Below are 72,089 nucleotides of genomic sequence, written 5' to 3'. Positions count from 1 at the left end.
GCCCAAGCCGAGCTATAATTTTAGTTAAATCTTGCAAATCACTCAAAGCTTACTCACAATCTGATGGTCCCCAGCAGAAGTCGGTGTGCAGTGCCAAGTTGTCATATTTACTCATCACATGGTTCAATTAACAATATAGAAGGAGCCCACCACTCCTGTGAACTAACACAGACCCTCATTTTATTTCCAACAGTACAAAATTGTTAGTAAATAAAGCTGACACATCGTACAAAGCAGAAAATACAGTAATGACCCCTTTTCTGTAAAATGTCTGCCTATTTTTATGTTTATATGCTGAGCATAGACAAGGACACCATATGTGGTTACAGAAAGGGAAAAGGGTAGGTTACAAGAGCATTTTTGCGAGGCAAAAAGATAGGCCTTTGTCATGAGGTGAACACTTTTAGGAAATAAATTGAGAAATCAAGATTGAATTCAAAAACTTCATGGATAGAAGGTGGAAATTAAAATAAAATAATTTCAAGTATATCCTGAGGTATAAGCAGTATAGCTAAGTGCAGAATGGAGGTTGATTTTTTTTTTCTTTTTAAAAAGTAGACCCAAAAGCATATGTGAAAATCAAAAGGCAAGTCAGTGGACAGAAAGAATGACTGAGTGAGGTCAGCCCAAAATCTAGAAGACATTTTTTTTTCATTTAACTAGTACAGCTGTTAACACATTAAGAGTTTGAGTAATAGGTAAAATGTTGATTTCTGGTTCAGTGTCTTCCTTTTAGCTGTAGGGCAAGAGGATTTCCAACAAGAGGTAGGAAAATGTCTGGCATTATTTTGGACATATTCTGTAATAAAATCTTGAGGACTCTCCCTGTGGTCTATTGGATTATATTTTTTTCTGGGAATACCCTACAGAATATTTTTTTGACACAAATCACTTGGCTGATATAGTTCTCTTTGGGATTTTACATAGTTGGTAGACTCTGACTTTTGTAAGAAAAGGAAGTTTCATTAACATTTTGCAGACAGTTTGCAGATCAGGTTGGAATACCTAGATCTGTTACAGAAATGACCATTAAGTAATATGGAAAATTTGTCAATTTGTTATATGCTGTGTCAGGAGGTAAATAATCCAATTAAAATACTGTTGTCTTCATTGTTTCGTGGAAGTTCACAATTTGAAGTTTCAGCTCAGTAAGGGTTTACACTCAGACTAACATTAGCACTCACAAACATTAGCTTTCCTAATGTAACTGAACTTAGAGAGTTGGTTTGAATATCATTCTATGGAAGCCAATGTAATGATAATAATATCTTGTAATTATTAGGCTGATTTTTTTTTTTGTACCAGAGATTTAACCCAGGGGAACTTAACCACTGAACCATATCCCTCAACCCCTTATTTATTTATTTATTTATTTATTTCTAAACAGGGTCTCGTGAAATTTCTTAGGGCCTCCATAAATTGTTGAGGCTGGTCTAGAACTTAAGATCCTCCTGCCACAGCCCCCTGAGTTGCTGGAATTACAGGCATGTGCCACAGTGACCAGATACGCTGATTTTAATATAAGGAATTTAGAACACTTTGCAAACATTAATACCATTGACTATGTTTTCATGTGGAGAATCACAGTAAAATGAGATGCCATCATGGTAGCTATTTTAGCTACTTGAGAAAGAATGGGCCCTAGGCAGAGACCATGTAAGTGTGATTTTCCAGGCACTGAACATCTTGCAACTTTCCACACCTCCTCCTTCAACTCTCAAAAATATTTCCCTCAAAAGATCTTTACTCTATCTAAAAATTCAAACAGTAGTCAATCTATTTTGAATTGCAATTTAGATGGTTTTAAAGTATATTTAAATGCTTCTCTAGGAACAGAAATGTATTAAAACATTAATAACCACAAAATCTTTAGGGTAAATTAGTTTATTAGATTATTTAACCAATTATCTTGTAAATTCTACACAGAGAGCTCCACTTCAATGCTTATGAGGAAGTTCAGGCATGACTTGAGAAAAGAAGAATTGCTTAATAGGTCAAGTCTGTATGAAAGACAATGTATTATTCCTCTAGTAGTAGGGGAGAACTTATTCTGAAAGAAGAAAAAAAAGAGAGAGTTAAGAAAAAAAGCACAGGACAAAGAAAGCATCTCCTCAAACTTCATTTTGATTATCTATTGTATAGTGGCTTAAAACAACCACACTCATTATATTATGTCTTAGCGTTTATATGAATCAGGAATTAGCGAAGAACTTGGAAATGTGGTTTTGGCTCAGGTTTGCTGTGAGGTTAGTCAGTCCTCAGAGAGAATCAGAACAGAACAATGGAGAGCTGAGTCAGCTGGGGGCCAGATGGGCATGTTTCTCTTTACATAGTCTCAGCAGCTCCCAGTGATCTCCTCATGTGGACTAGCACACAACAACAGCACAGCCGGACTGCTGATGTGGGCTTGAAGGACTAATGAATAAATAGTACAGCAAGCAAAGTGGAAGAGGAAAAACTCGCATGATTTAGCTTTTGAAATCATAGTGCATTATTTCTGCCATAATGGATCAGCTGAAATAAGTCACAAAAGTTTCCTCATTGGGAGGAGAGTCAAAGTCACATTGCAGGAAAAGCATATGAGATGAAAGGCACAGTCAGAATCATCTTTGGAACACACAAGCTGCCAGACCCTGGCTACTTACCTGCCACAGCTCTGGCCATCACCTTTAGCTTTACTGTCCCTTATATAAACATCCATAGAGTCAACATGACTACTTCTATGTTACTCACCAATGCAAGCAAATTTTAGCTCTATAAATCCTTCTGAAAGAATTATCGTTAAAATCATATATGACTTTCGGTTAAGCACTGTGTTAAATATTTTATATGCATTATGTTTAAATCCTCATAACTTCTAATAAAGACATACAAAAATTAGAAATTACCGGTGCAGAACCATTATGTTCACGATTCCATAGGTCACATCTAAATTTCCCTCATTCTTTCACAGTTGAAAAGAAATAGAAAGAGAGAGCAAGACCTGGCAATACAAATTGATAGTTCAAATGGGTCTTCCGAGGTCATCTATTCTGCATCTGATGAATAGCGACAAACAATGGATGGGCCAATTCCCACTAAATAAAGTTTCAGCTTATAATGAGTGTTGCTCAATTACTAATGGGTAACCAAAAAATGGAGAAAAGTTTCTGGGTGAAAATTTGAATTTTAAGTCTGTAATTCCTTACAAGATATGTACTGCCTAGAATAAAAAATTATAAGACATGAGAAGATGGATAAATAAAGAATAGCCAAAGTGAGGCAAAGAATAATAAGAGGGATATAATAGGACCAAAGTTGTATTTGAAGAGACGATGGCTAAAAAATTTTCCAAATGATTAGAAATATATTTACCCACAGATTTAGGAAGCTCAGAAAATACCTACAGTGATAAATGGAAAATATGAAAACACTTGAAAAATTAACATACTGAAAACCACATACAAAGAATCTTAAAAGCAGTTCGTATATTTACTTCAGGTTTGAACATACAACATAACATTTGAAGATAAGTCATGGAACTTAGAAAACAACGAAATAACATCCATGAAATACATAAGGTTTGGGAGGAGACTGCCAACTTATAATTTTAATTTCCTAGTATGTGTAGTTTAAAAATGAGGCAATATAGCCAGTCACGGTGGCTCATGCCTTCAATCCCAGCAGCTCGTGAGGCTGAGGCAGGAGGATCAAGAGATCAAAGTCAGCCTTGGCAATGGCGAAGCACTAAGAAACCCAGCAAGACCCTATCTCTGAATACAAAATAGGGCTGGAGATGTGGCTCAGTGGCTGAGTGCCCCTGAGTTCAATCCTCGGTACAAAAAAAAAAAAAAAAAAAAAGAGGCAAAATGAACTTACTTTTATATGTCCCTCCAATTTAAAAAAGGAAAAAGAAACCTAAACCTTGTGTGCCAGTTGATCTGCCATATAAGTGTTACTAATGAAGTTTTTCAGGTTGAAATGAGGTAAAACAAGGAAGCATAAAGTCACATGAATGAAGAAGAAACAAGAAGAAAGGCAAACTTGTAGAGAAAAATAAAAGACTATTTTAGTCATGTTTTTGTCATTGTGAAAAAAAAAATACCTGACAAGAACACCTTAGAGGAGGCAAAGTTTATTTGGAGCTCCCAGGTGCAGAGGTATCGGTCCATAGATGGCTGACTCCATTGCTCAGTGCCTGAGGTGAGGCAGAATGAGAGCCCAGAGGAGAAAAACTGTTCAGCTCCAGGTGAGGGGGTGGCTGGGGAGAGGTCAGGTAGCAGAGAATAAGTGAGAGAAGGGGGAAGAGGCCACAGGGAAGATGGGCCCTTCCATCTTATGCCCCCAATGACCCACCTCCTGCAGTCACGGCTCCCTGCTTATAGCTATTACCCAGTCAGGACATTCAAGCTGGGACAGACTGATTAGGGTATAGCTCTCATGATCTGATGATTTTACCTCTGAATATTTCTGCATTAATAAGTGCTTTGGAGGGACACCTAATATCCAAACCATAACAAAGACTGATTTTTAAAGAAAAAGTAATAATTCTTCTTCTAATTTATAACATAAGGAGAAATAAAATATTGTCAATAATACCAAAAACTGTGGATAAGGGGTGATGGCAAATGGAATTAGACAATTTTAGCTTCTTATGTCATTCAAGAAGTGGGTAATGTTCTAATCAAGGGGAGATAAGTCAAGAACAGGTATTCTAAATCTTATTGTAAGCATGAAAATAATAATAAAATATATTAAAAAATCAAAGGAAAGAGATAAAACAAAATATCATTAAGGGCACAGAATATTTTATAAACATTATTAACCGTCTGAACTTGATGCTTACAAACGACAAGAGTTGAAGAATGATATTATTTATAGTATGCAATGAGACATTTAAAATAATAGATCAAATTAGTGATGAAGCACAACTGTGAACAAATTTGAAGAGACTGGAATCATAAAATATGTTCTGACAAAAATTATTAAAATCAATAGAATTAAATTAAACAGAATTCAAATTAAATTAAACAGAATTCAAAATCTCCATATGATTAGAAATTAAGCAATGCATTTCTATATAATAATAAGTAAAGAGGATATTAAAATGAAAATTAGAAAATATTTACCTGGTTGATAAGGAAAAAAATGCAGATCAAAATGAGTAAAATATAGTTTAAGTAGTTTTTAGAGGGAGGTTTATAGATATATTGCATACATAGAAAAAAGAAGAAAAATTGAAATTCAGTTACTGAGCAGCCATTTGAATAAGTTAGAACATAAACAGAGAAGAAAGTAGAAGAAAGTAAATGACAAAATACAATCAAAATAATAAGGAAAATAGAATATAAATAAGTCTACCCAAAACCATTGCTGAAAGAAATGTAAGAACACCTAAACAGTCAGATACACTAAGCTCATGGATCAGAAAACTTAACACTGTGAAATGTCAATTGATCTATAGAGAAAGAAAGTAATCTCAATTAAAATCCCATGATTGTTATATGGTTGCTATAAATAATCACTACAGACTAAAATAGAAATGTATGTTTTCTCAATTCTACAGACCATAAGTCTTCAATCAAGCTTTCAGATGGCTACCATCCTTCTGGAGGTCTGGGGACAGTCTGTTTCTTATCTCTTCTAGCTTTCCATAGCTGTCAGCGCTCCTTGGTATTGGTTGGCCTGTGGCCACATCTGTCCAATCACTGCCTTTCTCTTCCCATAATCCTCTGTCTGTGTGTATCTCTTCTAAGACTATTTGTGATTGAATTCAGGGCTTTTCATGATAATTCTGGCCCCTCTCCTTTCAAGACCCTTAAATTAATCACATCTGAAATGTCTGCTTTTCCAAATAAGATAATTTTTGCAGATTTCAAGGATTTGGGTGTGAAGATGTTTTTGAGGCTGCCACCCAACCCACTACCAACATCAACAGAATTTTGTCTTGGAAATGAATTGATTTTAAAATTATATGGACCTTACTGGAATAGCTAAGTCCTTCGTAAAGAAGATGAACAAACTTGGAGGATTTATACTATCTGATATGAAGACTCCCTGAAAAGCTATAATAAATAAGACAACATATGATGCAAGCATAAATAAAGGAACCTATAAAACAGAATAGAGAGCCCCAAAACACAACCACACATGTTTGGTGACAAAATTTTTATGGCATTTCAGTAGGAAAAAAATCTTTAAATTAAATGATGCTGGAGTAATTGCATATTCATATAGAAATAAACAAACAAAACCCACCTTGACTCCTACCTTGTACCATACACAAAAATTAACTTGGCATGTGTCTGAGGTGAGACTTCTGGGGGGAAAAAAGACCATGATTCATTACATGAGATGTACTAACAGTGTTCTTCAGGAAAACAAGAGGGATTGAAGTGCAATAAGAGAGGGTCAAAAACAAGTAGGTCTCAGATAAGGTCTGGCCTTGACTTGATCTGTAGTTTATGTCCATGAGGCATAGACTGCATCACCTGTTACCTTTTCTGGAGTCAAGGAGCTTTGCACTTGACACATCTGACACACCTGTCAGTCAATTACTGGCCATTGCCATGGCTGAGAGAGAGGTATAACTTCCTAAGTCTTGGAGCCATATTAAATGACATAGCAGTTTGAGATGGATGGATGGCATGGGTCTGAGAAACTCGGTCTTGGTAAGGATACTACAATATTTACTGCAAGATGGATCATACAACTAAAGTAACAGAATGTTTAGAAAGAAAGCATAGGAAAATATCTGTAGAAACTTGGAATTAGGTAAATGTTTCTTAAATAGGGCACAAAAGGAATTAACTGCAAAAGAATAAATTGATAAGTTACACTTTCTTAAAATCAAGAATTTCTGGTAGAAAAACAATTAAATGTGAACAGGGAAGTCATAGAAATTCACATATCTAACAACATGTACCAAGAATATATCAAAAACCAAAAATTAAAAAGAAAACCTAATTTAAAATGGATAAAACATTTGAACTGACATTTGCTTATTGTTATAAGAAGTGTTCAATGTAATTACTCCAACCCAAGCAAAATTCAACATAGGGTGTACATGTTTCATCCAATCATGTATCAAATAACAATATTAGCAAGGGTATAAGGTATATGAACAAAAAAGCAATTAAGCACTATATTACAAAACATAAAATGTATAAAAATCCAACAATCCTGCTTCTAAAAATTTAACTTATTGTGATAAATATTAAAGCATGAGAAAAAAATTGCAAGAATTCATATTTAAATGCTACTTATAATGGTAGAAAATAATACAAAAACAATCTAAATATTCATAAATAAAAATCTGATTAATACACTGTAATGCAACTCAAAAATGATCATGCACTGACACAGAAGATGCTCACTACATTGTTTGGGAACCTATATGAACCATTGAAGAAAATATTGGGCTTAATGTTTAATGTGAAAGTATGTGTGTATAATATTTCACATAGAGACATCTCAAAAACTTTCATAAAAATATGAATGACTGGTGTCTCTGGACAGTAAAATTTCAAGTAATTTCACTATCATATGTATATAAGATATAAGTTTTTGCAAAGAAAATGAGTAATGCTACAATTTTTCCTACTTAAAAAACAATTTTTAAATATCAGCCCAACTTCCAAGACTTCACTGCACATGCAACAAAATGATATCTAGAATATTAGGGACAGGGTATGTCTTGTGTTGGGCAACTACAAACAAACTAAAAACATTCTCAGAAGAGATATCCATCCAATATACTACTTGAATATGCTGACAGGTAGATGAACAAATTTGGAGCACTGAAACCAGTAAAATATCGAAGAAGATGGGCTGGGATTGTAGTTCAGTGGTAGTGCACTTGCCTAGCATGTGTGAGGCACTGGGTTCGATCCTCAGCACTACATAAAAATAAATGAAAAAAAAAATAAGGTATTGTGTTCATCTACAACTAAAGAATTTTAAAAAATATATCAAAGAAGAATGAGCAATTTAAAATTCTGGTTAGAAAGGAGAATTTGAGTATGAAAGAAGAAATATAAACATAAAAAGGAATAGCTGAATATAAGGATAAAGCCCCCAAATCCCACCACTGAAGACTAAACAAGACTACTGTAAGGACATTTGCCCACCTCCACCCGCAGCTCATTGTCCACCTTTCCCCGTGCAGCCCAGTAGCTCAGGAGGAGACTTCCACCAGGTGCCTTGTGAGCTCCCAGGTGGATCCTACAAGCTTCCAGGAAGCCTGGGTCTGTGGATGGCTCCAGAAGCAGGAAAGAGGGGAGAGGGCAGCAGATGACAGCATTTCTCCCCACTCTCCCTGTTCTGGCTCTGGCTCTGGCTCTGGCTCTGGCTCTGGCTCTGAAGTCACTGTGCCCTTCCTGAGCATGAACACAGCTCCTGTCCTGTAGATGGTCCTCTGACCCTCTGTGACTCCAGATCTCACCCGACTGCAGAAACACTGCTCTCCCCGCATCCCTTTCTCAGTGACCATAAAACATCGTTACTGTTGCTAGTCTCTGGGTGTTTCCCAGTGTCTGCCTGGATTCCCACAGCCAGCCCACACTCTGGAAACAGACTCATGGAAGTCTTCCCATACACATTATCTGGGGTAAAATATGTTTCCTATGGAAACCTAATTAATATAAATATGCAGAACTGGGATTGTTGTGAGGCTTATATGAGATTTACATATAGTGCTAAATACAAGGCTTAGCACACAATAAGTACTTAATACATTTTAAATTAAATTAATACTTCATTTTATAAGTTTAGCAAACAAATCTCAAGTACTTTGAGACAAGAAAGACCACTTCTATTTAAAAAATACTGTCATTATATATCATTTTAATGGTATTGTGTCATTTATTTCCTCTAATTCTCTTTATCTTAATTCAATGCTCTCAAAGCAGCCTTCTGAGCTTCATTGTTTCTCATTTAAATGAGAAATATGAGACAATGTCTGATAACAGATTTTTCATGAGTAGTCCATTCTGTGATGATTATTTCTCACTTCACATTAACAAACTGGTGCTTGGATTCCAGCAGGACTACTTAAGCTAACCTGATTAATGGAAATCAAAACGCCATTCATATTGGTTCAAATATTCTGTTTTCTTTGATAATGTTAATACTTATTTTAAATGAATATATTGTCATCTTACTTTTAAACATAAATCTCATGAGCTTGTATATTTCTATTCAAGAATTTAATAATCATTTATTTACTGCTATGTGCCTGAATAAGCCTATGACCCAGTGATATATCAGCACATTAAAAAAAGACTAGCCCTTATTCACATGGATCCTACACTCTGAGCAGGAAGACAGAAGTAAATAAATACTTGAAAAAAATCAGAGAGCAATAAGAACCATGCTTAAAATTAAAACACAATGTTGTGATAGAGGGTGACTGAAGGCATCTCTAGTGAGATTACATTAAAGCTGATGTCAAGAAAAAGTCAGTTATGACAAAATTAGGAGAAAGAACATTTCAAGCCGAAGGAATGGCTAGGTGCAAGGTGTGGATGAGCTAGAGGTTCCCAAATCATTCTTTGTCAACTGTAATACTTTTACCAAAATATGTTTCTGTACTGATTTTCTCAGGTATGAGAAAGTCATGGTGTGGAATTTGTTTTTTTTTTTTAATCCCACACTTCTACTTTTTCAGTATTTACATTTTTATCATTTTTTAAATTGGAGTAAAATATGTATTATAGTCTATCTTAACCATTTTAAGTACATGTGCTGTGTTATGCAACCATTACCACTCTCTAGTTCTAGAACATTCTCCGCATCCTAAAAAAAATTCTGTACCATTCAATAATAGTTCCTTATCCCCCCTCACTACCATCACAGTTAACCTCTATCTGCTTTCTGTTTCTCTGAACTTGCCTATTTTTTGTATCTCATCCAACTAGAATTACATGACATTTGTCATTATTTTGTCTATCTTATTTCATTTAGATAATTTTTTCAAAGTCCATCTGTGTTGCACTGTGTATCCAAATTTCATTGCTTTTTATATTGAATAATAATTCTTTGATGTATATACTACATGATGTTTATCCATTCATCTACTGATGGGCATTTGGGTTGCTTCCATCTTTCACATGTGTGAATAATGCTGCTATGAATCCTGGTGAATAGAGACGTTTTGAGACCTTGCTTTCAATTGTTTTAGGTATATACCTAGAAGTGAAATTGCTGGTGGATCATGTGTTAGTTTTATTTTTAACTTTTTGAGGAACTGCTAAACTGTTTTCCTCAGCAGCTGCATGATTTTACATTCCCACCAATAATAGAAATGTTTTCCAATTTCTCCACATCCTCTCAGCACTTGTTAGTTTCCATTCTTTTGATAATAGCTCTCTTAATGGGTGGGGAGAAGTATCTCATTCTGGATTTCATTTGTATTTTCCTAATGACTAGTGGTGTTGAGTGTCTTTTCAAACACTTATTAGTCATTTGTATATCTTCTTTGGATAAACATCTACTTAAGACTTTTGCCCATTTTTTAATTGGGTTGTTTGTTTTTTATTGTTGTTGAGTTTTAGTTCTTTGTATATTCTAGATCCTTCGTCATATATGTGACTTGTAGATATTTTCCCTCATTCACTAGATTGTCTTTTTCCTCAAAAGTTTTTTTTCCCATTTTGATGAAGTCCAATTTATGGATACTTGTTTCTTTAATTACTTGCACTTTGGTGTCATGACCAAGAAATCATCAATAAATCCAAGGTCATGGGATTTTCACATTGTCTTCAAAGAGCTTTATAGTTTTATTTTCTGTATTTAGTTTTTGATCCACTGTGAGTTATTTTTTCTATATAGTGTAAGGTAGGATATAGCTTAATTCTTTTGCATATGGATATTTAATTTTACAAAAACTATTTGTTAAATAAATTGTCCTTTCCCCTATTCAAGTGTCTTGGCATCCTTATTAAATATTGATGATCATTTGTGCCATAGTTTATTTCTGGGTTCTGTTATGAGGAACAACACTGTTTTAATTAGTGTAACTTTGTATTACAATTTGGAAATCAGCAAGTCTTGTTTCTTCAACTTTGATCTTTTTCAAAATTGCTTTGGCTATTTGAGGCATCTTGAGATTACATATGAATTTTAGAATATACTTTTTATATTTCAACAAAATATGCTGTCGAGACTTTGAACACAATTGTATTGAATCTGTCCATTGCTTTTGGAAATATTGTCATTGTGTTAGCTCATTTTTTGTTACTATAACGAAGTACCCATGGCTGGGTAATATATAAAGAATATCAGTTTATTTTACTACAGTTTTGGAGGTTGAAAGTCCAAGATTGGGCAGCCCCATAGATTTGACTTGTAGTGAGAGCCTTCTGGCTATATCACACATGGCACAAAGAATCATGGAGGAAGCTCATGCAAGAGGAAGAGAGAAGTCACATGGCAAAACAGGAAGTAGGGAGATTCAGAACAGGCTTTTATTTATTTATTTATTTTTTAACTTGCTTTCATGGAAACTGAGGTCCTATAAGAACTACATTAATCCTTTCAAGGGAGCAACACCAATGACCTAAACACTTTCTACTAGGCTCCACCTCTTACGGGTTCCCCCACCTCGACACTGCCATACCAGGGATCAAGTTTCCAACACAGGATCCTCTGGGGGAGATATTGAAGCCATAGGTAAATAACAGCCTTTCTCTTAACAATATTAAGTCTCTTAGTACATAAACATGGTTGCCTTTCCTTTATTTACATCTAATTTCTTTTGGGAATGATTTTAAATCTTCTGTGTACAAGTCTTTTGCCTCCTTGGTTAAAATTATTCCTTTCTGTTTATGTGTGTTTATGCATGTTCATGGTAACTGCGGATTGTATTAAGGGCTTCATGCATATTAGGCAAGCACTCTACCGTTGTACCATATCCTCTGCTCTCTGTATAGTTTTATGTCTTTATTTTCAACAACATATCAAGTTATAATTTTACTCATGATGTTTTCCCATTATGTTGGCATTGGTCTTTCTAATTCCTATAGAGGTATGGCAAATATCATTGGCCTATCTTTTACATCTAACACATCTCTCAAATCTTTCATATCTCTTTCTTCCTTGTTTTTCGTGATTAAAACAAAATTTCTCCAACTTCTATTTATTTGAGATATAATACTTGGTGTTTTCTTTCTTTCATGTTCCTTTGCATTCAGTATTCATTCTCCAAATTATCATTTTATTTTTTTCCAATTGTTTTTAACACAGTGCCAGCTTCTTTTTAAATCTTCTTTTCCTCTAATCATCAAATATCTGAGTTTTCTAATTCTCACTGATGTTTTTACTTTATAATTCTATTGTTTCATTAATATTTTAGCTCATTTTGATTTTAATTTCATTTTTCAAATATAATACAGTCATACCTTTTTTTTAGTAATAATTATATAGAAGATCTGACCACAGACTTTTATATTATTCCTAAATAAGTGAGATGAGACTTTCTGCATTATTAGGAAGGAAGGGAAGGCAATGTTAGCTCAATTAGCATCATGAATATAGTGCTTCCTCCCCCTAGTCTTTTGTTTCCAGAAAGTGTTAGAGATGATTGCATACTTTCTGAGATCTGCTGGTTCATGGTTCACTTCCCTTCTCTCACTTATATCTCAGCCATCTCTCTTCTTTGTCTCTGTTGTCCCTATCCTGCTAAACATGGTTCCTACTCATTAGTTTCTCTTTAGTTCATAGCCTAGACCTAGAAGGGAACTTGGGGCAGATTTCAGAAGTTCTTACAACCCAGATCCATCCAGCACCATCCAAACTTATCACAATCTTTTTTGTATTCATGTGCTAATATGAGGCGGTAGCCCAACTGCTGCTCCAGCTTTGACTGTTGGTCTCATATTGGTTCCTTTAAAATTACAGTGAGTACTCACTGGCTCATTTGGCACTGTATGCAGTAACTGTATGCAGCTTGTACGGGGAGTACAGATTTGCAATCTGCATACAGTTACTGACACTTGGATCTTGTTATTGTCAATATTTTATCCCTTGCATCTGCATTTAAAGATATACAATGATATTTTAATTTTGTTTCAGATTTATTGTAGACATGTTGTAGATTGTCCAAGAGATTTTGCTTTAGCTACCCTATTCTAGTGGCTCTTTATTTTATAATGGGGGATTTAAGAGGCAAAATCACTATTGCTGCCATCTTGTTCTAATCATCAGATTCTTTCAAAATTATCTTTGAAAAGAAATATTTAAACCATAATTTATGTTAATGAAATATGTGACATTTAAAAATCTTTTAAATAGCTGTGACAGGGTGGAAAGATAGTATTACATTATTGCCTTGTTTTGATTTTTAGTTGTGTTGTAAATTGCACAGATGCTATGCATTCATACCTACGTGTGTGAAGGTATCTATACATGTGTTTATGTATATATTTAACAAAGGAACAACCATTGGATGTTTTCCTTTTTATACTGTCTTTGTACTTGAATGTCTTTTTTTTTATATAATTGAAATATTTGAGGGAAATCACACTGTTTCATGCTTAGACAGTCCACTAGCAAGATGACTACAAAGAGTAAGTACATCCAACAAATGGGGCTAGGCTGTTTATGATGCAAACTAAATTTTAATTGGATCAACACAGCTTTTCAAATTTATGTGCAAAGGAGAACAAAACTATGAAAACAAGATTATTTTGATTTGGAGACAATAGAACGAATTGCAGAATTTACCTGAATTTTCAACCAGATGCAATCATGTTTTTCAATTTGAGAAACTTAGCTTTTTTCCTCACAAGTGAAGTGAAGCAGGAAATCAGTTATCTGCTCTAATGCCTAAAACAGCTGATTAGTCCAAGTTCTCCTTGGGATCCTATTTTATTCACTGACACATAAGCTTATGTTGATGGTGAATATAAGATGACAATTTCCCAGATGTCATTTTTAAAGATTTATATTAGGATTATAATAAAAAATAATCTTCAATGCAGATGCATGAGAAAACTCTCATTTCTTAAGTCAGCACTCAAAACACACAAGGGAAAGAAATGGATAGAATACATGCACCATACCATGTATTTTCATAAGTATTATACTTACCATGTTGCATAATAGAGTAGGTAAACATGGTGACATGATTTTTTAAAAAAGAAAAGGCTGAGAAATAAAGTTGTTAGACTTTCCTCTACTCCTCTGCTATTTCCAAGCTATTCACTGAACTTTCTGTATGATTTATTATTAGTTAATATCTTATAAAACACATTTGTCTCAACCAGCACAAAACTACATTCCCAAATTATTGCCATATGACTTACCAACATTCAAAAACTTCCCATTTTGGAAGGAATCTCCAAATGGTGTTTAGATAGCCTCTTTCTTCCATTCTGAAAGTCAAATGGAAGGTGATGATTCTATTCTCTGTCAATTTAAGGACAGATATGTAGTTTAGGCTCTTGATCAGATCTTTGAATCTTAAAAGTTGCATGGATAAAGGAATTGCCACATATTAGTTACATGACAGTGGTAGAATTGATAGCAATAGGCATCAATAGCTCAATAGTGACAGTGACGGATTTCTCGATTGCTGAGTTTCAATTATTCCTAATACAATTTTCTAGAACATGTTATTTTGTCTTTCTATTGGTTATGTGAGCTACTAACTAGAGCTTTTGCTTTTTTTTCTTAATCACTTACTCTTTTTTTTCTTTACTGTCTCCCACAAGACACATTGGTTCCTGCCATTTGCAACCAAGAAGCCTTAGTTTGGAAGACAAACTATTTACAGCATTCAACTCAGAACTGAAGCTGATAGAACAAATCACTTAAAAGTTGCAAAATACCTGTTGAAGGTTTAATATCTAAAGATATGAGATCACCTTGTCTATTCCCATTCTTATTTAAAAATATATTATTAAGAAATTATTTTTTCAATTATTTTCACATAATGAATGTAAACCTGTGAGCTACTAAAGACTGTAGAGTTAGTATATATAATATACAAAGCTTACTTATTTTAAAGCAAATTTTAAAACAATAAAACTATCATCACTCACATATAAAATTCTAACTTCTCAAATCCATATTCTACCACTTAGCATATCATGACTTATCATTGCAAAAATGACTTATCATTTCCAAACTTAATTTTCCTTATCTTTCAAAGAGAAATAATAACAATGTAATATTGGCCTTGCTAGCACTTGTTATGAATATTAAATATATAATGATTTTGACAATATAACCAAAGTTAAAACAAAGTAAGTCACTACAAACAATAATAGAGATGATTTTCCAATGTTGTATGACTTGCATCTCTGTTTTGTTGTATCAACACTGGACTCAAAGAAACTGAATTTGAAATCAATAGTTGCAGAATAAACACTGTGTAGTTCCTCACTCCCTAACTCTCTGATGCACCTCCTCTGTAAATTAATTTGATTCCCCCCCCAAACTTCTCATCTTATTTCTATTAACAGCCCCCAAAAGGATCAGTTTCTACTCTCCACCTGATGCAGCACCCTTGCCAATCACTTTCACAAAAGACTAATCTGCCAGAGCTGAAATAAACACTCAGTTTCCAACTATGGCCCCTCCACCCTGCTCTTTCCTACTTACTTGCCTTCATATCCGCCTGCTCTGTGAACTTCACCACCTTTTGGCTCCCTCTCCAAAGGAAGTTCCCCAAGGACGTGGTTTGCTTTTTTCCTTATATTAAATGGGTCCTATCCCTAAAACCTTCCCTGACTTACATACCCAGCCAGCTCTCCTTTCCTTTCCTCATTTGCAAAGTAATTCTGCAGAGCTTCCAGGCCCTAATTCCCTGTTCTATTCCTAGGCCACTCCAGATCCCATTAAAAAAAAAAAGAAAAAAAAAGAAAAAGAAAAAGAAAATAAACTTGCAAGACATCATTTATTTAAATCCAAGAAGTCTGTTTTCCATGCTCTTTGATTTCTCTGCTCCCTGAATCCCTGTGGGCCTCAGTTCCTTGGCTGTTATTTGAGGGATATAGATATAGACTAAGGTCAAACCTTCCATGATCAGAGAAGGGAGGAGGAGGGGTCAAGTTCAAGAATGAGCAGGAGAGGAGACAAGGACAAAACTGGAGGGTGGGGTGGAAATGGAATAAAGCCAGAGAGCAAGACACAGGGCTGGGGGAGGGACCTTCTCCCACTTCAGCTCCCAAAAGACTAGTAAGGCAGAGTACCAGATCCCCCTACAACCCAAAGCCCCTGCCCACCTAGCTGGGGTGCATCATCTGTACTTGATGTGCAAGTACTCAAGTTACCCCTCTTCAGTTTTGCCAAATCAGCCTCGTCAGCTCCCACCCTGTGAGTTTAACCCATGACACTTGTCCTCCCAGGCTCTCTTGCCAGCCCATTTTCCCTAGCATGCCTTAGATTCTATAACTTGTTCTGTTTTCTCTTCTTTGGCCTGTGGTTCCCTCGGGTGGCTTCAGGATTGGGTAGCAGACTGGGTAAAAGACACAGGTGAAGGAAGAGGAGGCTGCTGCGGTAAGGACAGGGGCACCCATCCCAAATTCCTTGCCTCACCTTGTGGGGGCTGTGGATGGCAGCAAGTTGAGGGTGTTCAAGGAAGGGGTGGAGGGAACTCAAAAGCAGGGAGGAGGAGAGGCATTGCCAGCCACAATGGTGGAAAAGGTAAGAGAGCAGAGTGGGAGATCAAAGTAAGTCTTCCGTGGTTTCTGGCTGCTTTCCTTGAAAATGGAGAACATGGCTTCCATCAGGCGGAGGCAGAAAAGTGGGAGGAAACACCAGGGGCCATGTGGGGAAGGTTTCAGAGACTGGAAAGTCCCTTGGCTTGCCATTCAAGCAGAGAAGCACCTAGGAGTCCAGTGAACAGATTCTTGGCCAGAGCTTTTCCTATGGAGTCCAAGTCATGCTATCAGTGGAAGAAATCCAGACCTGAGGATGGGAAATCTTACTTTCATCTTTCAATTCTGCATTTTGCCTAATGTAAATACCCATTAATCCCCTCTACCAAGAGTTGACTCTGTACCCAGCTCAGAATGAAGATGTTTCCAACACATACCCTTGTCCCCACTTCTGATCATGGTACCACTATTTCTCCAGAGAATTATGCATAAAAGTCATGTACTTCTCCCCCGCCGCATCCTTCATCTGTGATGTAATCAGATATTAATTTCTGTTGATTCTTCCTTCCCAATATTTTCCAAATCTATTTTCTCTTGTAAATTCTTTTATTCCCCATTACCATCTACAAGTAAAACTTCAGTACTTCTGGTGTGTGTTATGAACCATACATAATTAAATAAATATACAGAAAATACCAAGATAATATAACAAGAAAGTTATATATGCAAGTTCAGTTCCCAGTGCATATAAAAACTATATGCAGAAAACTTGGAATAGGACCACTATTTGACCCCACTCCTTGGCATATACCCAAAGGACTTAAAATCAGCACGCTATAGTGACGTGGCCACATCAGGTTCATAAGAGCTCAACCTAGATGCCCTTCAACAGATGAATGAATAAAGAAAAGGTGGCACATATACACAATGGACTATTACTCATCCATAAAGAAGAATAAAATTATGGAATTTGCTGGTAAAGGGATGGAGACTATTATGCTATGTGAAATAAGCCAATCCCCCAAAGCAAAGGCTGAATGTTCTCTGTGATGTTCAGATGCTAATTTATAATAGGTAAGGGAGAGGAAGGAGTAGAGATTCACCTAATTGAATGGGGGTGGGGGGAATGGGGAGATGGGAATGGGAAAGATAGTAGAATGAATCAGACATAACTTTTCTATGTTCGTATATGAATACATGACCATTGTAACTCCACATCTGTACAATCACAAGAATGGGAAGTTATACTCAAATATGTATGAGATATCAAAATACATTCTACTGCCATGTATATCTAAAAAGAATAATAAAATAAAAAGTCAAAAAAATAAATTTCTATTCATACAAACAAAAAATTCATGTGTATGCTATACTATAATCCATTAACTAACTATACAATAACATTTTCATAAAAATGTATATATTCACTTAAAAATACTTTGCTAAAAAATTCTAATGATCATCTGAGCTGTTAGAAAAATGGTGCTGATAGACTTACTTGTTTAGATTAACTCTCATGACTAATCATTTTGCCTCTGAATGTTCCTGTATTGTTTCACGCATGAGCTTTCAGAGGACACCTCATATCCAATTCCTAACAAATACAATGAGAAGTTCTATGTTTTCTAGCTCTTTAATATTGTGGCATACAGTATCTGTGTGGGAGCTGATGTGAACCAATCACCAACTAAAATTAAATGCCATCACTAATGCTGAAACATATACATATTTATACCAAGTATATATGGGCATCTCTTGGTATGCTTGGAGGAATTGGCTCTAGATCCCCTTTGAAATACCCAAATCCATGAATGCTCATGTGCTTATATAAAATTGGATATTGTTTGCTTATGACCTATATCTATCCTCCTGTATAACCTAACCTCTAGAATATTTATAATAGCTAGTATATTGTAAATGCTATGTAAACAGGTTTTTTTTACTGTGTTGTTTAGAGAATAATGACAAAATAAAGACTGTATACATTCGGCTCAGATACACTTTTCTTTCAAATATATTTGATTAATGGTGTGTTGAATCTGCAGATGTAGAATCTGCAAGTGTGAAAGATAAACTATATCTATGACACAACAGGAAGCAAACAATTGAATGTAATGAAGAAATTAGACATTTTTTACTAATAGATATAAGTGCATATTATAAGTCAATAGAATTCTGGGGGGAACTCCTTTACTTGATTCCATCAAACCTAAAAAATTTCTGAATGTGAAAGTGTTTTCTGAATCTGAATATATGTAATCATTGATAATAATATTGGATTGAAGTAGTATCCGTTCATCCACCTTACAGTGCAGGTGACCAAGTAACAAAGCCAACCATACAGTGTGGAAAATTTTCTTCTGCTTTCTAACTTCAATTCATCAAATGCCTTGCCTGCCTTGGAAAACTTTTTTTAAAGCTCTCCTCCTCATGTCTTATTCAGCATACATTTTGAGGACAGCTGGAGAAGCTCATAATGAGTTACATTAATAACTGAAGATGAAGAATGATGGGCATTCTTAAAGGTAGGGGAAGAGAAAAGTGGAAAACATGCAGATGTTTGTGCACAGCAAGGAGTGAATCAGTAATGAAAGTAGTGTCCCTACCATCAGAGATGGAGACGTCATGGAAAGGACTTTGGGCAAAGGACATGCTGGGATGTCACTGCCTTAAAGCTACATAGTGTGTCAAGCCAGTTACCCTACCTGGAGAAATACAGAAGGGAACATTTACTCACCCTCTTGGGTTATTTATTTATTTACTCACTTACTTAATTTACCTCTAAAGGAATTTGGCCAATTAGAAATCTATTTTTATTTGAAGGTTCAGGCAATCTAGAAGAAGCCAATGCTTCATTATAATAAGAGGCCAGACACAAAAAGGAAAAATATATTGAAAGGAAAATAAGGTATTATATACCCTAATTTTACTATTTATCTTAAAATTTGTCTTACTTTTCAATGAATTATTTTTTAAACCCAAGTATCTCTCAATTCAGCAAGATTTTTACCTATGTCAAGACAAAAATCTCTTCTTACTAATTTAATCTGTTTAATCTATTTACCTCTATTACTAATTTAATCTATTTACCTCTTGATGAGTACCAGTTTACCATTTCAGAAGCCACACAGATATTACCAAAATCTATGTTCAATTAAATCTTAAAGCATTTTGCAGAGGTAAGGGCAGAGAAGATGTTACACAGAGGATATTATGGTTGCATATACAAGAAATGACAATTTTAAGTTTGTAAAGAAGGGTGAGGTGTATGCTTTGTTTATGCCCTTACCTGAATTAATCATCAATTACACCCACAGCATGACAGAGTACATTTGTCATAGAAAAGCTCTAATTGGTATTCCTTTGTTCCTGTTCATTAAGGAAGATAAAATAATGTTCTGACACCAAATGAAAAAATAATTCAAGAGGAAACCCAGAAGTAAAACATTATTAGTAACTAAAGAATGCATAAAAGGATGTGACTTAGCCAGAGAAAGAAATGATACTGGATAATGAAATGGATCTAAAACGTCTCCCATGAACAATGATTTCTGGCTTTCTGAAAAAGCTTCATTTTCACTTTGAGGTGGTCATGTCTTTACCCATTCTGGCACACCACCTACCAACATCCTCAAGTAACTCTACCTATAATACAAATGTACATATAATACAAAGTAATGCCCTATTTTGATAAAGGACAACATGTGATGCACATTTATCACCTGGTACCTGTGACTCCATTTCTTTTTCATAACTCTATCAGACAAACTAGTGTGTTACAACATTGTGGTTGAACTTAATCCTTCAACATAATGCCCAAGAGCCACAAGCCCTAGCAACAAGTTAAAACAATCTTGCTATTTACTACAAATGAAGAGAGGTCATGGTAACAGTTAAAATGGTAAAGCAGTCATTACTAGATGGACATTCCTCTAAAGTGGATGTCTGAAGTGTAGTGGTTTCATCTGCTAAGATGCATCTAAAAGACTACTCACCAACTATTTCTGTTGTTCTACATGGAGAATGAATAGTAGGCAGATCTGAAATATGTACATATACATATTTAGTAGAGAATGAAAATAAATGGCTGCTTAAATATGTGGTGTGGCAGACCTGTATGTAATTTTTAAACATACCATGAAAATACTGAAAGCATAGATTTTGGGTAAGAGGCTCATATGCACATCTCAGAAAGAGTTCAAGAACATATATAACAAATCTTCTCATGTGCTGGCTTGACCAAGAGACGTTTAAAATGAGCTAAAGTGTGGTGCTGTGTAAGAACTAGATAAAGGTACAAATAGGAAAATAGGAATAGCTATAAATATAAGTTCTTTGGTGAATGAGAGATCCAGCAATTTCCCATGACAATTAAAATGATGAAGGGTGAGAAACAAAAGTTAACATAGTTCTACAGAGAAATATACCTTGGCCAGAAAACCAACACAGTAGACAACACGTAGGAAAAAAGATTGATCTCGTTATATGCCATTAGAAAGGTGTAATTTAGATTTGATTGAAAAAGACTCATGGTTGAAATCCATCACTAAGGAAATAAATAATGATTAGAAAAAAAAGTTTTAATAAGAATAATTTTAATATGAATAAATATCTATAAAATTGAATATGGGCATATAGGGAAGATTATTTAATTCACTCTTTGAAGCTCATGAAGAACAAGGAGACAAAAGTAAGAATATTGGGCTGGGGTTGTGGCTCAGTAGTAGAGTGCTTGCCTACCATGTGTGAGGCACTGGGTTCAATTATCAGCACCATATATAAATAAATAAAGTCCACAACAACTAAAAAAAATTTTTTAAATGAGAATATTAACAATAATAGCTAACCATTTTGAAGTCTTATTATGGACCAAATACTAATTTAAGTGTACTATGTGTATGAGTTGACATTTGAAGAAAGTACTGAGGCAAGAACTCTATTTGCATACAGTTTTCAGATAAGAAAAGGTTAAATATCTTGTTCAAGGTAATACAGCTGGTAAGGAGGGAAGCTTGAACTTGAACTCCACCAGTGTGTCTCCATAGTTAGCCTTCTTAACCACAACCACCTCCCAAATAAAAAAGGGTAAGTGAACTCATAATTATGTAGGTCTAGCAGCTGTATATCAACATTTTTGCCTGAAATCCTTCTTTTCAAATGCATATTTATCAAAAATATTGAACACATATCATTAGTCTACAAAATCTCAAAACACCACACAAAGTAGATAAAATTTCAATTGTAATTTTAAAAATAAAAAATATATTACACTATTAAAATACACTTAAAATTTTTTGAAATAACTATATAGCATTTAGATACAGAAGAAATTAATATAAAAATAAAAGTTGAAATAACACTGGTCTTGAAATACACATAACACAATGTGTGTGGCTCATTTAAATCAGAACCAGAAAAAAAGTCTCTGTGTCTCCATCTAAAGCTAATCTTCTCATCTATGCCTTAGATCACATTGCCCCTGCAGTCTCAGAAATGGTCTACTATTGATTCTCTCTTGCTTCCTGTATATTCAAACCCACATCACCCTGCAATATCTGCTTCCCATTAGCTTTTAAATATGGACAAGAGTTCCCCATAAAAGTATATACCTCTCAAAAATCTTCAACTATTCATTTCCATTTCACAGCCGTACTTCTTGAAAAGGCTGACCATATTTACTATTTCAGTCTTGATATTCCTTAACTCATAAAATCTGGCTTCCACCTCTCATTTATACCCTGAAACAGCTCTCATTTGTATTACTTTGAAGCATTCAACAACCATGTCCATGTTTCTAACTGAACATTTCTCAGGCTTCACTGTTTCTTACTCACAGGAACACTGTTGATCAGTCCTTCCTTCTTAAAACACTCTCTTCTTTAGGTGTCTGTGATATTGAACTCTCCTGATTTTCTCCTACCTAAATGGCTATTCCCCCATTTATTTTGAAAACTTTTTATTTAATATCCCATCTCTCAAGGCTTGTATCTCCACTTCTTAGCTTCGAGTTTCTATATAGCTTCTAGCTTATTCTCACTATACATACTCTTTCTAGATGATCGCATATGCACTCATAACCACCTTCATGCCACTTACATTTAAAAAGAAATTCTAGCATAGAAGTCAATGAGTTGCAGATGTACATACAAAACTGGCTAGTTTCAATGACAGCTCAAATTCAAAGCAGTGTAAACCCTCCACCCCTTTATGTGCAGGTGATACATTCCAAGAACCCAAGTGAATGCATGAAACCACAAATATTATCAAATTCTATCTGTCCTATACTTTTTCCTACACATACACAACTATGATACAGCTTAATTTATGAATTAAGTACAGTAAGAGATTAACAAGAGTAACAATAAAACAATCTACTTTAATAAAAATTGTGTGAATGTGACCCTCTCTGTCTCAAAATATATTACTGCATGTAGTATTTTTGGAACATGGTTGAACATGGGAAACTGAAACCCATAAAGTGAAACTGAAGGTAAGAGGGATTACTGTAAGTTTAAAACCAAATTCATAATCTCCCTCCAACCTCTTCCTCTTCTACTGTTTCAGTGTGCTAGCTTCCCATCACTGTGACCATAATACCTGACAAGAACAATTTAGAGGAAGAAATGGTTATTTTCAGAGTTTCAGTCCAGAGTCAGCTGGTTCCACTGTTCTGGGTCTGAGACCAAACATCATGGCAGAAGGGCATGCCAGAAAAGTGCTCTCAGTGTATGGCCGACTGGAGGCAGAGAGAGTTGAAGAACAGGAAGGGGTCACAGAGAAGAAGAGTCCTTCCAATGCATATCCCCAGTGGCCCACCTCCCTCAGTCATTTTCCACCTGCCTACAGCTACCACCAAATTAATCCGTTCAAACTAGGATGGACTGATGAGGTTACAACTCTGACAATCCAGTCACTTCCCCTCTGAGTATTCCTTCATTAAGACAAAGTCTTTGGGGGAATATCTCATATCCAAACTATAACACTCAGTGAAAGACACTTCCACCAGTTTGATCAGTTGCTCAACCCAGAACTCAGAAGCCATTTTCATGAGCTCACTCTCCCTGTACTTTCCCAGGTTCAACCTATTACATACAAAACTTTGTTGATTTCATCCCCCAAGTATATCTTAAATCTATCCAAGTCTCTTCACATTTGCTATTGCTTCTGAAGTTCAAATTAAAAATGGTTATAAAGAACTTAACACATATTACTAAACTCTGGACAATAATAATTTTTAAAATATGCAAAATATCAAATAAAGTTAAAAAGTCACCTGTCATTTTGTTAATCTCAGAAGAAATATCTCTAGCAATGATTAGCTTAAGTGCAACTTATGTACGAAAAAAACTAAAAGCATTTTAGAAGCCACTATATAGTTGAAGCAAATATAATAAATTATAATTTACTAGAGAACCAAAGGTTCATTCCTGTGTTTGATGACCATTGTAATCAATTTCCCAGTAGGGAATTTAGTTTAGAAGGAGAAACAACGATCAAGTGGATCAAGAAGTATCCATGTGATTTAAATATAGCTCTCTAATTCGTGAAGCAATTTATGAATGTGTTCAATTGTCAAGGAGAAAAATGTATCCTGAAAGAAGGAGAAGATGTCAGTTTCTAGGAATACTCCGTGATGATATAATCCCTTCTTCATTAAATGGCATGGTTTAATGCCAAATTGGCAGCATAGACTTGACTTGCTCTGGGTTCAAAGATTTGCTCTTAACCATTGTGCTGTACCATACCACCTGATAATCAAAATAACAGCTTGTGAAGGAGAGACAAGGGCTGACTAAATGATAGAAAATTGTATTATCAACTGGTGAATATGCCTTTCAAAAGTCAGTAAGACTTAGTATTGGGCATATGTGAAAATAATTGATCTCTTTGTAACTCTCAAGATAGTATGCCTCAGTAAATTGCAACCCAAAGTTTTCAGTGATTTAGATAGTGATAGCCTTATTTCTAATTATCACTCTGCAAGTTCACTCTTGTCCTCTTTCAGAAACTCAAGTTTAGGGAGCCTCAACCTCTTCATTTTCACTATTGCTGAGATAGGAAAAAGGGAAATGACAAACAATATCCTTAGTCAAATTTTTTTTGCCCAGAAATGTTTTAAATCATATCTACACACATAGCATCTTCCAAAACAAGTTCCCCCAAGAGGATAATCCTGCCTTATTTCTGAATGGAGGAGAGAGTTTGGCATATTTGATGAATAAAACTAATGGCAACAGCAATGGCTGCTAAAACTTTACAGAATATTGGGGCTCTAGGTCAGATTGTTGCTGCAATGCCCAGTGAAGCCCAGCTAAGTCCAGAATCCACCTTTGGTATATTTCTGTGTACTCCAAAATATACTGTGGCTACTCTATTCATCAGGACCTGATGCTCAGAAGACAGCACTAGCATGATAGTAAGCTGAGCTATAACTTGAAAGTTACTTTGTCTCCATAAAATTAGGGCAATGGAATTAGTTACATGGTTCATATATTTCATGACTTTCAATGGAAATAACTTAAAACATCCATTTCTATATTTTATGTTTCCAAGAATATGACAGTTGAACTTTTGGCATTCTCTTTGTGGATAATGTTTGGTTAGAACTTCCTAGTTCAACTTTTATGATTCTCTTTCTTCTATACATACAATAGCTGGATGAACTACTTTCAAGTCAGTGCATTTGTTAGATATAATAACTTATTCAATCAGGTCATGATCTAGTGTGGCACATCTGGGAGTCATTATGTCTTTCTAAATCTTTACACATAGTTTTCTGATCTAATTCCATATATTTAAATCTAAACTTTGTCTCAGAAATCCTATTTAATCCATTCCCAAGTTATGGAGGAGCTTGCTATGGTATGAATGTATCCCCTAAAGTTCATGTGCTGGAAGCTTGATCCCTAATGAGTGCTGAGGAGTAGGACCTTTAAGGAATGTTTAGATCATGAAGTTTCTTCCCACAAGAATGAATCTATGAGTCATTGTGGAAGTAGGTTCCTGATAAAAGGATGAGTTTGGGCCCCTTTATTCACTCTCTTGCCATGTGATTCCTTCTACAATCTTATGATGTGGCAAGAAGGTCTTCAACAGATATAGGCCCCAAATCCTAGGTTTCCCAGCCTCCAGAATCATGAGCCAAACACACTATTTTTTTTTTATTATGAATTATCCAGTTTGCAGTATTCTGTTATAGATGCATAAAATGGATTGAGACCAAGTTCCACATGATATTTTCCAATTCTTTCTACTCTCACTTATAATTTCTTCCCTCTCCTATGATACATATTGTCATTGAAGCATGCTGGTATTTCTCCCACCTTTAAACATACAAAAAAAGTCTTAATTTCACTTCCTCCTTTATCTGTGGCCATATTTTTCAACACCCCATTATGAAAAAATCCTATATTTATTGTCTCTCTACCCTCATTCTAATTTTCCTTAATCTAAATCTAACCAGATTTACACCTACATCTAATAATGACTTATATTTTATAAATCTAGTGGGAAATCCTCAATCTAACTTGATTGGTGAGTAGCATTTGAGAGTGAATTTCTCTTTACTTCGTAAAATACTTTCTAAGCTTGACTTTCAGGATGCCGCCTGCTTAGCTATTTTCCTAGTTCACGGGTCACTACTTCCTTGTCCTCTCTACTAGTCCTTCCTCATTTCCTTGACTCCTAAGTATCAGAGACACCCAGGTTTACTCCTTTGATCTCTAACAGATAATATGATCAAGTCCAGTGGATTTTAATAGAATTTATATGGTGGTAATGCCCAAATTTATGACTTATCCTTGGGTTTATCCCCTAAACTCCAGACTCATATGTCTGATTGTTGACTTATTCTACTATCTAAAAGGCATCTCAAACCTAATATGTTAAAAATTAAATCTCCAGGGCCAGGGTTGTGGCTCAGTGGTGTCTCTAGACAGTAAAATTTCAAGTGATTTCACTATCATCTTATATGTATATGTATCATATGTGTGTATAATATATATATATATATATATATATATATATATATATATTTATAGGATATAAATTTTTGCAATGAAAATGAGTAGTGTTATACTTTTTCCTACTTAAAAAGCAAATTTTAAATATCAGCCTGACTTCCAAGATTGCACTACACAAGGCAATGAAATAATATCTAGAATATTAGGGGCAGGATGTGTCTTTTGTGTGGGGCAACTACAAACAAACCCAAACCATTCTCAGATAAAAGATATATTCCTAAACATACTACTTAAATATATTATCTTGATGACAGGTAGATGAACAAATTTGGGGCACTGGGCTGTGGTTGTAGTTCAATGGTAGAGCACTTGCCTAGCATGTGTGAGGCACTGGGTTTGATCCTCAGGACCAAATAAAAATAAATATATAAAATGAAGGTATTGTGTTTATCCACAATGAAAAATATTTCTAAGAAAGAAGACAATTAAATCTCTGATTGCCACCAAATTTACTTCTAATTATTCCCCATCCTTCAAAGTGCTCAATATAAAAAGTGTGGAGTCATCATTGATCTTTCACTTCCTCACAATCTACATACAGTTCATCACAAAGTCTTGTTGACTCTACCTTCCAAATTAGTGAAAATTAAAACTCTTCCCACTATTTGGTTCAGTCTATCCTCATCTTACTTTAAGTTTATTGCAGGTGTCTTCTAATTGTTGTCCTTCCTCTACCCTTTGTTTGCTCTGATCTATTCTTGACATTGATGTCAGAAAAAATCCTATTTAAAAATAATTTATAGCATGTAATTCTTCTACTTAAGATCACTCACGTACTCACTATAAAATAAAAAGAAGAAGAAAAAAAAAAACAAGAACCATACAATCAGCTGAAAATATCCTTGCCCTAAAGATCTGACAGAATACCCTTTATCACCTGTCTCTTCATTCTAGTCCTTGAAATCTTGCTCCACACAACTCAGGTTCCTTTTATAATGCCTTTTCCTCAGATAGCTGCACAGCATGCTCTCTCACATTAGCCAAGTGTTGGCTCAAATTTACTTTCCAGTGAAGTCTTCATGAAAGGCTTAAATAACATGGTAACCCTTCTTTGCTTGTCTTTTATTCTTTGACTTCTCATCCTGATAGCTTAGAGATAGTTGGCATACTGTATCTTGAGTTGTTTGTTAATCAACTTTTTACTAGATTAGAAACTCTATAAGAGCAAACTTATGTGTCACCAGCTCCTAAACCAGTATCAGCACATAATAAGCACTCACTCTTTGGTGAGTGAATTGACAAAAAATACTAGTGACAGAAAGTAATCAGAATTGAACATGTCAGTGCTCAACAATTCCTAGTAGCTTCCCCTGATCTCTATCTCTTCTCTAGTTTCCTTGAACTCAGAATCTTTCTTAGAAACTCACTCTCATCTTGAATGTGGCAGTTGTATTATACAAGATGATATGAGGTTCCTATTATTCTATAGACAATGCTCCCCAGAGATTTTGTCTGAGAAAAGTTTCTAAGAATTTCTAAACCTGCCAATCACTTCATTATTTTCTTATATGTGTTCTCAAATTTGCATCCTTTTGGATGTCAACTTCTGCCGATAAGATACTTGGTGAATGGAATTTTCTCTGGTCATTAAATTCACAAAACAACATTTTTTCCTGTGGACTATGGTTGTCACAAACCATCTAAAGGATTTTCTATTTCCTTACCAGTCTTAACCTAGAAGGGTTAAATTGAAGTAGTCCAAATTCAACTGAGTGTTTAGTCTTGTAGTAGGATAATGTAATTTGGACTTCAGAAATAGGGCTTCATATAAAAAAATAATACTGCTATGAAAGTATTAACTTAATTTTTAGGGACTGGGGAGGTATTACACTTTGGAGTTCAGTACCTCCCCAGGAAAGACCAGTTATCATAGAATATTTTCTTCTTATCATTAAAGAAATGGGTCATGGGCTGGGGTTGTGGCTCAGCAATACAGAGTGAGCCTAGCACATGTGAGGCTCTGAGTTCGATCCTCAGCACCACGTAAAAACAAAATAAATAAAATAAAGGTATTGTGTCCAACTACAACAAAAAATCTAAAAAAAGAAATAAAAGAAATGGGTCAAAGCATTTCTCAGGAGGCTGTCAGAACTCATTTCTGCGTGTTGTTGCACAGGCTAAGGCTGCAGTCCTTATTCCCTGCACATGAAGACATGTGATTGTAAGGAGCACACCCTGATTACCTCGGTCTGACTCATGTGTCTTATATTTTAAGCAGTTCCTCCAGTGGAAAGGTTTTACACTTCTATATACTTGTTATGGGTAAAACTGTACCCCCTAAAAGATTAGGAGTCCTAATCCTCAGTCCTGTGATTGTGGCCTATGTGGAAAGAGGATCTTAGTTGATGGCCAAGTAAAGATGAAGTTGATGAGACCTATCAATGTCCTTTTAAAAGGTTAATATTGAAACACAGAGAAAGACATGAACACAAAGAGACTACCATGTGAACACGACAGGGGAGATCAGAGTGATGTATTTACAAGTCAAAGAATGTCCAGGATTATCAGCAAAACATCAGGACTGAAGAGAGGCACGGAAGAGACTCACCCTCACAGCCCTCAGGATGCATCCAACAAGGATGCATTTCTCCACTAACACACTAGGTCTTATAACATGCAGATTCCATTATCTATAGTTGGTTCTCTGCCTTAGCACTTTCAGTGATTTCAGCTAATTCTGCTAAAATTCTGAATTCTTAATTTTTTTTCCCTTTAGAAACCAGATTTTCTTCAGTATTACCCACTGAGACCTGATAATGTCAGTATTTCAGCAAATAGAGAACATTCTTTCTGAAACAGGACTCTTTAATAATGTAATTATAGAAATCTCAGAGACAAAAATACATATATTCAGTTACATGAAAATTGAAGTCATATTGGTAAAAGTCTACTGTACACAGCATGTTTGAGATTGTATAAGCCAATGAATACAACCATGATTTTTCAAAATACCTTGTGCCATCTAAAACAGGATGGAAAATTGATGGATTTCATTAAACAATTAGTAATATAAATATGTTAACATTACCCAAGTTATCTTGCTGACACTGATGATATTTTCTTTCAGAAGTATTCTGGACAGATTTCTGGGGGAGGGGGGAACTATTGGCCATACTTATTGTGTTTAAATTTTTCATGTTTTTGTTCTCTGCTTTTAATGACACTGATTGCTCTTTTTTCTTCCTTTATTCCATAGGATAGAAATTACTTTGCAGGTATTATTTAAAATCATATAAAACATCATAAATAAATGATTACATCTATTATAAATATTTCATTGCTATATCTCTACATTACTGATGGCTTCAGATGAAAAGAAATCCTGTGGATGGTAGATTATATTTAGTACAGGAGAGATAGGAATAATTGTTTCAAGCATTCACAGACGTGTCTGGGAATAAAACCCTCAAGGATAAGGTGGAGGGGTGGTCACATATTTACTGAGTATCTTTTACTTTAAGCAATGTGATTACAGAGATTAATAAATAAAATCAGGTCCCTTCTATTCAAAACTTTTCATACAGTAATGGCAGGCAGATGATATTCAACCACATTAAGATGATTTTATATAACAAGGGATGATGATATGACAGAATCATAGGGAACTGGACTTTTTTTTTTATATTGAGTCTTCAAGAACAGATTCTCTGAGAATATAACACACTTGAATTAAGACTATAAAGAAAAGCAGGAACCAGCCACTCAGGGAGAGAAAAGGATCAGCCAGGCAAGAGAACAGCAAGGCCCTACGTGGCAGAGTGTTCAGGAACAAAAACAAAGTCACCGTGGCTGGAGGCAAGTGAGCAAGGAGGTGTGGTAGAGACAACTAGGTGCCCACCAAGGATCGATGCTTGCCCTTCACCAATAGTAGCAGGAAGCCCCGGTCTAGTCAGTCACTTCATTTCCTCTCACATCTCCATGGAGCCCTCTGACTACTTTCCATCTGCCAGCTGAGTGCTGTCCTTGGGTCAAATTTGAAGCCTCCTGTTGAAGTGGAGTTTTGTCAGACTGGGTATCTAAATGTCGGAATCTTCCCCCACTCCTCCCTATTACCCTGACTTAGATTGCAAGTGAGTAAGAAATTGGCTTTTATTATGTTCAGCCATGGAAATAGAAGCTATCAGTACCTCATCCAGTATACGGGGTTAGTGGTACAAACCTGAGGCCATACAAAGACCCGATCATGTAAGGTTTTATGGCACAAGACTTCAGAGCCGTATTTTCAGAGCTCTTTGTGGACAGTTCCCATAAAAAGCTGAGGGTCACATAAAAAGTAAACTCTTCACTTTTCTTAGCCTCTACTTGCTTTTCCCCTTATTTTTCTTCTTTCTATGAATAGAAAGCCATTGAAGCCTACTGATTCCCAGCATAAGATAAAAGGATTAAAAGGGAGAAGAAAGCACTGAATGAAATACATGAGGACTCACCCCCACAAAAAAAGGATTCTGTGTGGTATATGGAAAATTATATTGATTTAATCTTTACTCTTATTTTTCTGGATTTCAATTCTAGTTTTATCATCTATAGGTTTCAAAATAGTGGACCATCTACTTCATCTCTGTGGATGTCTATTCTATCACATATGCACATGTTCTAAACCATAGCTCCCATGTCCAGTCCAGCTATAAATCATGAGGTATAAATTGTTAATTGACTGTTTTCATTTCACTGGACCAGTAATAAGATGTTATTTATTCAATTAAATAAATCTGAAAATTTCAAAATATTTAAAACTTGATACGAATTTTTTTCACTTTAATTTTTAATATAAAATTGGTAACTGATTATTGATATACATATATGTATGTGTATGTATGTCCAGGTAAAGGGTGTTGTTCTTTAAATTATTAAATGTTTTTTACTCTTGGTATGACATTGTGAGTACCTTTGGCGAACTCAGAGAGATTTTTGAGACTTGATAGAAAGATTTCATTATAGACTGGGAAACAGTCCATCCTTTTCTGTTGTGGAGTGATTTGTTTAAATGTGTCATGCATGCAGGGACCATCTAGACCTCTCAGGAACTCAAGGAGGGGTTGTTCAAACAAGTCTGAACTATAGGTACAAGGTTTTGCTTTGTAAAAAAGTGTCTCAGAGCCAGAATTGAAATTTATACCTTATTCTATCACCCTGGGCCAGTGTTGTTATTTGGGAGAAAACTGTCTAATGAGTGATGCATGATAAATAACCTGTCTTCAGCATCAGTTAGAAAGCTGAATAGTTCAGGTAGTGATTGCATCAGATAGTTGTTCTAAATGGTGATTAGGAAGCCATTTATACTTTATATGCTAATATTTTATTATTTTACTAAATATTAATGCAATGAAGTACACATCTTGATTCTGGTTTTCTAGTACTCGTAATTTTCCTTCTCTTTTTATTTCCCCATCTGCTTCCCCTCTTTTGACTGTTGCTCTGGTGAGTGTTCTGAGTTTTCTTTGTGGTTTTTCTACTAAGTAAAGATGAAAATGCAACCAACTTACTTTAAAATTCTGAGCCTTGGTTTTCCTTTGAAAGCCTTAATGTATGTGTGAACACACAGACACACAAATGTAATTTTAAGAATGTTCATAATGGTCAAAAGAATAGAGAATCTTTAGAATAGAGAATTTTGGAGCATGTGTTTCTTTAATCAAATACAGTAAGTTCAAGTTCCTAAGAAATACAGTAAGTTCCAGTTCCTAAGTTGCCAAGAACAAGCTGTGAGACCATGATCAAATTATTTAGTTCCTACAAGATTATTTCCATCATCTATAGATTGTGGATAAGAACATCACCAACTCCTAGAGTTGTGTTGGTTAAGTGGCCTGCTCACTCCAGTGCCTAAAACACATAAGTGTCCTTGTGCATTAGTTTTTAATTCTACTATTAATAGGGCCACCCCTCTGTGTAGACAGCAAAAACAACAACAAAAAAGACCCTTTGCAATTTGGGACACTCTATCTTAAATTTGAGAAACAGAAAGCAATTATTATACACAAAATGTCTCTCCTAATTGAATACTCTTAGAATATATTATATTTTAATTTTTTTTTCTTATTGGTGTTTCTGAGGACTGAATATAGGATCTTATCATGGCAGGTTAGCACTTACCAATATCCCCAGCCTTATTTTTAGTCTCAGCAGAATATTGAGAAAAAAATAATTGTAAGAGTAACACATATACTGTTAATGGATCTGATGAGGAAGAAATTTTCTTAGTATGAATAAGTGGAGAGAACTGAAACTATTTTGAACTTAGCTAACTAAGAAAGGATTTCTGAATTAAACTATTTTCTTAATAAAATCCTAAGATGAAATGCAATGCATAAAAGACATGTGTTGCTCATTTTTAATACCCTATGAAACACAATCACTGCCAGAGCCCAGCATGCAGCTTTCTGTTAAAAAAAATATGAATTTCCCTGTTTTATAAAGATGCTGTGCTAGGTGGCAAATCACAGGTTTCCTCTACACCCAAGGAGAGGGGATTTACATGGGGCATTAATATGGAGAATGCTCCAGGATCAGTCTCCTGCACCATATTTCTTCATTCTTTACTGCTATTGTCTTTATCATAGGGAAACAAATAATTTGGCACACAAGGCATAGAAAAGGAATTAAAATTTGAGTTTCCTCTTTTCCTTGAAATCTCTAGAAAGGCAGTTGAAACTACAAAAAAAAAAAATCTGTTTATTTTCTCAAGTCCAGCTGTCTATGTTTTTCCTGTGGCCCATTACCACAGATAACTGATTCAGTTTTAAGCATGTGCTGTGAGTCACATGCTTTAAGTTATTAGAATTAGAACATGGTACAAATCCTCCATAAAGGAAGAGAAAAAATATATCTTTGCTTGCTAAGATTTTTTATTTTGAATCTTTATCATAAAAATTATCTGGACAGAAACAGAAATACTGGGAAAGCACAACTAGTAATTACAGAAAAATCAAATGTTTGGGGTACAATTTTGCTCCTAAAATGTGTTATACAAAAGAAAATGTCCATCAGAAACTAAGAAGTTGTTCTACATATGGATATTTAACTTACCCAGCACCATTTGTTTAAAAGACTATCTTCTCTCCAACATATGCTTTTGACAACTTTGTCAAAGATCTGATGACTATATCTAAGTAGATTTGTCCCTGTGTATTCTATTCTATTCCATTGTTCTTTTTGTTTATTTTAATGCAAACGCCATTCTGCTATTGTTATTATAGCTCTGTAGTAAAATTTAAGATTGGGTAATGTGATGACTCCAGCATTGTTCTTATTGCTCAGAATTGCTTTGGCTGTTCTAAGTCTTAGGACTATTCTAAGAACCCTTCTAAGTTCTTCCATATGAATTTTGGGAATACTTTTTCTAATTCAAGGAAGAGTAACATTGGTATTTTTATGGGGATTGCAATGAATCTGTAGATTGCTTTTGATAATATGGTGATTTTACCAATATCTGCTTATCCAAGAAAAGGGGAGATCTTTCCATTTCTAAGGTCTTCTTTATTTTCTTCTTCAATGTCCTATAATATTCATTATAAAAATTTTCATCTTCTTAGATTTATTCCAATGTATATTTCCTGAGAATATTGTGAATGGAACTGCTTTCCTAATTTCTTTCTTAGCAGGTTCATTATGGTATGCAGAAAAGCTAATGACTTTTGTGTGTTGATCATGTATTCAGCTAATTTGCTAAATCTGTTTATCAGATTTAGAAGTACTCTGGTAGAGTTTATTTGGATCTTTCAAGTATAGGACCATGTCATCAGCAAACAAAGATAATTTGATTTCTTCTTTTCCTATTCATACCTTTTTATTTTTTTTAAATATTTATTTCTTAGGTGTAGATGGACTCAACACAATGCCTTTATTTTTATTTGGTGCTGAGGATCGAACCTGGGTCCCACCGGTGCTAGGCAAGCACTCTACCGCTGAGCCACAATCCCAGCCCTATCCTTACCTTTTTAATTTCCTTGTCTTACCTGATTGCTTTGGCTAGAATTTCAAGTACTGTATTGAGTAGTGAAAACAGACATTCTTTCCTTGCACCTGTTGTTAGAGAAAATGCTTTCAGTTATCCTGTTCAATATAATGTTGACTTTGATTATGCTATATACAGCCTTTATGATATTGAAGTAATTTCCTTTTAGCAGTAGTTTCTTTAGTTAAAGGGTGTTGTATTTTTTCTGCATCTATTGAGATTATCATGTAATTTTTGTCCTTAGTTATGTTTATGTGTCTTAGTTTTGCTTTACATATGTTAAACCAACCTTGCATCCATATGATGAAACCAACTTGATCATAGTACACAATCTTTAACAGGGAATTGATATCCAGAATATATAAAGAACTCAAAATATGCTACACTAGAAAACAAATAACCCAATCAATCAATAGAAAAATGTTCTAAAAGACATCTCCGAAAAGAAGAAATATCAATGGCCAAGAAGAAATATATGAAAAAAATGTTCAACATACTTAGCAAATCAGGGAAAAGCAAGCTAAAGCTACACTGAGAATTCACTTCATTCCTGTTATAATGGTAATCACTAAGAAAACTAATAACAATTGCCAGTGAGGCTGTGGGGAAAGGGGGACTAAAATCACCTTATACATTGTTGGTGGGACTGCAAATTAATACAACCACTTTAAAAAACAATATGGAGATTTCTCAAAAGACTAGCAATAACACCACCACATAACCCAGTTATCCCACTCCTTGATATTAGTCCAAAAGAACTAAAATCACCATACTTCAGTGATATGTGCAGACCCATGTTTATAGCATCACAATTTACAATAGTCAAGTTATGGAACCAATCTAGGTGTCCATCAATAGATGAATGGATTAAGAAAATGTGTCAGACATACACAATGGAGTTTTTCTCAGCCATGAAGAAGAATTAAATTACATCATTTGTGGGTAAGTGGATGGAACTGAAGAATATTAAGCTAAGTGAAATAAGCCAGCCTCAGAAAGTCAATGACAGAATGTTTTTTCTCATATGTGGAAGTTAGAGGGAAAAAAATTAAAAAGAAAGAATAAAAATGGGGATCTCATGAAAACAGAGGAAGACCAATATAATAAAAGAAGTGGACCTAGAAGGGAAGAGGAGGGGAGAGCATGGGGAAAAATTCTACCAAATTGTGCTATGACCATGTACAAATACACCACAATTAATACAGTTTTATATATAATTAAGATGCACTAAAATTAAAATAATAATAGTAATAATAATAATAAATAAGAATCTGTGGAATATAGCAAGTGGATTAGGGGAAGAAAGGGAGAGAAAGGAAAGGTATGGGGAAATAGAATGATCACATTACCTTATATGAATATACAAATATGGTATAATGAATCCCATTATTATGTATAATTATATCATTGAAAAAAGAAAAAAGAAACCAAGAAATTGGATTTTAGTCCATCAATCATCAATGATATTACAGAAGTTAATTTAATGTTTAAACATTTGTTTGAAAAGTCCAAGTTCACTTTAGAACTCTCCATGACTTCATGAGGACAAGGTGTAAGCACCAAGATGAGAAAACAGGCTTTCAGGATGAGGGCTCCCTCCCTGCTGTGCTTACATAGTTAACTTCCTGCCTAGACACCAGTGAAGGGCAGGCCCAGGTGGCCAGTACATGTTGGCACCCTCCCCCACATCCTTCTCTCTTCTTTCATTCATCTCACATTTATTGGGCAGCTTTTATTCCTACTGACACCTAATAAAAAGTTTTGCACAAGAGTATCTGAAGAAAGTACTCTTGGCTGTTCCTCCTGGGGCCTTCATGTGGTCATTTTTGTGCTGCTTTAAGTTTTCTTAACAGGCTCTCTTCAGCATTTTCTTGTTTTGAGACTTGGTTATCAAATGGCTTTGGGGAGAAAATAAATACCTTCAATACTAGCTCTCAAGTTGAACTTTTGAAATCAAGGTTAAAAGTTCTCAAATATCATTGGAAATTGCTCAAAAATATCCAAATGTACAATTTAAGTTCAGATGACGATGTTTTGCAAAGCAATTTGTTATTAGTACTGTTTACATCAATACAAAACTGTGACAGGAACAGGACTATTTCTTCCATCATTTTCTAGTTAACAATACAAACGACAAATGTTTGCATGGGTAATAATAATAGGCCATGCCCTATTATTATCAGGGCAATGCTAGGCACATAGTGTGCCCTAACTACATTCATTGGAAAAAAAAATTAATCTCTAACATTCAAATCCCACTTACTAGCCCAATTACTTGTTTCTACTCATCACTGTTCAATTAAATCTATACTGATATTGGAAGCTCTTTGAAATACCTATAACATTTTTTTTTTCTTCAAAGTACAATAATGAAGTATAGCACAAATCTTCTAATCCAGACTCACAGTGATAGCATTTCATGCAGAATTAGAAAATCCTCAGGCAATAATGACTAATAAGGAAGGCATTTCCTGGCAGCTAATGATCAGCATAGGGGAGCTTGCTCTTGACACCAAGCCAGCAACCCTCAGCCCAGCTGGCTACTGCCTAAACCGGACATGCCAGGCCTCCCTCTGAGGTTACTGCGTATTTATTTATAAACTGTTAGTATAGTAACAAGAAATGGAAAATGAAGTAATTTTTAGGTGTTGTGCAGTTGAAAATACCTGTGGGCATTACAATTTCTTAGCTGTTGTAATTATATGGCCCAGATTATTCTTTCTCTGTAGAGGTGACATTATATATGTTCAACATTTAGAACTTTGAATATTAAATGAAGCCTGCTTTTGGAAGCAAACAGGAGGTGTAAAAGAAATAACAAGAACAGCAGAAACAATAATATAGGTAGTACTTCCTGAACATTTTTAAGGTGACAAGTTCTATAAAAAGCACTTTATATGCATTATTTGATTTAAACCTCATAGTGTCTCTATGAAGTGCTATTTTTCCATAGGAAGAAACTGAGACAGAGAGAGGAGAAAATAACTTGCCTTAAATTCATAAGTAGTAAAAATTACATCCAACTCCAGAATCCTTGATACTAACTGCTACTTTCTGTTATTACAGATCCAACAATAGAAAAACAAGGCAAAATCATTTAAGCCATAATTAACAAACTGTAGAAAACCCAAAGTCTTGCATGTACTGTAATCTATTGTTTGCCTATAGGATGGCCTCAAAGTTTTCAATAAAAAAATATTTAGAATTTATGAAATGTTCTTCAATAAACTTAGAAAACACCTCTTATTGTCTGAATGTGTCCCTGAAAGTTCATGTGTTGGTCCCCAACACAGCAATATTGGGAGGTGGGGCTGAAAGGGAGGTGATAGGCTCAATGGGGCAGAGCCTTCATTGATGGATTATCACAAGTGTGGCTTAGTTATATAACTGCTTCCTCTTTCGAATGTACTTACTCACCCTCTTATCTTCCACCATGGAAGAACCCAGCAATCAGATCCTCTCCAGATGCAAAGCAGATGCCTCAACTCTGCCCTTAGACTTCCAGCCTCCAGGACTGTGGGACAAATCAAGTTCTTTATGTATTACTCAGTCTCCTTACAACAACACAAAATGCACTACAATGCACTCAACAAATGAGACAAAATCAATTTTTCTTTAGATTTAAATAGCAAATTATTAGTGAGCCTATTTTCAGAGTCCATAAAAAATTCTGAAATTTGTTTCAATGAAGATAATATTCCTGAAACTTATTTAAACCTTTGTGAATATGAGTAAAGAGGAATGAGAGTGAACATACAGAAAATGTTGCCTTCCAGAAACATTTCCTTTACTGTTTAAAAAAATATATATATTTACCTTTTTAAAATTACAACACTATCTATTAAATGGCAATTTACTTGAGTTAACAAATTTCTATTATTGAAATGCAAGTGTTCCTGGAGAGTAAAGATAACCTTCTTATTAGTCACTCACACCAAAGTAAAATTTATTTTAATGAGCTTTCTCTTAATGTCCAGCATAATGTCTAGCTCTGGAATAATTTGAGTTGTAAAAGATAGTAGGAATAAAAAATGAGCTGCTGAGTTATTTTTGGAACATGAGAATTTGAGTTACAGTGGCTATTGTGAGACCTTACCACTGGGAATCCTTAAAGGAATTTGAAACTAGATGGGAGCCAAGAAATGGAGATTGGAGGGAAAATCTTATCCGATTTATAAGTGTAAGCATTATGATTTCCAGATATGTTTAAAAGCAAGAGCTTATAACTTCTCCAGGCTCTAAGCATTGAGAAACAGGTGGTAGAAGTGCCAATGGATTGAGAAGGTCCCCTCTGACTTGGCCTGGCATTGCTGGAATGCAGCCAAAGTCCAGATCCATGTTCTTTCCAGGTGCCCTCTGCCACCTGCCACTTGCTACAGCCCATCAGGTATTCTCAGATGAGTCACATTCAAGGTCCAAAGTAGTTGGCATGTGAGTTCAACACCTGAGGAACTGTGTTGTCTTTTCTCTGGGCCTAAGGCTTATTTTATTGCATTTTTAAAAAATTCATAACAGTCTTACCTTGACTCAGAGCAGTCTACAATTAGACACAAGATATCATTTCTTAAACTGGGGTTGTGGCTCAGTGGTACAGCACTTACATGAGGCACTGGGTTCAATCCTCAGCAACACATAAATAAATAAATGTATCCATTTACAATTACAAACATATTTTTTTTAAAAGTTATTGTTTCTTTTAACCCAATGCAGCATAAGGTATAATGCAAATACATTGGGCTTCTGAATTTACTGTGCATTTTAGCAAAAAGAGGACCAGCTCTTTGACATTAATGTATTGGGCACAGGACTGTTATTCCTCGCTTGTTAACCTCTACTCTGCTACTGCAGACCTGATGGATGGGGATCACATGTGCATCCCTGTCTGTGGACATTCTGGATTTATATGGAAACAAATTTGATATAATCTCATTTGCTCAATTTAATTGTGTTCACCATGCTTATGGTGTCATATTATTGCCAAGACCAATGTCAAGAAGGTTTTCTTTTGTGTTTTCTTCTAGGAGTTTTACCATTTCTAGTTTTATGTCTAAGTCTTTAATCCATTTAGAGCTGATTTTTGTATATAGTACGAGAGCAATTTCATTTTTCATATATTTTTTCCAATATCATTTGTTGAAGAGATTTTTCTTTTCCCATTACATGTTCTTGGTAACCTTGCAGTTTTATTTTCTGAGTTTTCTTTGTGGTTCCTTGTGAACTTGAAGATAATTCTTTTTGTTTCTGTAAAAAATGTCACTGGGATTTCAAAAAACACTTCTGCACAGAAAAAGAAACAATTGATAAGATGAAAAGGAAATACATGGGAATAGGAAAAAGAATTGTATGACTTATACCCAATTAGGGGTTAATATCTAAAATGTATGAGAAACTTATACAACTTAATATCAAAAAACAAATAACTCAGAAAGTATACAAAGGACCCAGACGTTTCTCAAAATAAGAAATTCAGATGCCCAATATAGGTGCTCACCATCTCTTAATTATCAGGCACATTCAAATCAAACTAAAATGAAAGATTACATCTTACCTCTCACTTTACTATCAAAGACAAGAGATAGCCATTGTTAGTTAGGATGACAAAAAGAGAGCCATTTATAATATTGGTGGGAGTTTAAACTGATAAAGTTGTAAGAAGCAGTATGTACTTTCCTCAAAAAATTAAAAACAGAATTACCATAAAATTCAGCTATCTCACTTCTAGCTATATATCCAAATAAGTCAAAAGCAGTGTCACATATAGATATCTGCACTCCCGTGATAATTTTAGAATTAGCTAAGATGTGGAAATATGCAAATGTTCATCAATCACTGAATAAAGAAACAGGATAAAGAAAAGGTGATCTATGTACATATCTCATATCTATGCATACATATATCAAATTTTCTTAATGTATTAAATTATTCAGGCTTTACAAAGAAGATCCTGCCATTTGCAGCTAGATGGACAGAGCTGGACATCACTATGCTAGGTAAAATAAGCAATATACAGAGAGGTACCACATTATTTCACTTTTATGTGGAATGTTAAAAAAGTCAGACTCATAGAAGCAGAGTAGAATGGTGGCTGCCAGGAGTTGGAGGAGGGAAGAATGAGATGATGTTGGTCAAAAGGCACAAAGTTTCATTTATGCAAAATGAATATATTCTGGATAGGTAATGTACAGCATGGTGAGGATATGTAACTACCATCTCACATACTTAAAAATTTTGTAAAAGAATAGCAATTAAATATTCCCAACACACACATGTGCACACACACACACACACACACACACTCTAATGGTAACTAGGTGATAGGTACTTAATTAGCTAGAATTTAGTGATCATTTCACAAGACATAGTAAAAAAAATTATATTAAAGTGAATGTGAAGCACAATTCCCAATAGCTAAACTGTGGAACCAACTTAGATGCCCTTCAATGATGAATGGATAAAAAAAATGTGGCATATATACACAATGAAATGTTACCCAGCAATAAAAGAGAATAAAATCATGGCATTTTCAGGTAAATGGATGGAGTTAGAGAAGATAATTCTAAGTGAAGTTAGCCAATCCCAGAAAACCAAATGCTGAATGTTTTCTCTGATATAAGGAGGCTGATTCATAGTGGGATAGGGAGAGAGAGCAGGGGAGGAATAGACAAGCTCTAGATAGGGCAGAGGAGTGGGAGGGGAAAGGAGGGGACATGGGGTTAGAAATGATGGTGGAATGTGATGAACATTATTATCCAAAGTACATGTATGAAGACACGAATTGGTGTGAATATACTTTGTCTACAACCAGAGATATGAAAAGTGTGCTCTATATGTGTAATAAGAATTGTAATGCATTCTGCTGCCACATATAAGTTTAAAGAGTTAATTTTAAAAAGATAAGGTGAATGTGAGTGAGTTATAGAATGACCTTCAAATCCACTCTGATTTTATATTTTCTTACATGGCTATAAAATATAAATTTTAAATAATAGACTAGTTATATGCATACTGAATTAAGTAGCAACCAATTACTTTCCACACCACTCACCAGCATGTCATGTTCCATCATTCAGAACCTCTGCACCAACAGGTTAAAAAGCTGTCATAAAATCTCACGTGGATTATTTCTCTATTTCACAAAATGTAAATTAATTCAGAATTAATCAGTTTGGGATTGGTCATTGTTAGGAACAATGTTAGCCAGTGTTGGTTAGGATGTTAAAATTCTATTCCCCAGCAAGTCAGAATATGACTATACTTGGAAATAAGGCCTTTAAAGAGACAATATGAGGTCTGATGCGTAGGCTCTAACCCAATGTGACTGATTTCCTTGTAAGAAAAGTAAGTTAAGACACAGTTATACATAGAGGAGAGGTCATGTGGAGACACAGGGAGAAGATGGCCATCTACAAGTCCAGAAGAGAGACTTCAGATAAATGAACTTGGCCAACCCCTTGTTCTCAGTCAGACTTCTAGCCTTCAGAACTGTGAGAAGACAAATTTCTGTTATGTGCCCAGTCCATGGTACTTTGTTACAATCACCCTAGAAAATGAATATAATCATCAAATCTAAGTGACCTAAATTGTTCAGACTTCTTCTCTAAATTCATAACAATTTACAGAAAAAAAATCTGAAATGGGAATCACACAATATATACCTTTACTCAGTTTTCTTATTGATTACCTTAAGTAAAAATCTGTCAGCTTAAATCACATGTTCTGTAAAATTTGACTAAATTTGGTCTCTGTCCTGCTTCAGCCAGAACTTCACTTTTATTAATATTTTATATGATGGTCTTATGTAAGATTCTACTGGAAAAAATGACTTCTTTTGCTAAAGAAGTTTTTGAAAACCAACGAATTAAAGGGTCCTTAAGGCCACAGCCAAATTCTACAAATCCACTTGCCAACTGACTACTCTGATTTCACCATCATATGTAATTGTCAATCATCTATCCTGAAATATTCGACATAACCTTGTGAGTATATGATAGTGTTAAAGTTATTATTTAGGTCACTTGAGTCTTGACTCAAGGATATACTTAAAGCTTTGTTTATGAGTTTGTTAATAAATATTTTATAATTAGCAAATGAGTTATAGATTCTGTGGTAGTCCTTAGTATCCTTATGACTAATTCAAGACAAATCTATAGGGCTGCCTCTCTTTTGTTATATTTTTCATGTTCAAAATATAATGCTGGCAAGGCAAGCCTTCTAGGAATGCTTCACATTTATGAAAGATTTTCTTAATCTGCTGCTTTCTGAATTTAGTGGGTCCAAGCAAAATTCAAACTCAACCACCCTCTAATTATCTGCTTCCCTAAAGTGACAAATAGTCATAAAACCTAAATAATGTTGCTAGTAGGCTTCTGGATCTCTTTAAACAAGTTTTGGCATGGTTAAGGAAGCTCTATTTCTATTATTGTTAACATATTTAACAAGTGGTCCTAATGGAATGGGCATGGGGACTGGCTTTGAGGGAACACGGTGTAGCACTCTTAAACTTTCCCCTTGTACTCTATAGGAACAGAGTGGCTATTTAAATTTACACCCACCCCCCCATCACATGGGTTACAAGCACAAGCACATACGAAGAAGGAAAGGGTAAACACTCTTGCTTTCTTGTCACTAGTATTTCAAATCTAGATCCCTGTCAATTACAAGTATTTCCATCTCCTTTGTTGGTTTGGTTCTCTTATGCTTTTGTCCATATTTTCTCCACCCATAATGACATTCTTTTAGAATTTAAACTAGAAAGTCAACCAATAAATAGAGCTGACTCTGAAGAACTCTATGCTTTGAGGTTGTACCATTTAACTCATGAAGTGTGGTCCAAACCCAACTTCTATGCCTCTGAGAAGAAAAGGATGCTCTTCTTCCCTCACCCCGCCTCCACTATGCACCTAGCTGTGTCCCAAGCCCAGTTTCAGGGTTGATATCAAATGGTAAATCCTTAGGGAGATGAATCAAGTACTCTGTGGCTATTAGCACATTCAGGAGCAAAAACCAATAAATCACAATAAATACACAGTTTTGACAGTGGGAAAAAAAAACTTACTATTTTCCTATAATGCAAAAGCTAATATTAAGAGAATTTTTCTTTGACTTTTTAACCAGGTCAGCGTGCTGGTGGTTAAACATACTATGTTCTACTTCACTTAAGTCATATTAGTGTCTTTTCCTGTTTAACATTTTTTTCAAGTCCTCCTTTGTCATATGTATCAAAGAGTGGTTCTCCTGCCAAAATCTAAAAAAATCTCTCATCATCTTGCACTGGAACCAGTAGAAGTAAGAATGGATTGCAATTCATTATTTTCTAGTCATCCCAATTCATATTCCTTTTAGGTCAGACTCTAAAAATATGTGTATTCTTTTTAATTCAGTGTTTAGTATTCTTCCTAATCTTTACTTGTTGGCAGACATATTTGGGGGGTAAATTATGGTTGATCATATTATTTCTCCATCAGACCATATATAGAAGTAATAGAGATCATCTCCACTTTAATACACATGCAATGTGCTTTTTGATAATATTCTTTAATTAATTCCCTTCATAACAGTAAGCTTAAATTCTCAATTAGCAAAATGAGAGCTTTTGTAGTTCAACGAGGAATTACAGGAGTGATTCATTTACATTTATTTAATGCACTTTTTAATCTCAAACTAATTTAACTTCACTATTTGTTAAAATTTATTGTTATGTAAACTAAAAATCTACCAAAGAATATAATACAGGAGGATGTTATCTCTCTGAGGTTGAGAATAAGTTTTAAAACCACATACGGATTTATCATTCTGCTTACCCTCACTCTAATAGTGTCAAAATTGTTTGACACAATTATCTATGTCTTAATTTATCAATATGTACATAACAGTAATACTAACTTAGAATTTTGAATTTTAAATTTGGCATACATTATCTTGACAAATAAAATTTTGAAAATTTTCAACATTTCATTGTAAAAGACACAGCCTATAGTTTTATGTTTGCAACCAAAGACTCAATATAATTAATTACTCCCATGACATTTTTGTCTTGAAAATTTGAATAAAACAGTATTTTAAATAATATGTAACTGAGAAATAAATATTTTAATAACTGATTTTAATTTCTTAGTATTGTTTTTAGTTTAAGATAAGTAATCTCCTTGGAAATAATAAAATACAGTTCATTAAATACATTCTCTATTTTTTTTTATTTTTATTGATTGTTCCAAACATTACAGAGCTCTTGATAAATCATCTTTCATACATTTGACTCTATTGGGTTTTGAACTCCCATTTCTACCCCAAATACAGATAGCAGAATCACATCTATTACATACTCACATTTTTACATAATGGCATATTAGTGACTGTCTTGATCTGCTACCTTTCCTAACCCCTACTATCCCCCTCCCCTCCCCTCCCACCTTCCCTCTCTGCCTCCTCAGCTGTTGTTCAATTCTCTCCCTATTTTTTCCCCCTCCCCCTTGCCCATCATAACCTCTTACACTTTTGTGTATCATTGAAGGTCTCCTATCATTTGCAAATCCTTTCCCTTCTCTCTCCCTTTCTCTCCCCCCATTCGTCTTTGTTTACAGTGAGTCTTTTCCTCATGCTCTTCCTTCCTGTTTTGTTCTTAGTTGCTCTCTTTATATCAAAGGAGACATTTGGCATTTGTTTTTTAGGGCTTGGCTAGCTTCACTTAGCATAATCTGCTCTAATGCCATCCATTTCCCTGCAAATTCTATGATTTTGTCGTTTCTTATTGCTGCATAATACTCCATTGTATATAAATGCCACATTTTTTATCCATTCATCTATTGAAGGGCATCTGGGTTGGTTCCACAGTCTAGCTATTGTGAATTGTGCCGCTATAATCATTGATGTGGCCGTATCCCTATAGTGCGCTCTTTTAAGGTCCTCAGGGAATAGTCCGAGAAGGGCTATAGCTGGGTCAAATGGTGGATCCATTCCCAGCTTTCCCAGGAATCTCCATACTGCTTTCCAAATTGGCCTCACCATTTTGCAGTCCCACCAGCAGTGTTCAAGTGTACCCTTTTCCCCACATCCTCGACAACACTTATTGTTGTTTGACTTCATAATGGCTGCCAATCTTACTGGAGTGAGATGGTATCTTAGGGTGGTTTTGATTTGCATTTCTCTGATTGCTAATGATGGTGAGCATTTTTTCATGTACTTGTTGATTGATTGTATGTCCTCCTCTGAGAAATGTCTGTTCAGGTCCTTGGCCCATTTGTTGATTGGATTATTTGTTATCTTATTATTTAATTTTTTGAGTTCTTTGTACATTCTGGATATTAGGGCTCTATCTGATGTGTGGGGGGTAAAAATTTGTTCCCAGGATGTAGGCTCTCTATTTACCTCTCTTATTGTTTCTCTTGCTGAGAAAAAACTTTTTAGTTTAAGTAAGTCCCATTTGTTTATTCTTGTTGTTAACTCTTGGGCTATGGGAGTCCTATTAAGGAATTTGGAGCCCGACCCCACAATATGTAGATCGTAGCCAACTTTTTCTTCTATCAGACGCAGTGTCTCTGGTTTGATATCTAGCTCCTTGATCCATTTTGAGTTAACTTTTGTGGCTGGTGAGAGAAAGGGATTCAATTTCATTTTGTTGCATATGGATTTCCAATTTTCCCAGCACCATTTGTTGAAGATGCTATCCTTCCTCCATTGCATGTTTTTAGCCCCTTTATCAAATATAAGATAGTTGTAACTTGGTGGATTAGTCTCTGTATCCTCTATTCTGTACCATTGGTCCACCTGCCTGTTTTGGTACCAGTACCATGCTGTTTTTGTTACTATTGCTTTGTAATACAGTTTGAACTCTGGTATCGCTATACCTCCAGATTCACACTTCCTGCTTAGAATTGCTTTTGCTATTCTGGGTCTTTTGTTTTTCCATATGAATTTCATGATTGCTTTATCTATTTCTTCAAGAAATGCCATTGGGATTTTGACTGGCATCGCATTAATCCTGTAGAGAACTTTGGGTAATATCGCCATTTTGATGATGTTAGTTCTGCCTATCCATGAACAGGGTACATTTTTCCATCTTCTGAGATCTTCTTCTATTTCTCTCTTTAGGGTTCTGTAGTTTTCATTGTATAAATCTTTCACCTCTTTTGTTAGGTTGATTCCCAAGTATCTTAAAATACAGTTCATTAAATACATTCTCTAATCCATCTTTATCTCCACAGACCTACTGCTATCAGTCTAAATCAATGTGATTTTATTATAGTTACACACAAAAAAAGATATTCATATTTTCATAGTATAATGAACACTGAGCCATAGAATTTTATTTTTCACTTTTTGTCCACTTATTCATTTATCCATTCAAAGAATATTTAGTTCTTCCATTATGTATATTATTCTTTGCAAATTTCTGGAGGTATACAAAGAAAAGAAATGGACAGACAGCTCACTCCATGCTGTCGTAATGTAGTTGATTCATTCATAATTAACCATGAAACAAATTAAAAAACAACTTCATCAGTAGTTTATGCCTGAATTTAAATGATCTCCAAAAGTAGGGCCTGGGAAGGAAATGATGAAAAGTTTGTAAGAAGGGATGGTATCTGCAGTGGGATTTTTAATTCACACAAGCAACAATGGAGATAAGAAAACTATTCAGGAAAGATATTATCAAAGTAAAAAGAAAGAAAAGCCTTCATCCTGCAGGGAAAGAAGTGATTCCATTGCCAAAGGTTAGGTCAGCTGGTACAGGATCTTACATGCCAATCTAAGGTTTTCGGTAATAATGACTTGTGTGTGGTCAACAGGATAAGACACAAACTCTATCCTTGGCTTTTAATGCACCATAAAATGTAGCCTTGCCCAACTTTTCCAACAGTACCTATAGGTGCTCAAATAATTTCTGTTGATTTGTACTAAAAGTGAGTCTCCACCTGTGCCTTCCCATATTCTCTCCACCCTCAGTGGATACTTTACTTAGCATTCCCATACTTAGCCTGAGATCTGTAGCTCTGCAGCTTTTTCCATATAGATTACTGTTTTTCTTTTCCTATCCATTTTAGTTGTTAAAACTCTTTTTTTCTCACCCAACTAGAAATGTGCTCAATTTTCTTTATATTCTCTATAATCATTTTTATTTTTGGTTATTTGTTATATGTTACAATATAGTGCAGTAAAGGTATTTTTAAGTTTCCTTTGGGTTACAAATCCTCAAAATGAAAAAAAGAAAGAAGAAGAAGAAGTTTTAAATGCTGTGCCATTGAGTTTCATTGAGATTTCACCTATAGTTATCAATCTCATCCTGGGGTGAGGTTAGATATGAGGCGAACAGAACAGAGACTCAGAGTTCCAGGGACTTGCAATCCATCATGAATGACAAATACCTCTACTACTCTGATAGCAGATACAGTAAGCTCTGATGTGTTTAAAACCTTCTAGAGTAATTAAATTCTACAATATAGGAACATAAAAATATTTTTTTAAAAAAATCCCCAAACTGTTAGCTAGCCCCTCCTTCCAGGAACAGCAAATGCAATTTAAAAAATTAAATGAGCAAATTCTCCAATAATAAAACTTAAACTAATCTGAAGCCTGTGAGTGAGAAGTTACTTGCAAGTTTGAACTTCATCTTTCCTAAGATATTTTTCATTGTCTGTGCCAGGAAACTGGGGAACTGTTTAACTTACTATAAGTGATTGATCCAAAAGTGTGGCAGCAGTCCTGCTATCCAAAAATACCAGGTGAAATAGCAGACTGCCAGATACGCACAGCTGGGTATGTTTCGCCTCTACTGGGTCATCCAAGTTTACCACATGTCAGTTCAGCAATTTAGGGTGGACTGGAGATAATCCAGTAGAAAGAAAGGGAAAGTTGTGTTGCTTGCAGTCTGCAGAGGTTCTCCTCCTTGTGTTCTTAATTCATCTCTTTCTCAGAGTTCTGTGGTTTGTTTGTCTTTCCAGCTGTGGCAGTGGTTAATACTGCTGATGGGAAAATAATTTGTCCAACCTGAGCAGATCTTTTAAAGTTTTCAGTTTACTGAATGTTAATCTGCAGGTGCCCAAATATTAGGTACTGAAAATCTGTGTCATCATTGCATAAACTCTTAGGATTTGCATCCATCAATGAGATTTGCCAGGACTTCTTTTTTTAATCCTTCACTACCCACTCAGAGTGGCTAAATTTAGACGTGTTCCACTGTCTGCTTCACTCATTTAAATTACGAGTTGACCTAAAAAATAAAGACTCATAAGAGGATCTTTAGATCAAGTGATCTTAAACATCTGTAAGAAATATGAATGTTTTAAAGTCCTTAATAAGACAGGAGCAAGACCCAATTTAAAGGAAAAAGGGAAGCTATTCTATCTGGTATTTCCCCAGGTCTGGATGTAAGAAAGGGGGTCTACTTGCTTATAATTCCTCTACTGTAACATTAATCTGTTTACTAAAGTATTCGATTTCTTTTTCTAATTTAAGCCATCATTTTTGTTTCATTACTTTTAAGCACTTAGTATCCTCCTCCCCCCCAAAAAAAATCTTCTAACGTTGACTCTTTATTTTCTCCATCAGATTTGCAAGCATAAAATGGTTATACCTGAATTTTATTGCATAGCTGAAGTTTAGAGCAGCTTATCTACTATTCTCATATAAAGATATCGAAGCTAGGCATAAACTGTAAGAGAGCACCAGGCTAGAAGTCGAGTAATGTTGCTGTTTTTCCAGGAACAAAATTGTACAAATTTGGGCAAGATGTTGAGATACTCTCAAACCAAACTAATCTCTATCATTCCCCAAAAAGGGGGCCAGAGAACAGTCTCCTTTTCCATATTTGAAATTTGTCAGTATATAAAATGTAAAGAAATATCCAAAGATTTATGAAAGTTGTGATACCTTTTAATGGTATACTTAAACAAGACTAACACATATACAGAAACGTACCAGCTCTGTATAACTTCATTTGAAAATAACACCAAAAATCTAAAAATGTAGGCTGTTTGTGAGCAAATGACTACACTTTCAGTGTGGGCTCTGCTTCCCATTGACCCATTTGGTCTTCCTTGAGGTAACTGTTTTGTAAGTGAACTGCCTGATTATAGTCTTATCTCTATTTTGGAACCATCTTGATCCAATCACCATGATATAAATGTGATCGAAACATTTCAATTTTTGCCTTAAAACAATCATGAAGAACCACATACTATAGTTTCCAGATTATTACACTGCTTCATATATACATCTGTGATCAAGTTGCTTCCTCTCCCTAGAAGTTTTCCCAGCAATTATCTTCATGTCTTTGAGAATCAAGACATCAATGGAGAGATGATACCTCCCCTCACATGCCATCTGTATTAGTCCTTTTTCTGTTACAAATAATGTGATACCATAGACTAGGTGACTAACAAGGACAGGACTATCATCTATCATCGGCTCACAGTCTGGAGATCCAACATTGAGGGGCTATATCTGATGAAGTCCTTTTGCCAGCAAAGTTCCAAGGTAGTGCAAGATGTCAATGGTGAGAGACAGGAAACTTGTGTGTAGGTGTGTGTATGTGTGTGTACCTTCTGATTTCTCCCCCATTTCCTACATTGCCACCGTGATTAAATCATGGGTGATCCACCCTAAAGATATATATATAATCCCAATTTCCTTCCAAAAGCCCTGACCTCTAAACACCGTAATCAGATTAAGTTTCCACTATCAGTGTGGAAAATGCAATATATTAAACCCGTGCAACTCTCAGGGGAGCAAACCATATTTAAAGCATGGTACCATTCTTAGCAAGGCCATGTATGTATTCTTCAAATGTGATCTAGAAGCACCCATATGTCCATATAGCATCATACTTACCACCCTAAATTGTGATTGACTGGCCAGTTATTATCTTTACACAAACTGTAAACTTCTTAAGAAGTTTAAGGAACTCTTGTTTTCAGTCTCTGTGGCCTTATAATTTTATTGTGACTATCATTAATGGGGATGATGAATAAATATATGTTAATAAATACAGAAATTTTGAGATATCTCAAGAATGCATTGTAATTTCCCATATCAACCTTTAACACCTTCAAGGTAAAAGGAGATATTTGGAAGGTCTGCAGAGTCAGGTGTAGTCTGGGGATCAAAGAACAATATAAGCATTTTATTCCTGTTTTTTTTTCTTTAGCAAAACCCCAGGTCACTACAATTTTTTATTGCTATTGTTCTCACTTTAAATGCTACATATAAAATTAAATCTCGTTTATACTTCATTATCTATGTTCTGGTTAGATCTCTTCTGAGAAAGAATAAAAGCTATCTGAAGCTGGATTTTATGCATCACACACCCAGTGTAATTACATGTCTTTAATTAGCACATGTGTTTTATGTTCCAGAATAAAATGCCTTTGATAAATCTATAATGAACAAAGGAAATTAGTGAATGTATGTGAAAACATATTTGGAAGTACAATAATCAGGTTATTCATATTTTACCATGTTGATGTCACAGCCACTATGCTTTCTGTTATTGGCATTCATCAAAATAATTCAGTGGCTAAGGAGAAAACTCAGATAAATAGCCATAGGATGAAACAGATTATTATTCACAAATTAAATTATATAGCATACAGCAAGAAGAATCTTACTAAGCCAACTCATTTTCCTAAATCTGACTCATGGTAAAAGCTTTGGGGATTTCTTCTTTAAGTGCAGTAAGTTCATCTATACCAAATGGCAGACTTTTTCCTGAGGATCAAAAACTGGTTCCAGGGATAAGAAATGAATGATGACAATGTAAATTGTTAGTTTCTCTCCAAGGAATTCTTATTTTATTGGGTTAGATGTCTTAAGCTAAATGTAAGAATACAGGACAAAAGGGTAGCATTTTAAGAATGAGAGAGCCAAGAAGGAAAAGTATGTGTGTGTGTGTGTGTGTGTGTGTGTGTGTGTGTGTATGCGCCCAAGCATGCATGTGTCATGTATAGCAGCTTAAAATGATATTATGTTGTCTATATGAAATGCTAATAAGTGGAATTTTCTTTTGACAAATTAGACTGAATCTCTTAAAGCACCTGAGCTAGTTTCCTAACTCCCCTGCATTCTTCAATGTTGTTTGGCACATCATAAACATGCAATAAAATTATAGAATTAGTGATTGCAGCCTACTGAAACAACAATGGTCAGGGAAAGTTTATATTCTTCTGTTTCAAAAGTTTTATCTCAAAATTATGAGCCTTATTTTTTTCTTACTGAGAGAAAAATCAAAGGCTGGAGACTGAACCACATGAATTCTCAAGATTTCTTTTCAACTTTTTTATCACCACAGCAGTAAATTAAAATAACCCACTGCTGTGAGTTGACCATGACCCCAGCATTGACTCATCTCAGGATCCTCACAAACACTGCTGACTTGCAGTGTCAGAGGACCCAAATCAAGTACGTTTAAAGTCCCCTCAATCAAACGCAAAGAGGGTTGACTACCTTTAAGATTCAGGTTTTGATTTCAACAGGGAAGAAATTATTTCTGGCTCCACTTGTAAGGAAAACCAAAAAGTTAAAAATGACAGAGAGGATGACAGAAATATAAATATCTTAAAACATTTATAAGCTATAAGATTGCATTTTGGCAGGACCAACTTTTCTTTTACAATAGTGGGAGATGTTCTGTAGCATTCCAAGCTGGCTCTGTAAAGATCTGTTCTCAGTATTAACATGTCCTTTGGGAATGCCTGAGCTGATGTTTCCCACATTGATTCTCATGTCATTGACCCTTCTTCCGTGCCTGCAAAGCAACTCACACACACAGGGAAACCGGCCACAGGAACAAAAGTTGCAGATACCATGACCAAGATCAAAGAGTCTCTCTAGTCTTGAGTAAAAAACAGCAGCCGCCTGGCATTTCTCTAGAAGAGCTCTGGCCATCACCAAGAAGGGAGGGAGGGAAAGACACTGTGAGCAACAGTAGCCAATGGCGTGCAAAGAACTAGAGATGGGAGTCAATGCCAGGAAAAATACAAGCTCAGGATACTACTTTGTACTTTATGGAGTCATAAAAGCTTTATTCTGAAAAGTTCAAAGCCCTTGACAGACATTTCATTAGTCCTCCCTCTCTCCTTTGAGGTACACAGGTGGCAAGTGTAATCATTGTCATTTTTATGAATAGGAAAAAAATGAAGCATGGAAAGTTAAGTAATGCATCCAAAGTTACATGAAATCACATACACAGAAGACTACACTAACCCCTCCCTGATGCTTCCTGAGATGCCTTATGACCTTTCTCACTGTGTGGGTCTTATATCATGTTTTTCCTAAAAGCTACTGCCTTAAAAGACTTCTTCTGCTCCTTACTACATGCTGTTTCCAATTTTCAATTAAAAAAAAAAAAGGAGGAGGAGTTAAAAGAAAAGCACACTGGGTCTCGGCTTGTGTTTCAAACAACCAAATCATTCTTTCAATGCTACTGATATAACCTCATATATCAAATTTATTATGTTTTTGTAACAAAACTTACAGCTAACTTTCTTGGTGCCATTACTTCATCTAAAAGCCTTCTCACATCCATATTGCTCAGATGCATGCTCGGATTCTAAAATCTATGTATATATTAAAATTAACTCTTCACAACACTGCTAAGTATCTCTGAAAAGAAGAGTCATATGACTCCCTGGAAGTGCCAAGAAAACAGTAATGACCTCTCTTTCCTCTTGACAGCTGGCAGGGAAACACCAAGTGGTGATATTGGAACCATTCACTGGCACTTTACCTCCACGTCCTGAAAAGACATCTTTGCTTGGCAGCTCTTCCAGTTGAAACATTAAAAAAATAAATAAATGGTAATAGCAACCAAATGGAAAAAGCTGAAAATTACTAGAGAAGGGGAAAATTTTTTAACTTCTAAGAAGATATTAGAAAGTGGAAACTTTACAGAATCTCTTTTTGCCAATGAGGTTATCCAAAAATCAACCAAATTTAGTATAGAGTAATAATAACCAATTTTGTGCATGAATCAGTGATGATGTAAGACAGTACCATGTAAGCATTACTTAAGGTTTATTATTACTGTTTAATTTATCTTCAAAGTAAGGCTTCAGCTTGAGGCTTTCCACTGCATTTCATTATGTAATGGCCATGTTGACTTGGTGCATTGCCGCAGATGTGAATCTAATATGATTTGATTCATCATGATGAGACTAAAATGAAACATACCACTTTTTTCATGCCACTTTCTCATAAGCACAAGTTACAATAAATAACCAATTTGAATATGAGAAGAGTGTTAAGTTTGAGACTTAAAGATACCTTCCAAAGATTATTTTTCTGTATCTACCATACACAGTTTATTTAGGGAAGTAATATTACGTAGCTAAACCTCCATCTCTATTAGTGCTAAAATATCAGAGTTGAAAACTAAATGTTTGGTTACCTCATGAGGATAATTTAATGGAGTCCACACTGCCTGGTAACATGGAGTGCTTTTTCTCATCTGCTTTTATAAATGTACAAAGTGGAAACCATTACACCAAAAAAAAAAAAAAATTGGTTTAGCTTTATCCCATAAGTTACTAATTGTTCTCATATCAATCTATGAACATATTTTCATGTATAAATGCCTGATTTCTCCTTTGTCTTTTGATATTCTAAAATAAACATAGATATCTAAACATTCAGACTTTGAAGTTGGACTATTAGAATGACTGTCAAATATTACATTGATTTATTAATAACTCCCATATGGTAAGGAATTCTTTCTAGACCTTGAACATCTTTCAACTGTTGTAGCTAATTGTTGTATTGAAATAATTTTCTTGATCATTCTTACCAAATTCCTCCATATAAGATTATACTTACCTATTTTACTGCTTGAGAATTCACAGTGCTTTGTAGTTCATTTTTTTCAGCAAGAAAGCCCTTTATTCCTGTGGGAGGGAAGTGTGCAGTACTTATATAGAGAGAAGCTGTGAAACAAATGCAATACTTCATGCTCAATTGTAAAGAGACCTGCTAAAATCTAATTTCCTGGGCTTATTGTTAATAGTACCTATTTCTATGCTTAATACAGTTTCATAATACTTTCTTTTTTTCCATAATAAAAAATTATCTATATGGGGTGTGGTGGCACACACCTGTAATCCCAGGCTCAGGAGGCTGAGTTAGGAACATTGCAAGTTCAAAGCCAGCCTCAGGAACTTAAAGAGGCCCTGAGCAACTTAACAAGACCCTGTCTCAAAATTAACAAAATAGAAAAAGCTGGGGATGTGGTTCAGTGCCCCAGGGTTCAATCCCTGGTGCAAAATAAATAAATAAATTAATTGACATGTTATGAAATACATAGCATATTACTAGCTTTTGATACATGATACATAGTGTGTTGTCTTTATATTAGCACTGAAACAACTACAATTTATAATAAAAGGCTTATTTTGTGAATAATACAACTTGCAAATTTAATTTTTAGATGACGGATAAGTGCAAATGCTTGGTCATTTTCAACAACCTCAATATCATGAAGGTGGCATTTTGTTTCCTTTTGTGCCTTCATTTCTTTCTGACATTCTTAAATACACAGCTGTTGAAATCATTGCTTTCTTATTATCTGTTGGAATTCCTAATAAAAAATACCACGTCTAGGGGAAATTTCTCCATTGTAAAATTTGTCAGAAAACGTGATTAATTGTCTAATATACTTCTCCTGGAATCCACCCCCCACCACCGTCACATTTTTGCTTTATTAGTTAATTCTAAATATTAATTTTTATTAAGAAATACATGACACAAGGGAAGGATGGCAAATACATTATGTTTTAACTGTGCTGTATCCGCAAAGAATGCCTATAAAAACTTTGTTTAGAAGATCTGTGGGAAAAGAACACAGGTTTAGGAAAGAGGCCAACTCTTTCCTTCCTAATCAAGATGTATCTTCACTTCTTGGTAAAGAACAATGCTCAGATCTCACTCATCAGTGGAAGTTGGATATCAATATGTATTGAATTGCAAACAAGTTCAACCATTCAAGGTTAATCTAGTGTCACAAGGTTAATATAGTGTCAGATCTACTGAACAAAATCTTCATGTATTTCCAAGGTAAAAATTTTAGCTGTAAATGATCACAGGAAAATACACGGCTCACCTACTCTATACAAAGAAATATTAGAATAAATTTTAACTCAGTTTCTAACCTTTAAATTTCCAGGGACATATATATTATTGAGCCTAGTAATAAATGTGAAAAATCGCTTTGAATGTAGATATTTTCTATTATAACTCTAGTAAAATGTAATAATCTGTTTCACTGGGAAACAATTTTAAATCTGAAGCATGTCAGCTACGATATTCAAAATGTATTAAACATAATCCGTTCTCTGATTCAGGATGTACTTCATGACTTCACTATACCATCTGGTCATGTTTATGAACACAGATATAAAATATGGTCCTGACACCGAACAAGCAACAGTATGCAGAATTGTTAAGTGCTGAAGCCAAACATTTGTGCTACTCCTCTGGCATCACTGTTTATGTCAACATTTGTTCCTTAGTTTCCTCATCTGTAAAGTGGGGATGACAATAATATCACCTACCATTCTGATAGCAGCATTTAGCACACAGCTGCTATTTCATAAGTTTAAGTCATCGTTGTTCTGTCATTGTTATAAAATATAGAAAATTGACCTAATTTTTTTTCTTCAAAAAGACAAACTTTGACGTTTGTGTATGTATGTCTCTGTGTAGTTTTGAGAGAATATGTAAGCATGCGTGTTTATTTTGACAAATCCATATTTTTACCTATTTTCTTATCATGTTTTTCTTATGACTAAAAAAAAATAAGTCCTGCATGTATTTAATATATGAGCTGTTCTAGATAATGTACTATTTATTTTGTTCTACTACGTCTTCATTTGTACTATATGAAGGGACAAATATCAATTAAATAATGTCATGCCTTTAGCATTCATTCTCTACCATTTAAAAAAGGTAAGTTTTAAATGACATCTACTGATTTTTATAAAGAAATTTTATTTTAAAACTGTGAATTAATCCTCACTTTTTAAATTCAAGGATCCACTATTTTCATACTCATCAAATGAGATATTGTTTTATATGTTCTACTTCAATAGGAGAGGAATTTTAGTTTGAATTTTGTGTTTGAGCAGTGCATATGTAAGCTGAATGGGAATTTTTACCCTGCCTGGAAGCTTTGCTGAAGGGTGCTGAGTATGAGATTAGAACTGGGTTCTGTATACATAATGAGGAACAGATTTTGATATCAACATAATTCTGTATTTGGATATCCTTGATCTAAGACTACTAAAAGGAATAATCGTGCTTAAAAGCCAGTGACTGTGAAAGATGGGCAAATTGAAACTTAAATAATCACTTACTTGAAATATTCAAAACAATTTCTAAAAAGAAATAGATTATTTAAGTGTGAAAATATCTGACCTTTTTTTCCCTCTGGCCAATGTTTTTTCTCATATCTGTCAGCATTAAAAATCCTGAAATTCTATAAAATTCTGATTTGTCAGTCTGCAGTCCCACAGGAAAGAATATAAGGAATCTTAGGGGTGCTGAATGTCTAATGCTAGATATGTAGGTTTTGATAAGGAAACATTTTGTAAACTAACCACATCAAATCCAAGCTGTGAACTTAGCCAATTACTAATGATTCCAAGGAACTTGGATGACATCATTGTATGCAAATCTCAAAGGGTTTAGGACTTAACCCAGGCCCCTTGAAGGTGGAAGGCAAACCCCATCTTGGCTGGGTCCTCCAGTTAGTTTTGTGTAAATATCAAACAGGCTCTGGGAATCGTCCAGCAGCCATCCAAAAAGAGAAACATATGCATTACAGTTAGCACTGCGGCTACCTTGGAATAGAGGAAAGGCAGCAGGTTCATGTTCATGTAAAATGCTTTGAGACTAACCTGAATCAGTCTAATGACCTTTGGCATTGGGAATGCTCAACCATCTAATAGCCCTGCATCTCCAAATGCTGTTTCTGGGAAAGGCTGAGAAAATTAGTTGATGAGGCAGTGAAATGCTCAGAAGCACTTCTCTTGGATACTGCATTTATGGGAGTGGGAACTAAACATATCTAAGGAGTGGGAAATGTAGCTCTACTGCTGGTAATGCTGGAACTCAGCTGTGAGCAATTAGGAGTCTTTCAAACAAGGCACTCAGAATTCCACAATCCCAGGCAGCAGGGAGCTTGTAAATGTGCACTAGTCATAAGTGTTGCAAGTGCACACCTTTAGAATCATATAATCGCAAATCTTTGTAGGACAAATAATGGATCATAAGTGTAACATCCTAATTTGTACTTTAATTGTTATATGGATAGAATATGAAGGTGGCTTCTCTTGATTTTTAAGCCTATTATAAGACTGTAAAGATTGGATGGCCATGAATGTAAAGTAACCTCGCCCTCCTTATGTGGGGCAATTATCTGTACAAAGTAAGAAACAAGTCTCCTGGTTATTATTCTTGCTTTAGGCCTGACACCAATTACTACCGTTATTCAAATGTAACTTCTTAGAATGAACCACTACAAAATCGATTTGTTAATAACTTCATAAAATGTAATTTTTTTTCTGCCCCAAATTAAGAACTAAAGATACATGACATATATCAATGAAGTGATCTGTTTAACTACAGTATTTTTGAAGCATTAGATTTTAGTTAATTGCGGCTCAAGAAAATGAATGAAACATATGCATAATTTTGTGACTTTTTCTGAGCCCTAGAAGAAAGGGCTAAAGAAAGCAATGACTTTGGTATATTACAGATTTTCTTTAACCCAGCAGTTTTTAAAAGTCTGGATTGCTTTAAAAAAAAAAAAAGCTGCACCCAAGCTGGGAGTAGTGGAACAGTTCTGGAATGTCAGCCACTCCAAAGGTTGAGGTAGAAGGATCATAAGCTTGAGGTCAGCCTGGGCAATTTAGCTAGACCCTATCTCAAAATAAAAAATAAAAAGTGCCAGGCATGGCTGGCACCTCTGGGTTCAATCCCCAGTATCACATTATGAAAAAAAAATTGAGGAGAAGAAGGAGAGGAAGAGAAGAAAGAAGGAGGAGGAGGAGACAATGAGGAAGAAGAATAAAAGAAACAAAACAAAATGCATAACTGCCAACGGGCAGAGCCGGGGGGATTTGGGATGGGGTCTGCCTGACTCCAATTCCACCCACCACTGCATAGGGAGGGCATCCCTCAGAGGGAGTCAAGGCACAGATGAAGGGCACCTGTAAAAGTCAACGTCCCTCCTTCTGAAGTCACTTGTATTTCATGTATTTCTTAAAGCACTGGGTATGTAGTTCAATGGTACTACTCCCCTGGGTTCAGACCCCAAGACTGCAAAAATAGAAATTAATTAATTAACTAGTTGATTAAATAAGAAAGCACCCACTATAAGTGCCTTTTATTCCTCAGTTTTTAAAAGAAATTCCATGTTCTTTTTCTAAACAGTCTCCAAGCCTGAGTGTGTACTCTTCCTCCTAGGACATGAGATTGCTCTCAAAAATATCTGAAAGACATAAATGTTTCGGAACTTTTTTAGCAGAAATAAATCCCTGACTGTCATAAAAATATCATGAGCTCAGCCAAGCCAGGATCAATAGCAGCTGCCTGGGGGCAAGTAGATTTATCAAAACCATGAAGCCTCCCTGCCACATTTCTAGGAGTGAGTACCTTCCCTTTCTGTAGAATTTACATAATCTGCGTATGTCATGAGGGCATCCAAGTGGCATAGCCTTAACATTCAAAAAATGATCTACTTTGTTCCCTCCACATAGAAAGGGAAAACCTTTTTGTTTCTTGCTTATGCACTTAAATATAATTTTAATTCACCTATTACCTTTCTCTTCCATTCTTCAATTCAATTATTCAGGAGATGCATTAATCTGGGCCTCTGTGCTCTAATGCTTTTCTGATGGGTTTCCTTTCCACAGATGCCTTTTTAAAAGCTGCATTTTTATGCACCCCTTTTAGACAACTTCTGATATAACCCAATGCCAAACAACAGGAGTCCACTAGATATATTCCCCATATACCTGGAAAGGAACCAGCTTCAGTATTAACCCCATGCCTTCCCTGCCACTAAATGTAGTCCTTTAGTGACATGTGATGTTTTCAGTGACAGTGGCCACACTGATTCTTCTAACCTTCTTCAGCCCTAGTTCTTTCTATTTGATTAACTATATACAAAGTTGCTTAGGGTGAGACAGATCCCATAAGAAGCTGGAGAATGTGGAAAAGGCCTTCTCATCTTCTTCCAGCCTCTGAGAAAATCATCTGGCTGTGGCTGTTATCTGCTTGCAGCCATTGCTAAGGCTGTCCGTAGAGATAATAATGTTTAGAATGTCAGTGGTTACCAAGCCAAACTGGCTATTGGGGTCAAGTTCCTATTCCTAGAATTGGGTTAGGTACTATAACCTTTACAACATTCACCCAGTAAGATAATCATAAAAATATTTTCACAGTTGCTTTTATTGGATCCAGTCTAAAAAAAATATAACAGGATACTTTTAATCAGAGATGTACTAATTCATGTCACTAACTAAACCCCCAGGCTGTATTTACCCCAGATTGCCCAGCTTTTCCTCTTATCTGCAGAAGCTGAATGCATTTTTTTCTGTTTATCTCAACCTTCTCTTGTTCTTTTCTTGTAATTATTCTCTTTTTTTTTTCCTCCAAAGGTTGAATCTATAACTCCTCCCATCCACACATTCCTTGACTTCCAAACACTCTACCGCTTTTGAAATATCTCCACTGTGGTTCACTTCACTCTGCTCACCTGTGTCCCAGGTCTTCTTTTGCAGGTCTGTGTCTATAAGGATAGATCCCCCATTAGCTTTCCCTGGAACTTCAGTACAAAACCTGTTTGCTCAGATGCCTACCAGTAGTGTCATCTGGAGACATGTTTTTAAGTCTCTGATTCCACAGATTCTGTAACCCAGTGGACACAGAATTTTGTAAACATAGAATCATCATTTCACCTTAGAAAATCCAAGAAGACACTTACATTTCTAGATATCTAGGGTGGGTACACTAATGTCACTACAACTACCCTCCCTTGATTGGACATGTGCAGTACTCATTCCTTAGCACATACACAGGGAGTTCACCCAGTGTTAACCAATAGCACAGGGCATGCTATAGGTTTCAATACTGAATGGCTCCAAGAGGTCCATGTGTTAAAAGTTTCGGTCCTCAGGGTGGCACTACTGGAAGGTGGTGGTATCTTTCAAGTTGAGGTCTATGGAAGGTCCTTCAGTCATTAGGGGGTGGGCTCTCAAGGGATTGTGGGACTCTTGCTCTTTGTATCTCAGTTTGTGAGATATGTGGTTTTGCTCTGACAGGTTTTACCGAAGTCCCAAACAGTCATGAACTGGAATCTCCAAACCTGCAAGCCAAAATAAACCTTTCATCTTTTTAAGGTAATTATCTCAGGTATTTTGCTATACTGTTAGAAAGCTAACTAACACCAGAGGTTATAGTCCACTATGAAAATGATGTTAGTTTATTATGTAGAAAGATTATATATATATATATATATATAGTAGTTTTGTCCTGCTGCTTGCAGTTTGACACCACTGCCACAATCCCCCATATCTCTTTTATGCAAATTAATTGGATTGGACTATAATTTCAACTTCTTAGCTACTTAAAATAATGCTGCTCAAAGGCCTTTGGTGTGTCTGTTTTAATCTAGATTTGGCCTTTGATTTTCCAAGTTTAAGGCACACCTGTTTGCTTTTTGGGTCCTATTTACATGTATGCTCCAGCAGAATTTAATTGTTGACAGTGTTCTAGCAAGGCGGGTGGATGATATGCATTCCAGGGCTTTGTGGTGGGTGGTCCTTTCCTGTTATTGGTTGTTGAACATGACATTAAGATTATGTTGAGAAAACTTCTCAAGAAGCAGCAAATGGTATCTGTAACAGATCCAACTCTTGAACGCTATTTTGCCAATCACTTGTTAGACAACCACTTAATACATATCAGTATTAAGTCTGGCTTCCTGCATGCTGTTCTTTACACTACAGTCTTCAGGTTCTTTATCTGTGCTTATTTATTAATGTTTTTCTAATGGGGCATCTATTCCTTTTACATCCCTGTGTGATTGTAGCTCTCGTTGTAAGAAGCCTGTCATAAACTTTGTTGCCTTTAAAATAACACGGGTGTGGTGTTCTGACAAAGGAAAAAAAAAGAGAGAGAAGATAGGGGAAGACAGAAAGTCCATGATGTGCTGCGTATGGTTTTCTCTTTCCTTACAGGAGCATTTAAGGGTTTTCCAATCTTGAGAACCTTTAAGTAACACTGCGTGTATGCTTACAGAAATGCTCAACTCTGGGTGCATTGTGTTAGTTTAATCATTGATTCTACAAAATAACTGTAAAAATAGGTAATTATGTGATCTTTTCAACTCTTTTTCCATTATTCATATGATATACTGGTTGAAATTCATTTATAAGCCAGACTTGTGCTAGGTGCTGGGGAAACAGGAGTTGGGCTGGGATGGAGCAGACTCATCTTGCTGCATATGGGAAGGTTTCAAGGAAAAGCAGGAAACTGAGTTGAACCAGGAAAATGGAAGCTCTCAGGAAGAAGGAGGTGAGGAGGGTGGAGGAAAATATAAAGCAAGGAACAAGTATAAAATCTCAGCAATCTGACTGAGCACTGTTGTTTTTAAGAAATAAAAACAATAGCAGTGATTCTATTTATTGATTGCTTATTATGTGCCAGTCTCTGCTATAACTACTTTATCAATATTACTCAGTCACTTAAAATTCTTTGTGGGATAAGGCAGAATATTGATGATAGCTTGTGCATACATATTTAATTCTTAAAACAGCGATACAGTCTGAATAAAATTATCTCATGTAAAATGATACAAAAACTAAGAATCAGAGACTCTAAGAAATATATCCAGGGCCTGTTAAAACTGTCTCCAGGGCTGGGGTTGTAGCTCATTGCACATGTGAGGTACTGGGTTTGAGCCTCAGCACCACATAAAAATAAACAAATAAAGATATTGTGTCCACCTACAACTAAAAAAATATTTTTTTTAAAAAAAAAACTGTCTCTAAAGACTATGTTCATCTGTCTCCAAAACCAGTTTTTTAAAAAATATTTTTTAGTTGTAGGTATTAAAATATTTTTTTAGTTGTAGGTATTAAAAAATACTTCTGTCAGACTATATTCACAATCATCTGTAGAGCAAATTGTAATTTCTTCAAAGATACTTACTACTATGCCTTATAATTCCTTTCAGTTCTCAGATGGACTAAAACTTGACACATTTAATGATAATAATATATTTTCAGCTCTGGGTTCAAACACAATACTTAAAATTTCTAAGTAAACCTTTCAATTAGAAGTAGTTTTGGAAATCCAAAGACCACCCCCTATCCCCTGCCAGTATATACACAGCAAGGTCCAGAGTTTTTTAGCAGACAAAATCTGAGAAATAAGGTAAAAGTAATTAGTGTGACACACAAAAATGCTATGAAATGTATTAAGTGTATTTCCTGTGCTAAATTCAAAAAATAAAACTAATTGGAATAATATATTGGTAATAAATCCAAATGCTTCTTTTTATAAAATTTGATAAGGCCCAATGACTTCCTCTCTTGGATATTTAATCTAAGGACAACCCCCCATACAAAAAATGAACAAAGTGTTATGTCTAATGTTAAAATATTATACATAAATTAAATGTTTAACAATGGATGAGCAATGAAATGATGGCTGATCCTCCCCTACAGGTTGTCTTTCTGATAGAGTTTACTAAGTTTTCATAAAAACAAAATATCTAAGATATGATAATAAAACAAAGGAAGAATACTCTGTATTTTCAATGTAATATTGGATTATGTTGAATAAACTAACCCCAAAAGTGCCTCTGTGTGGCTCACATATATTATTTACCATACTCACATTCTGTTAAAGTACATGTCAACTTGAAGATTTGTGTCCTATCATGATGACAATACAAACTGTTATGGCCTAATTAAATAGTAGGTTATTAATTAGTGTGGTGTCTAAACTAACAATCCTTTGCCAGCATTTTTTCTTCCATTCCTAAATAACTTCTGTCTCTCCAGTTATTTCTTTGAACTGACTAATCCTCTTGCTGATTTTCTCATTCATGATATTTTCATGAGAGTCTTGTTTTTAACTTCTTGAAACATGTATTCTGACACAGTCAATGTCACCAATTATTTAAGCCTAAAATTTCGAGGTCATCCTTAATCTTCTCTTGCTCTCACATCTTGCAATTAACCTATTAATAAATCCTGTTGCCTCTGCTTTTAAATCCCACCCCTTATCTCTGTCTGTGTGGCCAACCCCTTATGCAACGTTAAACATGTAGGTCAGATCATCCCTGTTCTTAAACATCAAAAGGCTCCAACCCTCTAGTAAATACAAAGTCTTTGCCTTGTTTCCTCAGCCCCCAGCCTACAGGAAGCCCTCTCAGTGATGCTGACCTCATTCAGAACTCTCTCACTAGATGAACACACTCCTCCTGATCTGGATTGCAGGTGTTTCCAAATTTGAAGCATGATTACATATCAGGGCCTTTGTATTTTCTCTTCTCTTTGCTCAGATTTTCACAACTAACACCCACCCCCTTTCATGTCTCTAAATATCTCCATCTAGGAGAGGTGTAAAACATCTCATCTAAAACAGTCTCCTGCTCACTGATTTTCTGTCCCCTTTTCCTAATTGATTTTTTTTCTTCAAAAGTCTCATTACTACCCATCATCTTATTAAATATTAATTTATTTCTTATCTGCCCTCTCCCTCAGATCTTGTGTTCTCTGGTGTATGCCCGGTTCCAAGAACAGGGCCAAGAATGTGGCAAGTATGAAATAAGTATTGCTGAATGATTGAATTGGGAGCTTACTAGATGACAGAATATTTTCGCAACCATTACAAAGTTTAAAGATAAAGTGAAAGTATCCATAATATTTATATCATCTTATATAAAGACTTATAAAAATGTCTAAAAATTATATTGCTAGTAGTTTGAACATCCAATTCTTGCAAAAATAAATATAAAACAGAAACAGTAAAATTGTTTTCTAACAGCAGTATGATTCCTATTTTCTATTTCCTGAATTTTCTTGCATTGTTATAGTGACTTTCCCTCCAGAAAACATTATTATATAATCATTATATAACGCCTTATACAGAAGAAAATATCCACATGATGGTATCACATTCTTGAGGCTTTTTTTTTTTTTCTGAGTTTCCCTTCTGTTTCTTCAGCGTGGGATGCCTTGGGCTACCTATGCCTATTACCTAGGACTGCACTCGGAAAAACTTGAAATCAGGGTTTCTCTCTTTGCCATTCTTAAGTTCCCTTTCCTTGATTCTTCCCAGAAGATATTTATCCCTGTTCTTATCACGGATTGCATTCTGATAATACTAAAAACATAATTTATCATGTTTCCTAGAGGCATTTTCACTTAAAAGGAAAATCTCAATTTTAAAATAAAGGACTGACTTTTAAAAGATGGAATTTGACATTTTGGCTTTTATTGATCTGCAAGGTATATTTCAAGGACACTCTCCTGTACCTCAACCCAGGTTAGAGTTTTCTCTTTAGCTGCTTGCCAATCACACTGACTGTGTATGGAATATAAGCTTGTAACCTAAATTACCAGTTTAGTCTCAGGTCCAGTTGAGAAGAGAGCAAGGAGGGTATATTTAGTAGCCATGGCTAGTCTCCCAATTTGTGATCCACACAGAGCTTAAACTTTAGGCATGCAAACATGTCAGAATATTTTATCTTTGACAAGCAAAGCTTTCCAGAGAGTTGCCTAGTTCTAGCCAGTCGGTGTGGTCTTGAACTATAGTGTCATTTCTGGCAAGAACTTTCAAGCCTGCTTAATGTTAACATCAATTGCCATAATACACCTTGACACTATTTGGGATTTTACACTAGGTAATCTAACCTCTCTCAAGTCAAAATTGAAGCATCTAAGAATACCTTAGAAATTGAAAAAGTTCAAGTATAAACTTGTGTCTACTTGACCCATACTTTGGTTCTTCACATGCCAAAATTGGTGTGTTTAAAAAAAAAAACTGTGACTCAAATATTTCCAGACACATAACAACTTTTTTTTTTACTTGATTTTTGAAAAAGACATTGAATTATTTAGTTCATTGTACTTGACGTTTTAAGTTTTCTTACATTTTTTGAGTGAAACATTCTTATTCCAAAGTCACTAAAAATGATCTTTATGGTAACATAATTTCTTAGTTAAACAGTGGGGATTACAAGTATACCTCTTATATAGGTGATAGATACTTCTTCTACAAGTAGGTGAGATCAAAGAAAAATAAATTAATGTGACAGTTTCTCTTTTCAATAAGACAATTTTGGGGAGAGGTGGGATGTAGGTAAAATCAATCAAATCTATTATTTGTCTGGTTTAGACACTCTTTTCTTAGTCAAAAGTGTCCAGTTGGTTTTGTATGGTCACAGCCTAAAAGCAGTCTCAATGAGCCAACTCCATATAGGGTGCTACAGTCCAACTCCACCTGAACACAGAAAGACACATGTTATGGCCTAATGTCCTTCTCGTCCTTGAGAATACATAATTTCAAGATATAATGAACATTTCTTAATTTCATTAAATTCAACAAAATGCCTTCTATTCTGGGAGAACTACTTCCTATTTCCATATTCAACATCACAGTGAATAAAACCTGCCTCCACACAACCTCCACTCCTTTCCCTCCCGTATAGCACATCATATTCATTTATCCTTCTACTCCTTTCACTCCAGGATGGGCAGTTTTCAAGCATGAATATGTGGTTGACAACAGAGGAGAAAAGAATGGTGAGAAAAATGCACAAGTACAATTCTAGTGCCCACCCACTTCCTGATTGGTATTCCATATTATTTTGCCAAAACATACTGAATTATATGTTCAGATTTAGAGGCTAGCTTTACAGCCCATCTGGTCTTAATTCTCTGCATATCCAATTGTACATCATGAATCGGTCTACAATTTTAGTTTATGTCTCTGTGTTCCTGTTTGATCTGAAAATGAAATTTTACTCTGCACTAAATGAAAAAAAAATGGCTATGAATAGTCTTTATACTATTTTAAAATGAAACATATAAAATTTTAAATCTTTAACATTATGTCTGAAATAAAAGAAAACTGGCTTTGGAAACAATGAGCCATATCTTCCAACATAAATCCACCATGGGGTTTTCTCAAGATCAGTTTTCCCTTTTCATTTATTATTAAACTTAGCAGTATTAATATTTATTAAACACCAATGGGGTGCCAGTAACAATTCAGAGCATATAAAAGAAGTGGTCCCTAATGTCAAAAATCTTAAAAAGCTGTTATGTGCCATTGTACCTAATCACATGCTGGCCAGAGAGGAAATGTTTTTATCATCGCCCATCAGAGCTGTTGCTTTCATTTTCTTTTGTCAGGATGTATCTATCCTACATGTGTAATTCTAAATGTTAAATGCTGCTAAGTCTAGTAAATGCTCTTGAGAGTTCATATCTACATTTCAATATTTTTTCAAACTTAATTAAATTTGAAAAAAAAAGAAAGAAGGTGAAAGCTAGATAACAATAGCTGGAAAAGAATGAGTCACAAGGATTGGTGGAACATATCTTTCCCGCCATGGAAGTGACACACAGGATCTAATGAGAGTGCACAGAATACTAAGAGGGGATAATGTGGATTACTTTTTTCATTCCGCTTATAGAGCACAAAGAGCTTTTAATGAAAGTTAAAGGAAAATAAAGTCAGTACCCAGACTTAAGAAAGCACTTTTTCATTCTGCAAGTAATAAATGTTTGGAACGGCCTTCCAGGCAGGGATTTTAAGGTAAAGGACACTCTGGGGTCATTCAACAATCAGATGCTGAGCTGTAGTAAATTCTAATCAGTTAAACAGTATTTTTCCTTATTTCTTATGTTGTTATGACTAAATAGCCAAGCAATACTTTTCAGGCCCTAATTAGAACCAAATCTATATAAATAATGTTCACAAGAAATCACACAGGGCAAATGGGAGGAAATGGAGCAGATGCCTGAAGTCAAGTTTATGTTCTTCAAATCTCATTTATAACAAAGAAAACACACTAATTCATGAAATTTAAATGCCATTAGAGAATTTCAAGTGTATTAAGTTTTCATTATCCCTACTGTGATTTTAACATATTTTTTTAGATCTTGAAATTTTAATAATTATACAGATGCTAAGGAAATATGGATAGATAGCCCTATTCATTGAAATGCATTTAAATATATTAAATATGCATATATTACAAATATATGAACATCCAAAGTAAAAACAATAAGCAATTTAAATGCCTGTAGAAAAGGTATGAATGAAACAAAAGAGTTGGAACTGTCCCCATAAGTCATATATCACATTTGCTATTCAGTCCCCAGTCCCCTTCCTCTCCCAAATACACACACCACACTTACCACCAAGATTGTATTACACAATTGAAGCAGTGCTCACTGTTTGTATAAAACCAAAATAGAAACATGGTTATACCCCATACCTGTGTATTTACAAGTTATCTTTATATGCAGTCACAAATAATGTTTACTCACAGTGCCTTGGTGACCCAGCTTAGCTTCATCTGGTTCTAGAAAGTTCTCTTAGGTCTAGGTAGCAAAGCTTTCATTCATTCATCCTTCCTTCTCTCTGTGGGCACTTAGTGAACATTACCAGGCTAGGAAGTTATGGTATAAAGATGATCAAAACATTGATTTGTAGGAATTTAGTGGGAAAGATACACAAAAAAAGACAAAGAAGTAAATAATAACCATGATGGTTTAATATGATGCATCTTATACATTTTGTTCTGTGAACACCAAGAAGGAGCATATAAATCACGTTAGGAAATAAAAAAAAAAGGATCAGAAAAAGTTCTTATTCTGAGTCTTAAAGGACAAGTGAAATTTAATTGAACAGAGTCAGTAGACAAGGACATTTGAAGCAGACAGAACATGTGAAAGAAACACCCTGGTGTATTTGGAGAACTTAGTCATTCAGTACAGCAGGTGCAAAGAATCTGCATAAGACACTGGCAGGAGATGGGCCTGGAGAGACACAGACTCCAATGTTCAAGGGCATAATGTGGTAGTCTTTAGTTGACCTTTATCCTGGAGCTTCAGGGAGTCATCAAAGGACATGCAGCATGCCCAGATCTAAACTTGTCTGGGTTACAGAGGAGCTTAGAGGAATATTGGCCTCTGTAAGATGTTCCTGAGTTTTCTCTCCAACGATACAGAAAGAAAATGTCTGCTGAGTTATTGGGAAAAGTCTAGTGGGGTTGAAAGGAATATATAGTACTATACTATACTACATTAAAATATAGTAAATAAGATAATAAGATGTAAGTCAATTAATTTTCTCATTGAATAAAGTGACACTGACATAGCTTCACAAAATGTATGAACTGTGATATACAATGAACATAAAACACACATCTGAAAACCCATTTAACCTTCTGTTTGGGAATTAGTATGCATCTGGACATGTCTTCTGTATCTCCCATAAAGGTAAGAAAGCTGTGCATGCAGAAAAATCGGTCCTCAAAACACTCTCATGTTTATGAACAGCCTGTGTTTCTAACCGGTACCCTGTGGCCCTTTCTAGCCCCAGTGAGTGGGCCCATACACTCCATTAGATTTGAGGACATAATGGTCACATTGTCCTCAGCCCTCCATTGCTTAGCAAGCCTCACTTCTAGAAGAATCTGAAGGATGTCCTGCTTTACTTAGCACTTAGCGATATCAGTCCTCTGGAATGATCTGCATTCATTATGTCATGAGTTGTAGCATATAAGTGTCATTTTAAATAAAGGAAGGCAACTTCTTGCATTTACCTGCTTTTACATTCAAGTGCTCATTACAGCCTGCTTATCTAAGCATTTATAGGTGCTCACTGACCTAAAAGGAAAGCCCTAAAATGTCTTCCCAAAACCCCCGAGTTTATTTATTTCTTTGATGTTTGGTTTGGTTTTGGTTTATTGTATGATTACCTAATGTGTGTTATTCTATATATTAACGAAGTTACATGTTTAATTGATTAGAAGGGTAAAGAAAGATATATTGTTAATCTTTTCAGTATAATCTGATTCAAGCAATCATTGTAAGGGAGCAAGTGGAATAGAATAAAGTAGCCAGGGAAGTTTTACCAGAGGGGAATGCTGAGAAGGTACAATTTATAACAGCTAAGTCATGGAGTTGGCCTAGGTGCCTGACAGCTGATGAATGAATAAAGGAAATATGTTATATATACATAATGGAGTATTACTCAGCCTTAAAGAAGAAATAAATAATGTCATTTGTAAGAACAGGGATAGAACAAGAGATTATAATGTTAAGTAAAATAAGTCAGACTCAGAAAAGCATTGCACATTTTCCCTCATATATGGAATCTAGGGGGGGAAAGATTTTGTGAAAGGAACTGGGAGACTATTAGAGAAGAGGAAAGTGGTGGGAGAGCGAACTAGGAGGTTAATGGGGGTAGATATGATCAAGTATGTTATTTGCATGTACGAAAATGCCACAAAGAAACACATGCTTCTGCCTAAATAAAATGCACTAACTAAAAACCTCATTGATAGAGGGCAGAACTGTATTTTCAGTTAAAATTAATAAAGGGCTGGAGAGTCAGACAGAAAACTATGGAAAGTAGCAGTTATTAGCATTTCTATAAACTGTGGATTCATTTAAAGTTTGCTAAAAGATCTGAAACCTCAAAAAAATATATCATCATCTGTATGTAAGAGTCTGCACAGAGCCACATACTGGAAGTTACGAATGCGTTATCTAGAACACCGCCATGGAGTACAGATTTTCAAGACAAAGTGTGTGCCAAAGTATGTGGAAAAATGGCAGTGCTTTAAAGGCATGTTCAAGGTACGAAGATTAAGCTGTGATTTTACTTTATTTTATTTAAGTTCAAGGGCAAAAGGTAGTGGAAAATACATAGTTTCCCATCCCTGGAGTAAGACGAACCTGAATATGATGCTTCTGGACAACTGCCTACAGGCGAGACTGAGTTCCCACTATTTCTAGAAATTGAACAAGGTATTTGAAAAGCTCTGCCAGACCCAATCCCATTTATTTCACTTTCTCCCCGGCTGCACAGAAGTTCCCTGAGGTAGTAAGAGTCCTCTGGAAAAGCCAGCGTAGCAGAAAGACTTCGCATGGATGCTCATAGTCAACTTAAGCAATCTGGAATTCCTCCTGGTAGCTCACCAAAGAATTGTCACAACTACTTGTTACTTTCATAGTGTTTCTATCTTTAGATAAGTGGCAGTATAAACCTAGAATGACCTATTTCTGGGTAAATGAACAAACAGTCATGAAGAGATAATAACAAAGGGATGATAATTTTTACTGAAGTAATATCCATGAATTTAAAAGCCTTTTATGGTTCTGGATGCCAATGTATTTATAACCAACCTCCTTTTACTTAGTGGCCCAACATCTTCTTCTGTCTTATAGAAATCACATATAAATCATGAAGTTGCTCCTTAGTAAATTCATGTGCATCTTGTAAGAATATCACACTTTGACTTTTACAGTATGCTGTAGAACACTGAGGTATAGGCAGTCTGCTCACAAAGTTGGTTGTCAAGGAAACTGCACCTTCATCCAATAAAACACCAAAGGGATCTTCCAACAACATCTTGGGGACGAAATATTTAAGAATTTACTGCTCCCATGCTTGTTTTTCTTTGATCTATGGATGATGATATAAATGTTTATATTAGTTACTTCATAAATCAATAAAAAAGCTTTTTCTATTCCATCATAATCTGGAGACAAAACTGAAGGAGTATAGGTATGAATAATCACTTCACTTCCCATAGATTTCCTCAGAGCACCCTTACTTAGCATATGTTATAGAAGATTACAAGAATTAAACAGAAAAAGGATCTAAATCTCTTTTATCTTACATGGCAAGCATTATGATTGATTTGATTTTCTAACTATTAAAATATGAAACTACAGCACACTGTTCCTCTACTCTCTTTTTATCTTAACTAGCTCACATACTTCTGATGTTTATGGAGACTGAATAATGGAAGTATCATGGAGGGAAATAACTCTAGAAAGGGCCAGAATTAAGTTCCTAGGACAAAATTTATAAGCTGTTTCTTCCTGCATCTAAGTCTCCTTTTTTTTCATCTGCAAAAGGAAAATAGTGAATATTTCATCAAGTTAACTGTGGGGATAAGGAGAGACAGCAGAATGTGATGGTGTTTCGTAAATCCTGGAGGCAGAAGGCAGCTACCACAGGAGGCACAGGGAAGCCCGTGGTCCTGTCATAATCCCAGCTATCCACTTCTTGGCTTTGTAGTTAGAGAAGGTTTTCTCTGTGCTTCAATGATCCCATTTGCAAAATGGGCAAAATAATATGTAGAGGTATTTCATAGGAGTTTTTCAGGGTCTCAATGAGATACCACAGGTAGAGCAGTGTCTATCTACTATTAGACAATGGAAGAATATTTAATTTCTTAAATCCAAATTAGTGAAACTTAGCGCTGTACTGCTGGAAAGAGCAATG

This window comes from Urocitellus parryii, chromosome 9 (genome assembly GCF_045843805.1).
Source record: "Urocitellus parryii isolate mUroPar1 chromosome 9, mUroPar1.hap1, whole genome shotgun sequence".
Taxonomy (NCBI): domain Eukaryota; kingdom Metazoa; phylum Chordata; class Mammalia; order Rodentia; family Sciuridae; genus Urocitellus; species Urocitellus parryii.
The sequence above is the reverse complement of the archived record's forward strand: the minus strand, read 5'-3'. Positions refer to the sequence as shown.